This window comes from Schistocerca cancellata, chromosome 2 (assembly GCF_023864275.1).
Source record: "Schistocerca cancellata isolate TAMUIC-IGC-003103 chromosome 2, iqSchCanc2.1, whole genome shotgun sequence".
NCBI classification, from domain to species: domain Eukaryota; kingdom Metazoa; phylum Arthropoda; class Insecta; order Orthoptera; family Acrididae; genus Schistocerca; species Schistocerca cancellata.
Genome location: NC_064627.1, coordinates 252,766,837 through 252,838,925, shown reverse-complemented (window position 1 = coordinate 252,838,925; position 72,089 = coordinate 252,766,837).

Sequence of the window (72,089 nt, the reverse complement as noted above, 5' to 3'; positions counted from 1 at the left end):
ACATAGGGTAGACAACTGCCATGAGTGCAAGTTACACAACGTGCAGAAAAAGTCCTTCGAGAACAAACGTCGAAACTTATCGTATGTAATCAGGCTTGTTCGGTCACAGTGTCACATAAGAAAGACAATGGGGTGAATCTTTTAATCTACCGTAAAGGAATCCCGCAGGGTTTAAAACTGTTTACTAGACCGGTACTCGAACTTGGTCCCTGACATTTCGGTGGTAACGCTCTTCTTCGTACATACTGTGCATGGGAGAAAGTAAAAGATGGAGAATCATTTATTAGCAGTCTAAGAGACAGGTTTTCACTCGTTGACGGTGCGCACGCTGTAATAAACTTGCTGGCAGATTAAAACTGTAGGCCGGATCGGGAGCCAAAAACCGGACTCTTCACTTTCGCGGCACAACGTTCTAACTGAAAATGCCGCAGAGCCTCTGTGGGGTTCGCAATGGAGGGGACAAATGTGTGATAGACATAAGATGTGCGCCTGGTCGTGCTGAGGTTTTTGGTACTTCAATAGGATAACAGCATCGCTTGCGAAACCCGAGGTCCGATCTGGCAGGCCGCTCTAACGTCTGCACCTGTTCTGTGTTAAACCCTCAACGCAAAACCTTTTCTGTTGCACTGAGTTATGGGACACGGAAAGGAAGATTATCACTGTTTCCCTGCGTAAGCTCGATACTATATAATTTCGCCCTCTTGATCATTACGCAGGATATAAGTTGGAGGCTAAGTTAGCTCTTGTGTCGTTTTGAAAAGTGGCCTCTCAAAAGTTTCAGAGTAAATCTCTGCGCGATGCATACCGCCTTTGCGGTAGCGTAGTTCTTCTTCGATCGTATGCACACATCATCCAGCGTTTCAAATCAATTTTCCATCGATTCTTCTGTACACAGGTGCCTCAGAATACTACAATTATTACATCGGAGCACTTACGTGATTGCCGGCCGCAGTGGCCGAGCAGTTCTAGACGCTTCAGTGTGAAATCGCGCGACCGCTACGGTCGCAGGTTCGAATCCTGCCTCGGGCATGGATGTGTGTGCTGTTCTTAGGTTAGTTAGGTTTAAGTAGTTCTAAGTTCTAGGGGACTGATGACCTCAGGTGTTAAGTCCCATAGTGCTCGGAGTCATTTGATTTTTGAACTTACGTGACTGCATATTTGACTGATAACGGTGCCTGTATCCAAATACTTTCAGAAAGGCAAGAAACGCGGCTTGAAACAGGCCTTCGCTAAATACAGTCTGCAGGATCTCGTAAAGCTACCAAGCAACTGGGTTCTGCGACAGTCACATGTTCATTGGTCTCCCGCACGTTTCCTTTGTTCTTTAAATGAGAAATTCAAATTTCAAACCTTGTGGAAAAATAAATGACACTTGCAGTTGTTGAAATGGTATCAGCCATAGGTGAAACATAACAAGCTGATTTCTATGCCGTAAGATGTTGTTGTTGTTATTGTTGTTGGTCTTCAGTCTAAAGACTGGTTTGATGCAGCTATCCATCTTTCTGTATCCTGTACAAGCCTCTTCATCTCCGAATAACTTCTGCAACTTACATCCTTTTCAGTCCGCTTACTGTATTCATTTCTTGGTCTCCCTCTATGATTTTTACCCCACACACTTCACTCCAGTACTGAACTGGTGATGCTTTGATGTCTCAGAATGTGTCCTATCAATCGATACCTTCTTCTGTTCTTCTCGTCAGGCTGTGTCACAAATTTCTTCTCTTTCCAACTCTATTCGGTATCTCCTCGTTAGTTACTGATATACCCGTATAATCTTCTGTATTCATCTGAAGCACAACATTTCAAGAGCTTCTAGTCTCCTCTTGTCTAAACTGTTTATCGTCCATGTTCCACTTCGATACGTGGCTATACCCCATACAAATATTCAGAATTGACTTCCTCATATAACTATATTCGATGTTAACAAATTTCTCTTCTTCAGGAACGCTTTTCTTGCCATTAGCCTCTCAGTACTTTATATCCTCTCAACTTCGGCGCTTATCAGTTATTTTGTTGCCCAAACAGCAAACTCATTTACTAATAGAAGTGTTTCGTTTCCTAATCTACTTCCCTCAGTGTCACCTGACTTAATTCACCTACACTGCGTTACTCTTGTTCTACTTTTGTAGATGTTTATCTTATATCGTCCTTTCAAGACACTGTCCATTCCGTTCAACTGCTCTTCCAAGTCCTTTGCTGTCTCGGACAGAATTACAATGTCACTGACAAACCTCAAAGTTTTTATTTCTTCCCCCTGATCTTTAATTCCAATTTTTTTTTTTGTTTCCTTTACTGCTTGCCCAGTGTACAGATCGAATAACATCAGCGATAGGCTTCAACCCTGTCTCATCCTATCTCAACCACTGCTTCCCTTTCAAGCCCCTCGACTCATATAACTGCCATCTGGTTTGTGCACAAGGTGTAAATAGGTTTTCAGTCTCCGTATTTTGTCACAGATACCTTCAGAATTTCAAACAGACTATTCCTGTCAGCACTGTCAGAAGCTTTCTGTAAGTTTACAAATTAAACGTAATTTTGCTTTTCCTTAAGATAAGTCGTAAGGTCAGTATTGCCACGTGTGTTCCTACATTTTTCAGGAACCCAAACTGAAGGTCTCCAACATCGGCTTCTACCAGTTTTCCCTCTCTTCTGTAAAGAATTCGTGTTAGTGTTTTGCGATCATGACTTACTAAAATGGTAGTTCGGTAATATCCACTCCTGGCGACCCCTGCTTTCTTTTCAGTTGGAATTATTGTATTCTTCTTGAAGTCTGGGGGTATATCGCTTGTCTCATACATCGTGCACAGAAGATGGAAGGGTTTTGTCGTGGCGGCTCTCCCAGTAGTTCTGTTGTTCAGTAGTTCTGACGGAATGTCGTCTACTCCCGGGGCCCTGTTTCGACTCATGCATTTCAGTGCTCTGTCAGATTCTTCTTGTAGCAGCATATCTCCCCTCTCATTTTCATCTACGTCCTCTTTCGTTTCTGTAATTTTACCTTGAAGTTCAATCCCCTTGCGTAGACCCTCTATATACTAGTTACACTTTCAGCTTTCCCTTCTTTGGTTAGAACTGGTTTTCCATCTGAGCTCTTGATATTCTTACAGCTACTTTTATTTTCTCCAAAGGCCTATAAGATTTAGATCGAAAAAATATAATACTGAAAAATTCTTTAAAAAATTTATTCGTGTTATGAGCTGTGATGTTTCGCGCCACCTCATTGTGGATGAGGCGAAACATTTGCATATATCGTTATTATCAGACAGATGATACTCGATAGCAGAACATATATTATTGCAAAGTAATGTTTTTTTTAATTTTATGTAAATGGATGACAACGCGCCTCTTAAAGGAAGGGATGATGGTTGAAGTGCTAGACGCCACGGCGAGATGAAAACAACTGCTTGAAGGTGGTTGTAGAAGTTCTATGAATGAAACAGCCGGCTTTGAACAGCGCCTCGGCAGAAATATTACAATAATAAGGTAACTATGTTTTGTGAAATACATGACAGCTGTGTTCTCCTTTCGGCGTTGAGATAGTTAATACTGTCAATCACAGTGAATCATTTATACATAAATTGAAAAATTATATTACAGATATCAAAAAATGGAGAACAACTCTTTTATTTAAATAATTTTTAACGTAGTTCGCACATGATCAATTTCGACGAAGAAGATTGACGGCCTGGTATTTGGACACGACTGAGAGCTGATCCAGGACATGGATACTTATAGCCAGTCTAACGACGTCGCAAACTATCCAGATACACTGTATACAAAGAACGGAAATCCAGTCAGATGGAAACGCTATAGAGCTCACTCAGATTAGCACGCGCACAGAGTTGAGATGAACTAAAAGAAAATTTATTACTTTATTTTTGGAATAACAGACCTCTTCGTCTTGTTCTTTTTCTTGTTCTTCTTTTACAAATTTCCCCTCGGCTGTGTTTGCTGTTTACTTAATTTTCAGTAGATTTTGAAACATTTTATGGCTTCAGCTTCTAGCACTTTAGTGCAGTTACCGAGATGAGCACTATCTAGTGCTATATTAGACGATGCTTCGTTACAGCACCAAGATTTAGTTGGGGGTATATACAATTTAGATAACTATGCTTCAGCGCTTGAGGATGAGATGTGAGACGGCTTCAAAATCGATTGAAAATAAAGTAAACAATAAACTCAGCCCAGCAGGAAATTATTATGAAAACAGACAGCGTGTTAGAAAAATAAAAAAAAAGGAAGTAACATTATTTTCGTTCCATTGCGGCAGAGTGTTTCAGTAACCAATTTCTAATTATTTCAGAATAAAATAGTCTTGATTGCGAAATTATTTAATATCAATGATGCGTTTCACCCTTTTTAGGCACACCAGATTACATAAAAGTAGCTGGATATGTATCTGTACGTATCCACATCCACCATAAAGCCATATAAAATGGTAAATGGACGCAATAGTAACTAAGTATTCCAGTTACTATTGCCCTCATTTTTTTATATGGCTTTATGACGGATGGGATACATAGCCCAGCTACCTTTATGCAATATGATGGTGTCGCAAGAGAGTGAAACCCATCATTGATATTAAATAACTTCGCAAACGAGACTGTTTTTATTCCGAAAAAATGAATAATTTACAGCTGAATTCCTCATTATCCAGCGTCATGGAAATAACAAAGAAAAGCTTCTACCGTGGATGGTCAAAACTGTCAGACAGGTGCAAGTGGCGACCGTGACAGGCTAACGCTGTCACGTGTCGTGATGACGTCAGTACAGTGCGCGCAATCACACGCACACACACACACACACACACACACACACACACACACACACGTTCGGCAACAGAGCCAACCGCAGCAGGCCGGTTGTTGTGGCGAGCGAACACGCAAGGTTCAAGGTCGCAGAGGAGCACGCAGGCGAGGTGCCCAGGGCGGCAGCTGGCTCGCGGGTTGTTCACCCCACGCGGCGCCCAGCGGCCGGCGGCCGTTGATCTCGCAGCGCCGGCCGAGCAGAGGGGAGAGGAGTGGATGGAGCAGGTCCCGGCCGCTGCCTGCCCGACCGGAACAACGGACAGCGGGCCGCCGCGCAACTCACACCCACGCGGCGAGGCGTGCGTGCAAGCTGGCGCGAAATACGGCAAGGACGCTGCTGCTGCAGCTGCTATTTCGCAAAGAGTCCTAGAACTACATGTTCTAAGGGAGTACTTACTTCCAGTTGCTGACACCGAATTTCCACGTCGAGAAAGGCGTTCGGGGAACTGTACGGGTTTACGTCACTGTTTAGTCAATACTGTGATCTTTCCACACAAAACAAGCAATCTATCAGGGCTTCACACGGGAAGCAGTAAGTTAATTTTGGACAGACTACTTGTTTACGATATATAGTGAAATACACAACCTTCCTCGTGAATCGGTCTATGTAGCAATGTAAATCGTATAAAAACTGCTGTAACAATTCCACAGTTTCTCAGTTTAACCATAACATACAGAAGCATAACGTGGCGGGGCCTTCAATTTACACTACAGGCCATTAAAATTGCTGCACCAAGAAGAAATGCAGATGATAAACGGGTATTCATCGGACAAATATATTATACTAGAACTGACATGTGATTACATTTTCACGCAATTTGGGTGCATAGACCCTGAGAAATCAGTACCCAGAACAACCACCTCTGGCCGTAATAACGCCCTTGATACGCCTGCGCATTGAGTCAAACAGACCGTGGATGGCGTGTGCAGGTACAGCTGCCCATGCAGCTTCAACACGATACCACAGTTCATCAACAGTAGTGATTATCGTATTGTGACGAGCCAGTTGCTCGGCCACCATTGACCAGGCGTTTTCAATTGGTGAGGGATCTGGAGAATGTTCTGGCCAGGGCAGCAGTCGAACATTTTCTGTATCCAGAAAGGCCCCTACAGGACCTGCAACATGTCGTCGTGCATTATCCTGCTGAAATGTAGAGATTCGCAGGAATCGAATGAAGGGTAGAGCCACGCGTCGTAACACATTTGAAATGTAGCGTCCACTGTTCAAAGTGCCGTCAATGCGAACAAGAGGTGACCGAGACGTGTAACCAATGGCACCCCATACCATCACGCCGGGTGATACGCCAGTATAGCGATAACAAATACACGCTTCCAATGTGCGTTCACCGCGATGTCGGCAAACACGGATGCGACCATCATGATGCTGTAAACAGAACCTGCATTCATCCGAAAAAATTGCCATTCGTGCACCCAGGTTCGACATTGAGTACACCATCGCAGGCGCTCCTGTCTGTAATGTTGCGTCAAGTGTAACGGCAACAGTGGTCTCCGAGCTGATAGTCCACGCTGCAGCAAACGTCGTCGAATTGTTCGTACAGATGGTTGTTGTCTTGCAAACGTCCCCATCTGTTGACTCAGGGATCGAGACGTGGCTGCACGATCCGTTACAGCCATGCGGATAAGATGCCTGTCATCTCGACTGCTAGTGATACGAGGCCGTTGGGATCCAGAACGGGGTTCCGTATTACCCACCAGAACCCCCCGATTCCATATTCTGCTGAGAGTCATTGGATCTCGACCAACGCGAGCAGCAATGTCGCGATAAAATAAACCACAATCGCGATAGGCTACAATCCGACCTTTATCAAAGTCAGAAACGTGATGGTACGCATTTCTCCTCCTTACACGAGGCATCACAACAACTTTTCATCAGGCAACTGCTGTTTGTGTATGAGAAATCGCTTGGAAACTTTCCTCATGTCAGCACGTTGTAGGTGTCGTCACCGGCGCAAATCTTGTGTGAATGCTCTGAAAAGCTAATCGTTTGCATATCACAGCATCTTCTTCCTGTCGGTTAAATTTCGCGTCTGTAGCACGTCATCTTCTTGGTGTAGCAGTTTTAATGGCTAGTAGTGTATAATATGAACAGACGATGCAAAATGTTCAAAATTTTCATAAAAGCGGTGTAATTTACAAGAAAAGCCGTGTAATATACAATATGTGTGAAAACGGAAAGGAATTGTGAGAATGGAAGACCAAGAACGAGGTGCTCGGATTGGAAAGGGTGTTAAGACAGGAATGCAGCCTTTCTCCCGTAATGTACAAACTCTGTTTCAAAGAAGCAACGACGGATATGACAAAGTCAAGAGTGAAATTTAAATTCAGGGTCAAAGAATATCAATGATAAGATTCGCTGATGACGTTGCTCTCCTCTATGAAACTGAAGAAGAGTTATAGAACCGGTTGAATGAAACGAGTTGTCCAATGAGTACCGAAGAAGATGGAAGTAGAGTGGAGTAGCAGAAATGAGAATTTCACGCCAACTCAGGGATCACAAAATAGATGGTTCAAATGGCTCTGAGTACTATGGGACTTAACATCTGAGGTCATCAGTCCCCTAGAACTTAGAACTACTTAAACCTAACTAACCTAAGGACATCACACACATCCATGCCCGAAGCAGGATTTGAACCGCGACCGTAGCGGTCGCGTGGTTCCACACTGAAGCGCCTAGAACCGCTCGGCCGGCACAAAATTTTGAAGTGAGGATTTTTATTACCTTGAGAGGCAAAATAACAGAATGTGGAACAAGAAAGGAGGACGAAAATAGTACACAAGCAAAGGTAAATAGTGCATTCCTGACCAAAAGGAATCCATTATTATGAAACATCGGCCTCCGTTGAAGAGATTTCTGAGAATGCACGTTCAGAGCACAAGCTCGTATGGAGTGAAGAATGGGCTTTGGAAGCACCGACAAGTAGACGTGTTAGATGGAGTAACGAGATAAAAAATGAGGTTCCCCGCGAAATCAACAGGGAGCAGAAAACAAATAAAAACAAGGAACAGGAAGATAAGACATATGCTAAGATATGTGCAAATAACTTCTACGATACTTGGGGGAGTTGCAGAGCAAAAAAGACATTGTAGTGGAAGAAGAATCTTGGAATACATCTACCAAACACATCGCGCAACCGAATTAAAGGGATCACTTTTTCGAATTCCCGTGTCTCCCATTGCCATGAATGTTCTAAATTCAGCACGGAAGTCCCTAAAACCTACCTCTGTAATGAGGGAAAGCCGTGGCGCCCTGCAGTGTCACCTCCGAGATCGACGACGTTCTAACCATCAAGGTGTCGACACAAACAAAAGACCAGAGTTCAGATGTTACGTGTAAAGTGGATTTATGATGTCCCATTGACACCAAATTTCATCATAATTCTGCCCGGCGAGTGCAACGCCGCAGGCGTACGCTTTTGCATCGTCACAGGGGAAGGTTGTAGGCACTGAGACAAATTTCAAACTTATACGTCGCTAATGAAAATAGTTAAGGAGTTTCGAAAGAGTGATTCTCTGATTCTGTTGCGCAGTGTAATTCAGGTTGTTGCGTGCGAGTGCTACAGTGAGACGAAAGGTCGCCACAGGAGAGAAAGTTGTGGCGGCCGCATCAAACCAGTCAAAAACTAATTAAAAATCTTTTTATATTATTCTAACTGTGGACAACGGAGATAATAGCTTATGTATTGGCATCTTGCATGATTTCAAAGAGAAAGATCACTTGAGAACGTGGCTAGACATAAAAGTACTGGGAAGCAGAGAAACAAAAGTATAGGAAAGTGTAGGCGTGGAATACACTCCTGGAAATGGAAAAAAGAACACATTGACACCGGTGTGTCAGACCCACCATACTTGCTCCGGACACTGCGAGAGGGCTGTACAAGCAATGATCACACGCACGGCACAGCGGACACACCAGGAACCGCGGTGTTGGCCGTCGAATGGCGCTAGCTGCGCAGCATTTGTGCACCGCCGCCGTCAGTGTCAGCCAGTTTGCCGTGGCATACGGAGCTCCATCGCAGTCTTTAACACTGGTAGCATGCCATGACAGCGTGGACGTGAACCGTATGTGCAGTTGACGGACTTTGAGCGAGGGCGTATAGTGGGCATGCGGGAGGCCGGGTGGACGTACCGCCGAATTGCTCAACACGTGGGGCGTGTCTCCACAGTACATCGATGTTGTCGCCAGTGGCCGGCGGAAGGTGCACGTGCCCGTCGACCTGGGACCGGACCGCAGCGACGCACGGATGCACGCCAAGACCGTAGGATCCTACGCAGTGCCGTAGGGGACCGCACCGCCACTTCCCAGCAAATTAGGGACACTGTTGCTCCTGGGGTATCGGCGAGGACCATTCGCAACCGTCTCCATGAAGCTGGGCTACGGTCCCGCACACCGTTAGGCCGTCTTCCGCTCACGCCCCAACATCGTGCAGCCCGCCTCCAGTGGTGTCGCGACAGGCGTGAATGGAGGGACGAATGGAGACGTGTCGTCTTCAGCGATGAGAGTCGCTTCTGCCTTGGTGCCAATGGTGGTCGTATGCGTGTTTGGCGCCGTGCAGGTGAGCGCCACAATCAGGACTGCATACGACCGAGGCACACAGGGCCAACACCCGGCATCATGGTGTGGGGAGCGATCTCCTACACTGGCCGTACACCACTGGTGATCGTCGAGGGGACACTGAATAGTGCACGGTACATCCAAACCGTCATCGAACCCATCGTTCTACCATTCCTAGACCGGCAAGGGAACTTGCTGTTCCAACAGGACAATGCAGGTCCGCATGTATCCCGTGCCACCCAACGTGCTCTAGAAGGTGTAAGTCAACTACCCTGGCCAGCAAGATCTCCGGATCTGTCCCCCATTGAGCATGTTTGGGACTGGATGAAGCGTCGTCTCACGCGGTCTGCACGTCCAGCACGAACGTTGGTCCAACTGAGGCGCCAGGTGGAAATGGCATGGCAAGCCGTTCCACAGCACTACATCCAGCATCTCTACGATCGTCTCCATGGGAGAATAGCAGCCTGCATTGCTGCGAAAGGTGGGTATACACTGTACTAGTGCCGACATTGTGCATGCTCTGTTGCCTGTGTCTATGTGCCTGTGGTTCTGTCAGTGTGATCATGTGATGTATCTGACCCCAGAAATGTGTCAATAAAGTTTCCCCTTCCTGGGACAATGAATTCACGGTGTTCTTATTTCAATTTCCAGGAGTGTAGTTATTTCCAGGACTATTATTGCGGCTTTCCTTGATGAGGCAGCAGAACGTGACTCGTCGGCAGTAGTGCGACGGACGACAACACTGGACACAGTTATGTCAGCACGTAATTTTTTCAGACGAGTCCTGCGCACTGCATCACGATGTATGCACTCATGTGTGGACGTTACAAAGAAAACGAGCATTGCCTGACTGAAATCGTCATCGGCGTATTAGCCCAACAACTTTCACGATGATATGGGCTGTAATTGGGTACACAACAAGATCACCTCCCTCTCTGTTGATGCATTATGACATGGGACAGTAGGTGGTCACGCATTTATCAATGAAATTCACCAAACAACCCTGCAATTCTGAAGTTACTGTATTTCATTTTCGCTGCCAGTTTCGGCAATTCATTAAGTCACCTTCAGGCTCCATATGCACCTCTAAAAAATAATCGATAATGGCATACTGGGCCATATGTTTCTGGATGTCCTGAATTTTCAAGTGTATCCTTCGCCCACCTCTCAGAAACAATCGTGTCTGAATGTAGTGAATTCTCAAGTGTTTCCTTCGTAGGAAACTCTTGAGAATTCACGCCATCCAGATATTGCCCCAGTATGCCAGTATCGATTACTTTTGAGAGTGCATATGAGGCTTGACGATGATATAATGAATTGTCGAAACTGGCAGCGAAAATAAAATAAAATAACATCTCAATTGCCCGACTGTTTGGCAAATTTCAATAAAGATCACTTCCAGTTCGCGTAGCTCATAATCTATACAGCAGACTTAGCAGCTGATGTTCGGGTTGGAGGCTGCGCCTCATACTTGTCTCCGTGGCATTATGACTCAACAAGATAAACCTTCATCGACACAGATTCAACTTTTGCCATTACCAGCACGTTCTTTAGACCTCTGAGGCACTGAAAACAATTGATCAAGGTTTCCGACATACTAGTACGACATCACTCGCCAGCAACGGTGAATCGTGAAGTCTGTCACAGTTCTGAAGCTGCAGGGAATGACGTAGAGGTTTCTGTCACCCAAAATGAATAAATTCGACATAATACACGGCCGAGTCAGAGCCGTTATTTATCGTGAGGTTACAAACCGGTGTACTACGTTTCGCATCCTGTACACTTCCAAATCGAGGAAGAATCGCAGAATATTCCGGATGGAATAAACAGTGCTAAACACGCACGGACTGATAGTAAACTGAAGAAAGATGATAGTAAAAGAAGCAGAAAAGAGATTAGTGAAAGTTAAAATCAAAGCTGGGGACCACGAAGTGGATGGACCAACAAAACCTGCTTCGAAAAATTTTAGAAATGGCGTATTACCGTCTTGAGCTGCTGTTAAAATATATTATTTATACAACCAGTTTCAGTCATCTGACCATCATCAGGTTCATAGAAGTATCACTAGGCGAAATACAAAATCGTTATTGTCAGATTATAGAACTATGAATAATACACTATCATATCGTAAAACAAATTACTCCGTCAATACATAAAAACTGTGCTAGGAGTGTACTTACTCATCTTAAAACTGTAATCGATGGTATGATAACAGTGTATTGTTGATGGTTTTATCATTTGACGATAACGATATTATATATTTCTACCTTTCAAAATGTTCTAGCACTTAAGATTTTTGATTATTTAAGTTGTCTTATTGTCAGGCCTTCAATCATTTGAAAGCAAATTTTCTTAATTTAGCTAAAGCAAAGCTGAAAAAAGGAGTATTTCTTCGACCCAAATTAATGAAGAAAGCTCTAACCTTTGATGGCAAAATTACAAATATCGAATTACTTGCTGGTTCTCCTTCAAAGCAATTGTGATGGGCTTTTTGGCTAATGTTTCCATTATGAATGGTCTGACTGCGGCTGCGGTAACATGGGGTGAACACGGTCGCTTAAAATTACCTTTTTACTTTTCCACCTCGATTTCTTTCCGGAAAATCTGGTAGCCCAAGCGCTGAACAGATCGATCGCTTTCACCAATACTGCGATGGAATACCGTTATCAAGGCCACTGGAAGCCGTCGTTCATGGGCGACTACAGTTGGAGTCAAAAGGAGAGCATCATTGTCCCATTTTTCCAATACCAAATAAGATTGAAACTGAAAGTACGTTCCAGATTTAGTCCTACTGGCGTCATGTTCATATATGCATATTAAAGTGTATTGAGTTATAACGTCCTGAATATGTAACTGTAGTTTGTTTTAATTCTTTCAATGTTCACCAGTACTATTTTCGATTCTGCTGTATATCTAGGAAATGTCGCGTGATAGAAAAAACATATTGGTATTACTAGTGAATTCAAGACTCAGAAGTTAAGTAAATTCTCCCATTTACAAACCAGATGCAGAATAAACGTATCAATTTGTTGACTAGTATAACTGAAGTAAACCGGTCAGAATATTGATGAACCGCGTCCCCCCTTCCCCCCCCCCCCCCCCCCCGAAAAATACCACTTACAAACTTAAACGCGTATATTTTTTACCACAACGTACACGCGCAATAAGTAAATTTTCGTTATTTTTTATCCTTCCTGAATTTGTGTTTCTAATGGCCATCATTATACACAACTTTCTCACACAAATTCGGCAATGTAGGAATGTACTGACTCACACGTAAATCCTGTCAAGCCCAGTATCTTGAACAAACAAGCAAAAACTCCCGAATAATGTACACAAAGAACATGAGAGTGACACCACACATTCTACTTTCGTAGAACACTTAATGAATAAAAGCCACCATCTCACTAAAATAGAAATTGATCTATACGTCGCCGGCCGGAGTGGCCGAGCGGTTCTAGGCGCTACAGTCTGGAACGGCGCGATCGCTACGGTCGCGGGTTCGAATCCTGCCTCGGGCATGGATGTGTGTGATGTCCTTAGGTTAGTTAGGTTTAAGTAGTTCTAAGTTCTAGGGAACTGGTGACCTCAGAAGTTAAGTCCCATAGTGCTCACAGCCATTTGAACCATTTTTTGATCTGTACATCCTGAAACACAGCAACAGTTTACACCGAAAACTAACAATAACAACAAAAGAGAATAATTACATACGAAACGCAATAGTGGAAGGGAAAAACGTAATAAATGAAAACACACTTGGTAACAACACACTCTTTGCGCTTTTAGGAGAACTGACACACGACTGAGAACAGGAACAACGCGCGTGCACACACACACACACACACACACACACACACACACACACACACACACACACACACTAACTCACTACTCTGTCACACATAGAGACATAAATAAGGAAAAATGGTTCAAATGGCTCTGAGCACTATGGGACTTAACTTCTGAGGTCATCAGTCCCCTAGAACTTAGAACTACTTAAACCTAACTAACCTAAAGACATCACACACATCCATGCCCGAGGCTGGATTCGAACCTGCGACCGTAGCGGTCGCGCGGTTCCAGACTGTAGCGCCCAGAACCGCTCGGCCACCATAAATAAGGAAGAAAGTCGTCGGAATGCCCGCTACAATTCTCAGAACATTATCGCAATATATGACAGATTCTGGCGACACAAGCGAACAGCAATATGTCAAAATGTCCTGAATTGTGACCAAGGTGTAAAAGCTGTTTCTCGGTGTTTAAAGGTAGCCGACCATCGAACGTTAGTACATGACATATTACATAACAACTCAGTGCTCACCAAAACTGTTTCCACAACACTACCACAATTCACAATAGTATAATACAGAAGTATATAAGTTCACTGTTCCACGTTTGTTAAAGACAATTGCTCGTAGAGTTGCAGATGACATGCCGTACGCCGAAGAAACGGCAACAATACACAGGAAAATATGCAGGAAATAACGGCAATACACATAGAAAAATGGGCTGTGATTTAAGGTAAATAATGTATTATAAAATTATTCACAGAATACAATATTTAGAACCAAACAATACGCAACTAATCATGTTTTGTAATGTTTATAATGATGCTAATTATGCATGTTTTAGAATAAATGATAAATCCACTGATGACGGCGATATTGTCGCTGAAACTACTTTAGGAAGAAAGCAAATAAAACCGAAGTGTTTTACATCAATGTGGGACCACAATCCTCAGTGTTGTTAAATTTACTGGGTTCGATTTTTATGAAGCTGGCTTTAATTCGAGCACAGCATGACATTCTTAGACGCCTTAGACTGTGACGGGCAGTTACATGTGAATGACACTTGATTAATTGATTAATACAGGGGCCCCGTACTGAAGAGAAATAAAGTTTAGGATGAGACAGCACTGATGCAGGAAGCAGTCCGTATTGCGGGGACCCTCGCAGAGCGCCGGCTCGGTGCCAGCTGGGGATCGTTCCCCGGCTACGTACTGCACGAGTGGGGCCTTCCGCGAGCTAACGGTCCGCCGCGGCCAGGTAAGGGCGGCACGGCTATCGGCCGCTCAATTACCACCAGGCCGCACCGCGTCGCGTTTTGCATAACTAGAGCTTCCCGCCGCCCCGCTATCCCCTCCGCCGTCGCATTTGCATCGGCAGACAGCCAGCCGCGCGGTAACGGACGTAGTACGGCGGTGCTCGACCCGACGTCTGCCGTGTCGTTACACACAGTCTGCTCCGTACACGTCGCACGCAGTCTGCCATGCACTGGTCCCGTCTCCAAAAGTTGGCGATCGGCTGTCGTACTGACGTGACTCAGACACACTTGCAGTTTCTAGAACTGCACACTCCGCTGCAGAGTAAAAAATCTCATTCTGGAAACATCCCCCAGGCTGTGGCTAAGCCATGTCTCCGCAATATCAGAAGTGCTAATTCTGCAAGGTTCGCAGGAGAGCTTCTGTAAAGTTTGGAAGGTAGGAGACAAGGTACTGGCAAAAGTACAGCTGTGAAGACGGAGCGTGAGTCGTGCTTGGGTAGCTCAGTTGGTAGAGCATTTGACCGCGAAAGGCAGAGGTCCCGAGTTCGAGTCTCGGTCCGGCACACAGTTTTAATTTGCCAGGAAGTTTAATTGCTTTTATAATGTTTGCAACGACCGATCGTGAGTGCTTGGTACGATCTGAGTATTCATCGGCAGACAACGGCACAGCTGCTCTAGTATTTTAGTGACGTTCGCCACAAACGATATTTACTTCTTCGACTGTCGTATACATTGTGAATGTCTCAGTAACTTTACAAGCAAGTTATCTGATTGTTACGGCAACAGAATACTAACCAATGTGCGCGCAGGTAAACACAAGAACCAAATGCCTCAAATGGTTCAAATGGCTCTGAGGACTATGCGACTTAACTTCTGAGGTCATCAGTCGCCTAGAACTTAGAACTAATTAAACCTAACTAACCTAAGGACATCACACACATCCATGCCCGAGGCAGGATTCGAACCTGCGACCGCAGCGGTCGCTCGGCTCCAGACTGCAGCGCCCAGAACCGCACGGCCACTTCGGTCGGCTAAACACAAGAACCATAGCTGGGTTACGTGTTTGCATACATTTAGTATAACACAGGAGACATTTGTGCAACCGCTTCTCCAGACGTGAATGTATTTGCCATAGCGGATAAGGACAACCATTAGCTGTGTAATGGAAAAGCGACAGTGAAAATTTGTGCCGGATCGGGACTCGAAGGCGGATTGCCCGCTTATCGCGACATGTCGCCTTACAATCAGACTATCCGAGCATGACTCATCGCTAGTCCCAAATTTCCATATGTCGTCCCCTAGGTGTATACATGCATGCATGCCCGAGCGAATTTGCATCATAATTCTGAATAACACAGGCACTGCAATGTCGTATCATCTCCTGAAGACGGGACAGTGGTTTTCAATGCTGTTACGTTGATACTATTTGCTCAAGTCCAGTAAATGTTACATTGATTAAGCTTTCTTAGAAACTTCTTTCAAATGCCACGGAAGAAGTATATGGTTCCATTATATAAAAAAAAAAAACAAAATAAAAGTCGCTATTGTAATTCCACGACTATAAACGACAAAAATTGCTGGCGAACATCAGGAAATTCGCCATCTTTTCAGTTAAAAACTGCACCTCGCTATATTTGTTTAAAAATCAAATGTTCAAATGTGTGTAAAATCTTATGGGACTTAACTGCTAAGGTCATCAGTCCCTTAGCTTACACACTACTTAACCTAAATTATCCTAAGGACAAACACACACTCCCATGCCCGAGGGAGGACTCGAACCTCCGCCGGGAGCAGCCGCACAGTCCGTGACTGCTATATTTGTTCATTCTGCATTCACCATTGTGGCGCAGTTGTGTTGAGAACTATAAATCGACAAACTCAAAAGTTTGACAACATCAAAAATCTGCAAGGCATAAAATCAAAGTGTGCATTCATCATAAGCAGAATTTCATTTAGCACAGCGACTGTGAACACAGGTGTGTAGTCTTTGGTTATGTAAGCTTGGAAATGAAGGGGCCCATTCACTAATTTTTGCCTATATTCGAGGAAATAAGTCTTTATTTTACATTTTCTCAGTGTGTGTGTGTGTGTGTGTGTGTGTGTGTGTGTGTGTGTGTGTGTGTGGCTTTGGGGGTGGGGGGAAATTATTTCCCTTTCTGTCTCGGCTTACTCAGTTTCTTGAGATTTGTGTGTTCTCCTAGCGGACTCATGAACCACGTCTGACTTATTCTCGGCAGCAGGTACGGTAAAAGTGTGAACGTGGGCCTTTACCTGGTTCGAGCGATGAGAACGCAAGCCCATGCACGTTGACAAGAAACTAAAAAGTAGCTTGTAGTTTTCTAGAGCCATTTTCTAGAGCCTTGTTTTCTATACTGCTTTAGTCTCCGAAACATAACTGAGAAATTTGAAAAACATACGAGTGATTGTGAGATGATACTACAAACTTACACGGATGATGGAGAAATATAAATGCATCAATTTCAGGTAAGTCGCCATGGTCACGAAACGACCGAGCCTGAAGGTACAAGAGAAAATCGTTATGATACCTCTGGCCATGGCTCTCATTTACTGCAAACTCTTTGCTTCCCATATTCTGTGAGAGGAAGTAGTATTTATCAAAGCCGGCTGGTGTGGCCGAGTGGTTCTAGGCGCTCCAGTCTGGAACAGCGCGACCGCTACGGTCGCAGGTTCGAATCCTGCCTCTGGCATGGGTGTGTGTGATGTCCCTAGGCTAGTTAGGTTTAAGTAGTTCTAAGTTCTAAGGGACTGATGACCTCAGATGTTAAGTCCGATAATACTCAGAGCCATTTCAACCGTTTGAGTATGTATCAAAGCAAGTAAACAAGGATTCTAAAATGCATGTTTTAAGAGCTATGATCATTTGTTCAGTAGATGAGATGTGTTTCACACAAGGAAACACGAACACGTGTTGATGTCTCTTAAGGTATTATTTAAGAGCCCATGTTTACTGGACATTCTTTTCTTGTTGGGGTCCATACTACCTCGTTCTAAACTACTGAAAGCAAAGAGCTTGCTGTGGAAGCCCGCTGTCAGAGATACCAGGACGATTTCCGCTTGTAAATTTTGACTCGGCCGTGACCATACCGGGGTCCCTTACCTCAAATGATACATTTACTGCTCTCCATCATCCCTGAAAGTTCATATCATCATCACGAAATCACTCTTTATGTATGTAAACATATAAACACTTTTACTAAATACATTTTTTGTGTTGTCCTAAACCCTTCCCTCACCCTCCATCTGTTCTTGGATGTACTCCTTCTACAGTATCTGTCCTGTAAACAGAAATCTGTCGGTCTCTTTATTATTACTATCCAAGTGTGGACGAAAAAGTAAACTATAATGCTACCACTAAATGAATTCTGTGTAAGGTCACTGCCGACCGAAAGGGAGAGGTGTCATCAAAGCACTGTCTGAGAGAGACGTGGATGTCCCCAGGTGTTTATTTATTTCAATCTTCTATTAGTCCATCTCCTCCTCCTTCCTCTCTCTGTCCCTCTTCTCCTTCTTTCATTCTCTATCCATCTCGTTATCCCATCTCGTTATCCCATCTCTTTACCCACCCCTCCCTTCAGTAACTTCCCCTCTGTTTATCCACCCCATCTGTAGCTTTCCACCATCCCCACTACACTCTCTCTGTTCACCTCCTCCAACCCCCCCCCCCCCCAAATCTATCCATCTCCTCCTCTCCCCATTCTCTGTCCATTCCCGCCACCGCTATGTCTGTTCATTTCTCCTTGTCCTCTTTCTGTCCATCTCCTCCTCCTCCTCCATCTCCTGTTTGTGCCTATCTTCTCCTTCCCCCTCTCTATCTGTCATATACGAGGCCTCTCTTGTCTCTCCACGTTATAACACTCGCCCCAATAGGAGGCTGGTGGTTTTTACCCCTGCAGTATTTCTTGCCACATTGTAGTTAATATGTGTACTAAATTTGACTGAAATCGTTTCAGGAGTTTAGGATGAGAGTTTTAGTCGTGGCTTTGCTTGTATACACACACGGTGAATATATTTAGCACATATTTAACACACTTCAGGAGTATTTGTATATATATTTTATCTGTATGCCTAGCGAATTTTACCCTGCAGTTTCATTTTCACGCAGCTTGATGTTAACGACATCGTATCTCCTGAATTTTGTGCCGTGCAGTGATATACGTACCTACTGTCTGCGAAATATATTGTGAATAGAGATAGTAATGACGAGGTAATTAATTAAAACGTCATGCGTGATGCGCAGTTTTCACGCATGTCAGTGTTTATGACGTCGTATCTCCTGAACGATGTTGCGTAAAATGATATATTTTGCTGTCTGTGGAAAGTGTGCGAATAGAGTTAATAACAAATAAGTAATAGATCGAATCGTTTTTCCACGCATCTCAGTATTTGACGTAATATCTTCTGTATTACGTGTCGTACAATGATGTACGTAGTTTTTTAGGTACATTCAGTGACACGTGTGGATACTGTCTGCGAAAAGTCTTGCGAAGTAATAAATTTAAACGTCTTATGTGATGCGGTAGTTATTCACGCGCTCAGTGTTTATGACCTCGTATGTGCGGATAAAAGGAGTCGTACAGTGATGTAATTTTTCTGGTACGTTCAGTGATATACGTCATGCTTCATGTGGCACTTTTACTGCGTGAACAGCAGAAATGTTGTAAGTGACAAACTTTTTGCCTTTCATCATTTTGAGGGGGTCCTCAGCGAGAAAGAGTTTCGTACAGGTACGAAATTATGTGTAAAGTTTGTAGCAAGTCTCGAAGTGCTCTCATTCTCAAATACTGGATAACTGAAGCATGGGTATTCTCAGCCCGCCCGGTTGGCCGTGCGGTCTTAACGCACGGCTTTCCGGGCGGGAAGAGCGCCTGGTCCCCGGCACGAATCCGCCCGGCGGATTTATGTCGAGGTCCGGTGAGCCGGCCAGTCTGTCGATGGTTTTTAGGCGGTTTTCCATCTACCTCGGCGAATGCTGGCTGATTCCCCTTATTGCGCCTCAGCTACATTATGTCGGCGATTGCTGCGCAAATAAGTTCTCCACGTACGCGTACACCACCATTACACCATTACACTACCACGCAAACATAGGGGTTAGACTCGTCTGGTGTGAGACGTTCCCTGGGTGGGGGGGGGGGGGGGTTACACCGGGGGCCGAACCGCACATTAGCCCTCGGTTCGGTGTGGGGCGGTGGAGGGGTGAAGTGGACTGCGGTAGTCGTAGTGGGGTTGCGGACCACTGTGACTGCGGCGGGGACGAGGCCTCTCCATCGTTTCTAGGTCCCCGGATAACATAGTATAACATAACATGGGTATTCTCGCGTCGCAGGCTACTCTGCTTCCTCACCCCCACCGTTTCGATAGTCGTTCACTGCGGGCAGTAAGTGATATGTGTACCAAGTTTGGTTGAAATGGGTCCAGCAGTTTAGGAGAGGTTGTGCAAAAAAAATGGCTCTGAGCACTATGGGACTTAACTTCTGAGTTCATCAGTCCCCTAGAACTTAGAACTACTTAAACCTAACTAACGTAAGGACATCACACACATGCATGCCCGAGGCAGGATTCGAACCTGCGACCGTAGCGGTCTCGCGGTTCTAGACTGTAACGCCTAGAACCGCTCGGCCACCACGGTCGGCTAGGAGAGATTGTGGAACATAGGTATATACGTACATCTACTTTTGTAATTTGTATGGATGTATTTTTCCAGACTTTGTTTCTGACAAGGGAACCTCCTCATCGCAGCCCCCTCAGATTTAGTTATAAGTTGGCACAGCGGATAGGCCTTGAAAAACTAAACACAGATAAATCGAGAAAAGAGGAAGAAGTTGTGCGGAACTATGAAAAACATAAGCAAAATATACAAACTGAGTAGTCCATGTGCAAGATAGGCAACATAAAGGATAGTGTCAGGAGCGCCGTGGTCCCGTGGTTAGCGTGAGCAGATGCGGAACGAGAGGTCCTTGGTTCAAGTCTTCCGTCGAGTGAAAAGTTTAATTTTTTATTTTCAGACAATTCGTATCTGTCCGTCCGTCCGTCCGATGCGAAGTAACTGCGCCGTAGTATGGGGACGCTACACCTAAACGGAAAAATTTGAAAACGTTAAAAACATGTGTTTTGGCACAGCACAGGGAAAACTGTGCGACTGTGAAACTGTTGCATTCATTTGTTGCAGTTTATGTGATAAACTCTTATGTTTTCATCCATTTTTTGGGAGTGATTATCACATCCACGAGAAAACCTAAATCGGGTAAGGTAGAAGAATCTTTTTACCCATTCGCCAAGTGTACAAGTTAGGTGGGTCGACGACATATTCCTGTCATGTGACGCACATGCCGGCACCAGTGTCGTATAGAATATATCAGACGTGTTTTCCTGTGGAGGAATCGGTCGACCTATGACCTTGCGATCAAATGTTTTCGGTTCCCACTGGAGAGGCACGTCCTTTCGTCTACTAATCGCACGGTTTTGCGGTGCGGTCGCAAAACACAGACACTAAACTTATTTCAGTGAACAGAGACGTCAATGAACGAACGGACAGATCACAACTTTGCGAAAATAAAAAAGTAAACTTTTTCACTCGAGGGAAGACTTCAACCAAGGACCTGTCGTTCTGCAGCTGCTCACGCTAACCACGGGACCACGGCGCTCCGGAGCTCGCACTACTCTTGATGTTGCATATCTTGCGCATGGACTACTCAGTTTGTACATTTTGCTTATTGTTTTCATAGTTCCACACAACTTCTTCCTGTTTTCTCGATTGATCTGTGTTCAGTTTTTCAAGGCCTATCCACTGAGCCAACTTATAACTCAATCTGAGGGGGGGGGGGGGGGGGGAGCGATGGGGAGGTTCCCTTGTGAGGAAATGCTCCACCAGCAAGACAACAGCGACACAGCGTCGTCTCCAGGGACGACTGAATAAACCTGGGCGCGGCGGCCGGACGAAGAGACAGAGCAGGCTGCGGCTGGTGGCAAGACACAGCCGCGTGACTGTCACTTGTCAGGCAGCCCGCCAGCGCCGGACCGCCCACCGAGGCGGGGCCGCAGCTGGCAGGCGCGACTCGCCAGCCGACAGACACTTCCGCAAGGACGCCGGAGGCGCCGCCAGGAAGTCGCCTCACTGCCGTCTCTTTCCGGCGTCTCTCACATTTCTCCTTTTGAGCCCAGGGCTATTCCTACCCCTCTAGTCCCCCCTTGTCCCACGCATCCCGTAGACAGAGCGAAGCCAGAGAGCGAGGAAAAACTTGGAAGGGTTGTCCAGGAATGTTGACTTTTGCGAGAAGCTTGCGGAATCAAATATTACGCAGCAAAGCTAGCTGAGGACCACGTCTCTGTGGCAGATTCTATGAGTTTACGCACGAGAACGGAGGGGAGGAGGCAGTAACGGCGTACATTCCAGTATTCGCGCAAGTGGATCGCTCGCACAACTTACCAAGTACAGCTTACCGCAACAGTTAATCACTGATCGGCAGTTTTGTTCGACAATGCTCCTCACACACTAACACTGCGACAACATTCATGAACTGTGTAGTGCAGAGATGTCCATCCTTTCGGAGTAACTGGGCAACATTGGAAGAAAACGGCTATTATTGAGCAGCATGTAATACAATTAATACTTGAGAGAGAGAGAGAGAGAGAGAGAGAGAGAGAGAGAGAGAGAAAAGGGTTGGGGTTGGGTTGTTTGGGGGAAGAGACCAAATAACGAGGTCATCGGTCTCATCGGATTAGGAAAAGATGGGGAAGGAAGTCGGCCGTGCCCTTTCAAAGGAACCATCCTGGCATTTGCCTGGAGCGATTTAGGGAAATCACGGAAAACCTAAATCAGGATGGCCGGACGCGGGATTGAACAGTCGTCCTCCCGAATGCGAGTCCAGAGAGAAAAGGACGATCAGTGGTATGGTGGAGGTGAGATGGGAGTTTCAAACTGCAGACTGAAAATAGGCATTTTATCATAACTTTACTTAAAAGAATTTCATGCATTTTTTTATCGATCGTGTGATAGGCGCTTACTCCTTGGGGCGCATGGATACAGCCCACGCGCCGCATGCGACCCGCGGATCACGGATTGGATACCCCTGGTGTATTGCACATGAATCCTTGTTTAAGTCAAGTAAACCTCTGGTTGCTGTAATTCCGATGATTAATTATTTCGTGAAAAAAACTAATGTGCTGAAGTATGTTTTCTTTTTCTTTTATTCAACTACTTCGTCACGTTAGCACTCGTTTTTTCTACCATCTCTTAAAACCAAATCCTCTCTGAGTTTCCTTGCTAGCCTTGAAGCCCACACCTATATGGTAAATACGTGAAGTTCTTTTGAGTACAGAATGAGATTTTCACTCTGCAGCGGGGTGTGCGCTGATATGAAACTTGCTGGCAGATTAAAACTGTGTGCCGGACCGACACTCGAAATCGGGTCCCGAGTTCGAGTCTCGGTCCGGCACACAGTTTTAATCTGCCAGTAAGTTTCACTTCTTTTGAGTATTTTTCCTTTTGCCTTGGTCAATTCCTCTATGCTATATATGAATATATCTTATACGTCCTTATATCTTTCTCCTGGCTGGTTCGTTTTCCGGTGAACCTTCCTGTGCGTGATAACTATGGATCTTGTTTTAAATTGTGCAATTTGTGATTTCAAAGGAGGAGGAATTACGGACATCCACATACCTCTGGAGGAGCTCTCCTGTGGCTGAGGAATGTTCACTGTGGTGTTTGAGTCAGTGTGTCCGCGTATATTTTACCTCATTAATAGACTTCTGTTTCTCTCTCTCTCTCTCTTTTTCAAGTAATTCCATGACATTCATGTCATTCAGTGCTTTTCAGTTCAGATGTGCCGTGCCATCTGTTTGTAGAGTGTTTAGAGCATTTTCCTATCTGATAAATATTTTTTAGCCTCATACGTTATTTGGTTCATCAAGATTAGTGTTTTTATTTCTAATGTATAATTTCTCTTTATGCAAAATTGTATTATTCTTTAAATATTCAGTGTGATTGCAATTAAACTGCCGACCGCGGTGGCCGAGCGGTTCTAGACGCTTCAGTCCGGAACCGACAAACGTAAAGCGATAGTTAAATATTCCTGCGGGAATCTTTTCTGGCTGTATTTTGTGCAACTCGCTTCAACCCAGACCGAGTGTGCAATTGCGATTAATTTCGACTAGGGAAATTTGAACGTTTCACGGAATGCATAGCGTTTGAGACTGATTACTTTCAGTCAAAGCCAGAGCAGGGAATTAACGATTTCAGATCCAGCACGGAGACAACGCCGCCGAAGTTGCTGTTTGGTAATGTACGAAGCGCTTTTGGCGAAATTAAATGCTGAGTCCAATTTTGCGAGAGTTGCATGCTCAACTTGCGTATGCTCTGAATAGAGAAATTCAAGAGCTAATTACTGAACTACCCTCCAATGAGTACATGAGAATAGATTAGATAAAGTCATCCTCCCCCAACTTAGTTCATTGTACAGCTACGACGTAGGTGTAATTTTCACTGCTAAAGATTTACTTGTTTCAACTGATAACATTTTTACTTATGGAGATAGAGTTTGATTAATTACATATTCAATGTTTAAATATTAATTGTCTTATTGAGAGAAGAATTAATTAAACTTGCTTATAGATTATAACTTGATTCTTGACAACTTTGGTAAATTAAATGTAATATGGAAAAGGGAGAGATTATGTTATCATTTTAGGTTAAACCAACAAACTTGTTATTAATATCAATTTATGTATTCTTGGAATGTCGCAGTAGCATTTTTTGATTACTTTGAGACAGGACCAGAATTAATAGCTATGTGGAATGACTGTTTACCACCCTGGGCTTGAGAAGACAGTCAGAACATTATCCTTTGTCGCATTCAAAATTAACAAATCCAATGACACATTACAACTAAAATAAAATAAAAATAAAAAACAACCATCCAGATGCATCAGCCCCGGTTGAAGCATTAAAATAAATATCCCTTACATGGTTACTAGAGACAACTGCAGGTGAGTGACTTCCGTATAGTTTTCATTCGTAACGGCTTGAATCACTACTGTTAAATTTTCCCTCTTTACTGAATGTATTGAATGCTGTAAAATACATTTACGAAATTCTAGGGATTTCCTTACTTTAGTCACTTCCACGAGGAAAGGTATTGTAAGTTCTTAATGTTTAGAGTGGTCACTGGCATCAGAAATCCGAGACAGCATGCAAAAGTCATAGGCAGTAGTTTCGGGTTTCCGTACCAGCAGTAGAAAGCCCAGGCTAAGGAGAGCTCTGTTTCCTGTGCAGTTGCGGTGAGAAATGCTGCATATGAAATAATATGAGCGCCTAGAACCGCTCGGCCACATCGGTCGGCGGTAAAAAAAAGAAAGGCTGCTCGTAATAGCTATAATTATTAGTCTGCAAATGGAGCAAATACTGATATAATGTTCAGTACACTGCACTCGGCCTTCAATACAATTATCTGCGTTTATAACCCTAACAACCGTATACAGGGTGAGTCACCTAACGTTACCGCTGGATATATTTCGTAAACCACATCAAACACTGACAAACCGATGCCACAGACCGAACGTGAGGAGAGGGGCTAGTGTAATTGTTTAATACAAACCATACAAAAATGCACGGAAGTATGTTTTTTAACACAAACCTACGTTTTTTAAATGAAACCACGTTAGTTTTGTTAGCACATCTGAACATATAAACAAATACGTAATCAGTGCTGTTTGTTGCATTGTAAAATGTTAATTACATCCGGAGATATTGTAACCTAAAGTTGACGCTTGAAACCTCCGACGTTCAGTTGCGTGTTGTAACAAACACGGGGCCGGCCGGAGTGGCCGTGCGGTTCTAGGCGCTACAGTCTGGAACCGCGTGACCGCTACGGTCGCAGGTTCGAATCCTGCCTCGGGCATGGATGTGAGTGATGTCCTTAGGTTAGTTAGGTTTAAGTAGTTCTAAGTTCTAGGGGACTGATGACCACAGCAGTTGAGTCGCATAGTGCTCAGAGCCATTTGAACCATTTTTTGAACAAACACGGGCCACCGTCGGCGAGCAGCATCTGCAGGGACATGTTTAAGATGACGACCGCGTTTACGAGTGTGGCTGTAGTGCACTGTTGTGGTTTGCTCTAGCTGTCGCAGTGTCCGCATGTAGCGCTTGCTGTTACTGTTATTCTGCATTCGTCTCCGCACGCAGACCAACTGTAGTACACCTTGTTACCAGACGTCTGTGATAGTGTAGTGTTGTAGGAACTCTGACCATGGTGTATTCGAACTCTGAAAAGGCGGAGATGATACTCATCTATGGCGAGTGTCGACGAAATGCAGCTGAAGCCTGCAGGGTGTATGCAGAACGGTACCCGGACAGAGAGCATCCAACGTGCCGCACATTGCAAAACATCTATCGCCAACTGTATGCAACAGGTATGGTCGTAGCACGCAAACGTGTCCGTAACAGGCACGTCACAGGACAAGCGGGTGCAGTTGGTGTGTTAGCTGCTGTTGCCATGAACCCACACGTGAGTACACGGACATTGCGAGAGCCGGTGGGCTGAGTTAAAGTAGTGTCATGCGAATACTGCATCGTCACCGCTTTCACCCGTTTCATGTGTCGCTATATCAGCAATTACATGGTGATGACTTTAATCATCGAGTGCAATTCAGTCAATGGGCATTAACAGAGAATGCGTTACAGTTCTACCTATTTACCGATGAAGCGGGTTTCACAAACCACGGGGCAGTGAATCTACGGAACATGCATTACTGGTCCGTGGACAATCCTCGCCGGCTCAGACAGATAGAGCGACAGCGACTGTAAATGTATGTTGCGGAATCATTGGCGACCACATCATTGGTCCTCACTTCATTGCAGGGGCCCAAACAGCTGCAACATACATCGCGTTTCTACAGAATGATCTGCCAACGTTGCTCGAAAATGTCCCGCTGGAAACGCGTCGACGTATGTGGTATCAGCATGATGGTGCACCTGCACATTCCGCAATTAACACTAGGCTGACCTTTGACAGGATGTTCGACGGGCGTTCCATAGGACGTGGAGGACGCATAAATTGGCCAGCCCGTTCTCCTGATCTTACACCTCTGGACTTCTTTCTGTGGGGTACATTAAAGGAGAATGTGTACCGTGATGTGCCTACAACCCCAGAGGATATGAAACAACGTATTGTGGCAGCCTGCGGCGACATTACACCAGATGTACTGCGGCGTGTACGACATTCATTACGCCAGAGATTGCAATTGTGTGCAGCAAATGATGGCGACCACATTGAACATCTATTGGCCTGACGTGTCGGGACACACTCTATTCCACTCCGTAATTGAAAACGGAAACCACGTGTGTACGTGTACCTCACCCCTCATGGTAATGTACATGTGCGTCAGTGAAAAAGACCAATAAAAAGGTGTTAGCATGTGGACGTAATGTGCTGTTCCAGTCTCTTCTGCGCCTAAGGTCCATCACCGTTCCCTTTGGATCCCTACGTAATTCGGTGCTCTCCGATACACACGATCGAACAGCGGAGGAGTGGTACTCAAGCGTCAACTTTAGGTTACAATATCTCCGAATGTAATTAACATTTTACAATGCAACAAACGGCACTGATTACGTATTTGTCTATATGTTCAGATGTGCTAACAACACTCACGGGGTTACATTAAAAAACGTAGGTTTGTGTTAAAAACATACTTCCGTGCATTTTTTTATGGTTTGTATTAACCAATTACACTAGCCTCTCTCCTCACGTTCGGTCTGTGGAATCGATTCGTCAGTATTTGATGTGGTTTACGAAATATATCCAGCGGTAGTGTTAGGTGACTCACCCTGTATATTTCCTGTCAAATAAGGACATCGACAGATACCGGAAAAGAGTGGAGAGATCGCGTCCATTTCAAACGAAACTCTTTTTATTCTTCTTACAGAAACGTAGAGAGGTTAAACCTATCTGAACCCTACGGAACACTGCATGGGCCCGAATCATGACACCAGATACACCTACGACGCTATAGTGCAGCATGGTCTACGTTTTTAGGACAGCGTAATTAAAAAATCTGTCGAAATAAGAACGACTGAGAAAATAAGAAGCAGGAGTATATGTTTCACTTTAGTAAAATTTAACCGGCTAGAAATAGTAAATACAGAAAAATGTGGGTTTTAGGAAATGCCAGGGCTATACTTGGATGTAAATGCGCGTCAAAGGTAGTGGCGAGCACCGGGAGTAGCTAGCAGCTGCCTATATATGCCCAAGGCCAGAAGAACTTCAAGATCTGCTTGGATTTCCGAAGTAATCCGACCATTACTTGCAGCACTTGACGGAGTACTGCAGTCATTGAATTACTGTGCCTAAAAGTGGAACCACGAACTTTAGTGGATGCATGGACACATATACTATCCATCAATCACATCAGAAAAACCTCAGTGAGCGCAGCGTATCTGGTGAACACTTGTTTGATACACGTTGAACTTTCAGCAGCAGTAGTGTTGCGCAAAGATGATTACAAAACACACTGCTGGTCATTAGAACTACAACATTAGCAAATATTGAAATTGTAAGTACTGTTCGATACCGGATGTCCCAGCAGCAACGGTCAATCTTCAGGAAAATGACAAGAACCATAATTTGAAGAAAAAGACTTCATATGAACATGTTCCCTATTCCAGATTGTTTCCGAGATAAAAGGATTTCAACGTACATTGTTATATATATTCTATTAAAATACGTTTCCAGCTTTACGCATGTACAGCATTGTAAAATGTAATCTTTCACGACCGGAAATGCTTCAATAAATAAAATGGTCCGGGCTTTTTATGCCGTGTTCGAATGGAGTTGACTTTAGAGCCAAACGTTTCGTCCCCATCTGTGGAGGACATTTCCAAGGGGGATCGTATTTTCTTTTAATGTCCGATTCTCGCCGGCCGTGGTGGACGAGCGGTTCTAGGCGCTATAGTCTGGAACCACGCAACCGCTAAGGTCGCAGGTTCGAATCTTGCCTCGGGCATGGATGTGTGTGATGTCCTTAGGTTACTTAGGTTTAAGTAGTTCTAAGTTCTAGGGGACTGATGACCTTAGCAGTTAAGTACCATAGTGCTCAGAGCCATTTTTTGTCCGATTCTCACCCTGGCTCGATGATGACTGCAGCAAAATTCCGCTTCTGCGTGCTTCCGCGCGGTGGCGTGACGTCATATGTTTTGAATACCCAAGCGCAATTTGCCGTTGTCGACTGCCTTTATCCACTGTAGCTATCAAAGCTGAGCTGAGGGAAATTGACAGATCAGCTGTCAGGATTTGAATGCTGTCAAAATGAATGCGTTTGTCTCCTGGCTGCAAAGAATGGTCCGCAACAGCTGCTGTGGTGGTGGTTATCAGCTGTTGGTGACCATGCTTAGCAGCCAGGAGACCAGCACATTCATTTATATAGGACTCAAGGAGATTACCATGAAAGGCTATACAAAGAGGAAACAGAGACTGTAAAACACCCCAGCAGTTTGAGTAGGAATGGGGAGGGCGTGAAACTGGATGACATCTGGATTCCGGTGCTGAAGAAGATGTGAATCAGTCTTCCACCATGGGGTGATAGCAACAGCGGACGCCGGCAGTCGACAACGGCTAACTGCGCTCGGGCATTCATAACATGTGACGTCACGCCACTGTGCGGAAGCACATGGAAGCGGAATTCTGCTGCAATCAGTAGCGAACCAGGGTGTGAACTGGACATTCAAAGAAGATACAGTTCCTCTCGAAAATGTCCTCGGCATATGGGGACGAAACGTTGGGTTCTACTGTGAAATCCATGAGACCACGGCATAATAGCCTGGAATATTCGGACATGTCCGAAGGAACAGATACATATAGTTAAGGCTAACCGGCCATTGACTTTCTTCTTCTGTGCTGGATGCACACGCATTGTCGGAACTCTTACGGGACTCGGTAAGATTGTCTGCCGCGAGTAATGACTGCAATGGGCAGTGGCACTACGAATGTAGTGTGCGGACATTAAGTTGGGAATGTGGGTCTCACGGGGAACGTGCAAGGGATAAATCCCTGCAGTCGCACTCTCCTCTGTGCCCTTGGTAGATGAGATGGATAGAGCGTCTGTCATGTAAGCAGGAGATCCCGGATTTGAGTCCCGGTCGGGGCACACATTTTCAACTGTCCACGCTGATGTATATCAACGCCTGTCGACAGCTTAGGGTCTTTATTTTTATTGATTGTGACGTGTACATGTGTTTTACCTAGATAAGGTAAAAGAATACATATTTTCAACAGATTCACTTCTAAGTATTATCGTACACGTCACATTACAGCTGGTGCGCAGTTCACAATAAATTTTCGAATATCTACCGTCAACTTCATTGTTTTTGTGGACTCCTAGGAGAACATGACGTGTTGCTTATCTGAGTGGCTCTGCAGGTTCCCTAATGAGGGCAGCAGCGTCCATGATGCGGCAAAACAGTTCATCTCGCCTATATGTACAGCTTAGACTTCACCAAAATCTATAAACAAAAATCTAATGGCATAAGGTCAGGCGATCTTTGATGCGATTTAATTTTACTACGACGACCAATCCAGAGATTTGTAAGTGCGGTTGAGATGTTCCCACATACGTCTGGTAAAATGTTTTCTATCTCCGATAACCTTCGTAATAGGACATATGTTCAGATGATGCTTTTCGCTTCAAATGAGAGTTTCTCTCTTGTCGCTCAATATTGACCATTGCTTGTGGGACACCCTGTGTAATATGGTAGAAAGAATACATGACTAAAACTGTAGACGATTTGTGGTATGTAAGGTTCTAAATTTAATACACAGAGCTATCACGTCTGGCAACAACAGAGACGCTTACCTTGCTATTTATAGGGGCGAACTCAGCTTGTGTGACAGATACATGGTGGGTCATTGCATGCTGCTTCATCTCTGTGCCAGAGTTCACCAATGGCAACGACTGGGAAGTGGTTGCATACCAACCCATAATCAGATGTTTTTAATGAGTGAGAAAACTACTGGACAGAGCAATAGTAGAACATCACCTGTACTGAGGTTGTCCAGGTGGGCACGGGGAAGTTGCGGTCTTGCTTTACGTTGCTGATAAGCAGCCCCACGGAAACTTCGAAGGTAGAGTGTAGCCACCGATATTAAATGTCAAAAATGTAACGCCTCCTGTCCAAGTTATCAGCTATTCGAATCAGGTCTTGTGCATCCAACGACAACCCATACCACCACATCAAGTACTGGGCCAGATGACGAGTGCAACCTGACAATGTTTGTTCTCTTCGGAACATCCACACACCTTTACGCCCATCGTAAAGCTGTATGCAGAGCAAGGAATCGCCTGAAAAGGCAATGGGCGTCACTCCTGTCTCCAGTCCTGCCTTTTGCACCAATGTTTGCGCACCTCTCTCCTTTGCCGTGTCAATGGAACCTGGAAAAATCTAGAAAAATGGTCACTGACCATGGAGCTCAAGACTCACTGTCAGTGTCGGTGCGATTGAATTGTTTGTCCTCTCGGGCGCTAGTTGTTTGGAGCTGATGAACTCCTGCTTCGCGATGAGTGTGGCCCTTCTGTAGCCATCGGTAACACATTCGCATTGTTGTAACAGGATACCGACCAACGGAACAGCAATATTGCGGAATGATAGATTACTGTCTCGAAATACCACGATCCTGCCACTATCGAATTCCGACATGTGCTGGAAGATGTTTCACGAGGCATAACTCGAGAAACAATAAAATGTTAAAGGCTATTCCCGAACGAGACCACACCTGTATAATACTTTCTTACATACAGATTATAGATGGCTCTTACCTACTTTGTACGGTTGCACTGAAATAATGATTCTCATGTTCAACAATTCATGGCAGTCTGACGTTTTTTGCTTGCCACTTTCACGGTACCGCAGTTCTAGCGGCAAGCAACGTATTACCATTCAATGTAAGATACTTTTTTTGTGTGATACTACTGTTGCGAGAAATTGTCAATATTCACTCGAAATGTACGTAACAATTACGGAGATTAATTTGCGAATGTTGCTGGCACGCTCTTATTTATTGAAAATCAACCATAGCTCCAAGGAACAGAAGTTCAGACATCCAACTAACGTCATCGTTACGACCTGACAGAAATGGCTGTTACGGACGGCCAGTAGAGCGCAAAAACAAAAGGGAAATTAACGTGCACGTCACAAAGCCGGTTTCATATGCAGGAGTAACCCATATACGGATGAAAAATAATTAACCAGGCAGTCATTTCCACAGAGAGCCGCAGACAGGAAATTGGCATCACGAATAAAACCGCAGGACAGATGAATCTTGTACGGAAATTCCGATGCGTCCGATGTGCGCCGACTGGTGGGGTAATATCAGCCTGCGGTTTTGTCGCGGGCGGGCGCATGCAGCTGAAGTGACAAACAGTGCACGCTTCCGTAAATATCCGACGTGTGGTCGGCGCTGGTGCCCGCAGCGGTGTGGCACTTCCTATGAAATTAGTGGCCGGACCGGACTTCGACCCACGACCTGTCACCGCAAAGCGTGGCGGCGAACACACTAGCAGGAAAGAACGCTTCTAACGAAAAGCGAAATTAAATTTACTACAGTAAATTTGTGGGAAAGTTTTAAGCGACCTATGAATTAACATGCATACCACAAACAGGCGTACAGGCAAACCAACCAACAGTTTCGTGTAGCGCGTTGCCTATCCCTCAGGGGACGTTTAACACTCGCTCTCGTTTAAAATAGTCGGGAGCGCTCTATTCTCAACAGACGCCGAACGAATTGGAGGGTGGAAGGTGTATTGCATGTGTAAACGTGACATACTTGAACACAATGAACATTTTACTAAAATCGTTTATACTTTTACGTGTATTGATCAGCTTGAGTACGGAGAGTTAAGTAAACTTCGAGTCACTAAAATGGGAATAATTCTAGAAAATTTTAAATACAGGCTGATTTTTATTTACTTGTCTGAGTGCTTGTGCACGTAGGTAATCATGCAGCCTTGCTGCAGATGTCATTGTAGCCAGGAAAAGGCACCCACTGATAAGTTGTGCTCAGTTTGACCATAGATGCTGCCAACAAAAATTTCGATAAGGTTCATGAGTCTACAGGAAGAATCAGTAAATCACAGCCAAGTCTCGTAACGTTGGACGAAAGGGCAACGGTACTTTACCGAGGAAAAAAAAAAGAAACAGCAGGAAGAGTGATATTTAACGAACATAGGCACAACAGAGTGAAAGAAACAGTATTCATACGCTTGCACAACTATAGTCTGCAAAAATGTATTCACATTCACAGTGTTAAGTGAAATAATGATCATTGGAATGCACCCTCCGATTTGAAATAGTGTAAATTATTGCTCTGTAAAACTTACAAGAGACTGTTGCTATTACATTTCTTAAATCAATTGCCAGGCACACGTCAAAGTCAGTGTTTTGGAAATACGATTTTAACGTCCTCTTGAATTGCAATATATAGAAGTTATGTTCAAGTTATAAACAAATTAGCATCATATAAAAATATTTTATATATTTTAATGCTATTGTTACTAAAATCATAGGTGTCACCGTCATGTTGCAATTAAATTGCCGCAAGTTATAACTGAGGGGAGGCGGGGGGGTGGGGGTGAGGTCGAATATGAAAGCGAGCCAGTAACTAAATCTGCACTCTGGCTCCATCCCCCACCCCCTCCCCATCCGAAATGAATCATGGATTCACGTGTGCTTCAAGACAGATTTCCCTTTTACTTCTTGTTTTTTTGGGTCATGGTAAATATTTTTGCCTAAAATTTTGCGATTTCGTCGATAAAGCTTGCGTTGTACACGAGTTTCTCATCTTCTAATTATGTGCGTATTTTTCGTAATTTATTTCCACTTTTTGCTCTCATTTCTTCCACAAAATTCACTACTGCCAATGAAAAACTGAAAAACATACGAAAAGAATATATTTACCTCAATGATACTCACTCGAAAGTTTTAATGGTCACGGAATAGAGGAAGCGAGTTTAAGCAGTGAGCAATGAAAGTAGCTACTTAAGAGTCGTTAATCGTTATCGCTACTTACGAGTCGTTAACGTAGTAAAGGGCTTCGTAGAGATTATTACCTGGAACAAAAATAAAATCCACAATTACATTTCATTCAAAGGAACATTAATACTTATGCGATAGACTCGTTACTACATAAATTTACAAGAGCAGAATATTACGCTTCTAGTCGAATTAAATTGTTGACTGTTACGGACAATTAGTTTTTAATTACCTACAGCTAGTGCCTCTCATCAGTAAGTAAACTAAGTTTTTCATACATTCCTAATGTTACCCATTCTCTTTTCAAATTTCTGGACGAATGTTTTTCAAATGATATACGGTATATCTGCGATTTGAATTTTTTTGGAAACGGTGTAAAAGCGGTTAAGTAACCATTAATGTAAACAAATTATTAAATCAAAACATTTTATTCAGTCTCATGTCATTATTACTAAAACATAGAGATATGTGGCAGGTTAAGTGACAGGTGACAGTTGCCTCTAGGTGGGTGACACCCAATAGCGTGAACCCCAACCCCCCTTCTTTTCCCCTTAACCGAACGCTCAAACCACACTTTGGTCTCGCCACCATCGAACTGCTCGCTACCAGTGAGGTTCTTATGAGCGGATTTTTATCTCTATAATATCTAACATGCAATGAGTCCGAAAATAACGCAGGGGTAATGGAAGCTGAAAATTTATAAAGAAAAACGCAATGAAACAGAGGGACTATGGTTTGTTATTGGAGACGAAAAGAAACTAATGGACAAAGGTCGAGCTCTATACATACCGATATTTTCAAATGAAGAGTCCTGGTATTTGCCTTTTGTGAATGAGGGATATAACGGGATACCTAAATGTGAATGACCCGCCCCCCCCCCCCCCAACCGGTGGAAAGACCAATGTTTGAAGGCTCGGTATTATGGTAGTATTCTTTCTGTATTTTCTGCACTGATATATCCGCTTTTGTCAAGACTTTCACCATTTCCAATCATTCAAACCTAATTCACAGCCTTGTTGATGACTACGGTGTGCTGGAGGCAAAAAACCGCCGAGTGCGAGTGGACTCGTGCTCCGAGGGTTGTGCACAAACTTTGTGTATATAGATAGTCCATCTAGGTTTTGATGAGATAGTATCAAAATGCGTGACAAAAATGCATTGATCTGGAACCTTATTTTTTTTTCCTCCACCAAGGGCCCGTAGACCACAGTATGTGGTAATTCCAACTCTCTACCCGTAACTGAGAAAATGGGGTTTTAGCAGACGGGCAGACATACGAAAATAACCCTATAAAGGTTATGTTTGTAAAAACTGAGACACGGAACCCTAAAAATCATCTGGAACAATTTGTAGTACGCACATTTACAATGACGAACCAAAACATTACGACCACTATAGATCAAGGGACTGGATGCCTCCCATTGACGTTACGTATAAGCGAAACATAGACGAATCTAGAATTCTTTTAACGACGATATTTTTTTTTTTTTTTTTGAATCATCAGTCTTCTGAACTCCACGAGTTCCGCTCCTGCGCTAAACTCTTCATATCAGAGTAGCACTTGCACGCTATCACCTCAATTATTTCTTGGGTGTATTCAAGTCTCTGTCTTCCCCTGCAGTTTTAACCCTCTGCAGCAACCATGGAGGTTATTCCTTGACGTAACACAAGTCCTATCATTGTTTTCCTTGTTGCCAGTGGTTAAAAAAAATGGCTCTGAGCACTATGGGACTCAACTGCTGAGGTCATTAGTCCCCTAGAACTTAGAACTAGTTAAACCTAACTAACCTAAGGACATCACAAACATCCATGCCCGAGGCAGGATTCGAACCTACGACCGTAGCGGTCTTGCGGTTCCAGACTGCAGCGCCTTTAACCGCACGGCCACTTCGGCCTGTTGCCAGTGATTTCCATATATTCCTTCCTTCGCCAATTCTGCGGAGAACCTGCTCATTCTTTACCTCATCCTTTACCTCATTCTTTATCGTATCATACTCATTCTTCTGTAGCACCATATCTCAAACGTTTCTACTCTCCTCTGTTACGGTTTCCCTACTGTCCATGTTTCATTTCCATAGAATGCTGCGTTTCATACATACTTCCTCAGAAATTTGTTCCTGGCGTTAAGGGCTTTGCTTAATACCCGCAAACTTCTCTTGGCCAAGAATATCCTCCTTGCCTATGCTAGTCTGCTTTTGATGTCGTCCTACCCTCGTCTGTCATGGGTAACTTTGCATCCAATATAGCAGAATTCTTTGTCTACTTCATGAATGGAAATTGGGGTAATCCGCTGAATTAAAGACCCATATCACTGAAGTCGATTTGCAGTACGATTCTGGAACATATACTGTGCACGAACATTATAATCATCTCGTAGGAAATGATTTATTGACAAACAGCCAACACGGATTCAGAAAGTATCATTCTTTTGAAACACAACTATCTCTTTATTCTCAGGTAGTAATGAGCGTTTTCGACGGCGAACGCCAAATTTATTCCACATTTTTATATTTCCAAAAGACTTTTGATGCTGTTCCTCACAAGCAGAATCTAATTAAATTGCCTGCCTATGGAGTATCGTCTTAGTTGTATGAGTGGTTTACTGATTTCCTATCAGAAAGGACACAGTTTGTAATAACTTACGGAAAGTGATCGAGTAAAACAGAAGTAATATCTGACGTTCCACAGGGAAGTGTTACAAGCCCTTAGTTGTTCCCGGTCTACATAAACGATTTAGGAGACAATAAGAGCAGCCCTCTTAGATTGTTTGTAGAATATTCTGTCTTTTACAGTCTTGTAAAGTCGTCAGATGATAAAAACAAAGTGCAAAACGTTTTATAGAAGATACATGTGTCGTGAAAAAAGTGGCAATTGACTTTAAATAATGAAAAGTGTGAACTCATCCACATGAGTACTAAAATGAATCTGCTAAATTTTAGTTACCCGATTAATCTCACAAACCTACAGACTGTAAACTCAACTAGTACTTATGGAATATAGTTCGAAAGACTGAGGTTTACTGGCAGAACATTTAGAAAATGCAACAGATCTACTAAAGAAACTGCTTACACTACACTTTTCCACCCTCTTCTGGAGCAGTCCTGTGCGGTGTGGGCTCCACAGCGGATAGGATTGACGGAGGACACCGAAAAAGTTCAAAGAAAGGTAGCTCATTTTGATTTATGGTGAAATAATGGAAAGAGTGCCAAGTAAGTACACGAGTTAGGGTGGCACTCATTAAAACAACGGCGTTTTTCACTGAGGCAGGAGCTTCTCATGAAATTTCAGTCAGCAACTTTCTTCTTGCAATGTGAAAATATTTTATTCGCGACCACCTACGTAGAGAGAAATGATCGTTACAATAAAATAAGAGAAATCGAGCCTGCATGGAAAGATTTAAGTGTTCGTTTCTCCTCCTCGCTCCTCAACAGTGTAACGGTAGAGAAATAAGTTTAATGTGGTCCGATAAACTCTCTACCAGGCAATTAACTGTAAATTGCAAAGTAGTCATGTAGATGTAGATGTAGAAATCGAACACCAGTTTAGATGCTGAATTTATCGGTATTCTCATTTCTGCTAAATAACATTACCTTTGTATTTTTCTGGTTTTTTAGATTCATAGTCTGCACTCATTTGACTGTTCATTCCATTCAGCAGGTTCTGTAATTCTTGAATGAGATTTTCACTCTGCAATAGAGCGTGCGCTGATATGAAACTTCCTGGCAGATTAAACCTGTGTGCCGGACCGAGACTCGAACTCGGGACCTTTGCATTTCGCGGGCAAGAGCTCTACCAACTGAGCTACCCAAGCACAACTCACGCCCCGTCCTCAGTTGGTCAGTAGCTCAGTTGGTAGAGAACTTGCCCGCGAAAGGTAAAGGTCCCGATTTCGAGTCTCAGTCCGGCACACAGTTTTAATCTGCCAGGAAGTTTCTATAATTCTTCTTCGTATTTACGGAGGACAACAATGTCATCAGCGAATCTTATCATTGATGTTCTTTCAACTTGAATTTTAATACCACTCCCGAACCTTTCTTTTATTTTTCGCAATTTCTTCTTCGCTGTGTAGATTTAACAGTATGGACGAAAATTGCATCCTGGTTTTACACTCTCTTAAATAGGAACACTTTGTTCTTGGTCGTTTGTTCTTATTGTTCCCTCTTCGTTCTTGTATATGTTGACCACTAGCCGTCTTTTCCTATAATTTACCCCAGTTTTTCTCAGAATTTCGAACGTCTTGCACAATTTTAAAGTGTCGAAATTTGTTTCTAGATCGACGAATCCTGTGTGTCTTGATTTTTCTTCAGCCTTACTCCCATTATCAAGCGCAACGTTAGAACTTCCTCTCTTTTGCCTTTACCTTTCCTAAGCGAAACTGATCGTCATCTAACATATCCTCAGTTTTCTTTCACATTCTCCTGTATGTTATTCTTGTCAGTAGCTGGGTGCATGAGCTGTAAAGCTGATTCTGTCATGGTTTTAGCACTTATCTGTCCGTGCTGTCTCCTGAACCATGTGAATGATATTTTTCCGAAAGTCCGAAGGTACACCACCGTATCGTAGATTGTACACGCTACATTATATAGATGTTTGATTGCCACTACCATCGTTAACTTTAGGAATTCCGAAGGATGTTTTCTGTTCCTTTTTGTCTTATTTAATCTCAAGTCTTCCAGAGGTCTTTAAAATTTTGGATCCCCTATGTCACATTAATGGAATCTTCTTCTATCACATCATCAGACAAGCCCTCGCCCTCGCTTCGACTTTTTTATAGACTACACTGAGTCATTCTTCCCGACCAACATTTCTTATTCGATTTCTTCACATCTCTTCTGCAGCCATTTCACGTTGGTAGTTTTGAACTTCCTGTTTTTTCATTCCTGAAGGATTCGTATTCCTGTTTTCCTGAAAATTTTTGTGCTTCATTCAATGGCGAAATCGGCTGACAGAAGAAGTTTTGACAAAGGGTTGATTATTACAGCCTGGACCTGAGAACGAGTATCCCGGGAATTCAGAAGATGGTCGACTACTCAACTAATCATGTGCCGGCCGGTGTGGCCGAGCAGTTCTAGGCTCTTGTCCGGAACCGCGTGACTGCCACGGTCGCAGGTTCGAATCCTGCCTCGGGCATGGATGGGTGTGATGTCCTTAGGTTAGTTAGGTTTAAGTAGTTCTCAGTTCTAGGGGACTGATGACCTCAGATGTTAAGTCCCATAGGGCTCAGAGCCATTTGAACCATTTGAACTATCCATGTGGTACTGTCGTGGGCATCTGTGGAAAAGTGGTCGAATGACAACCACGAGCAGGAGAGGAGCAACTTGTGGCAGATCTGACAACGAAGTAAGTGGTGGTGCAGGCAAAAGTGCTTCACAGTACGCCGTCCAATGCACATTGCTGAGCTTGGGGTTTTGTATCAGACGCTCTGTGGTGTTCCCAAGTAGATCCAGAGACGGAATCATTGAGACTGGACCATGGACCAGATAATCTGGACACAACGTCATCCAGGCCAAAGGCGGACGCTCGACGGTGTGGTGGGGGCAACACTATGTTATTGGGGATATCCACCTGGGCTTTATTGGTCATGTGTGGTTATGGAATGGGGAACGAAAGAACATTATACGAACCACCTGCATCCCTTCGTGGTTTATATTTCCCTCGAGTTGATGTATCTTCCAGGAGGGTAATTGTCCATGTGCGTCATAGCGCCAGGAACTTGCTACAGTGGTTTAAGGAGCATGATAGTGAACTCATGTTCACGTTTTGGTCACCAAATTCGCCTGTTGCGAACCAGATGGTTTCCATCCGGGACGCTATCGGGCGCCAGTTCCACTACCACATACCACTGGCCCGTAATTTACGGGAACCGTGTAACCTGTTTGTAGACATCTGGTGCCGTAGATTTCCGGAAATTTAAGAAGGAATGATGAATGCATGCTTTGCAGAACCGCTGCTATGTAGCGTTCCAAACGCTATAGAGTAGGCGGTCATAATGTTTTGACTAGTAAATGAAAATGCATACATAGACAAGCGGTGTCGGAAAGCGTCACAGTATCAAATTGTTAAGGCTTTCGTGGCCACTTATTGACAAACTGCCTATTGGTTTCTGTCTTTGGTTCTTCGGCCGACGTTTTTTGGTGATTTTTCTGACGTTATCCAGAGCGAATGGCTGGCATTGTCAAAGCTTCACCCTCCATTACTGGTGGTGGACTGGAGTCGAAGTCGCGACCGCGAATTACATGTACCTGGCCCTCCAACGTCCAAGTGTTTTTCTGTGGTCACAGTACCCTGTGAAAGCTATTCAGCAGCTACATCTTTTGGCAAACAACCACTCAAAAGGGCTGCTCCTACAACATCACATCTAGTAAAATTATATACGCCATATGGGAACTCTATCGGTAATTGTCTGCGCTGCTGGCAAACGTGGAGGGCTTTTCGTAACTGCGCAACGTAAGCTAAGGATTTACTGTTTGCTAGCGGCAGAAAGAGAATGGTCTATAAGTCAGGTGGCAATATACCAAGCTCCCGTCACTTGATAGGCGTTATGAAATGGTAACATTTTAATGTCTGTTGCAAGAAGAGGATATCGCCGAGGCAGAAAGCAAACGGAATCCTTGATGAAAGGTTGGTATTTAAAATTAGAAGAAGGTGTTTCACCTCTGCTCATCAATCATATATTTTACATGAATTCGTACGAGAGTTTTTCGAGATTTTCGGCGCAAATATTTGTGGGAAAAAAGTGAATTCTCCACCTTCAAAAAATTAATGTTATTTCCGAAGGGAAGAACAAACGAGATCGTTCGTTAGACAGCAACAGCATTTTTAATTATATTTTCTTAAAAGTAGCTTGGCTGGAACTGCACTTACGTGACAGCGTTTGATGTTGCCGAGCTTTCTTTAATTACGAAGCTAATGAAATGTACTGCAAAATAATACAAAGCACTACGAGGAGGTGAAGTCAAGAGCTTGTCGTGAAATTAAAAGTTCCAGTGACATTCAAATTGAATTCAGTCCGTACCATGAAAAAGTCTTTTTGTGCAAACAAAATTCGTCTGTTCTCTAAAAAATAATCGCGTTTTTAGTAAAGTAGTCTCAATAAATGTGGACGATAAACCAAAAAAAGCTCCTTAGTTTCACAGAGCCTTGGCAAATCGTGTTAAAAATGTACTGTATTCCCTGTTCGCAGAAACTTACTGTAACGCTGACAGATGTTTATTACGGAATTCAGAGAAGCAGTGTTCCACAAAACAACTGAAAAAGCATATTACACCCATTAATTGCTACACTTTCAAATAAATTCACGGCTTATTACCAGAATAGTTACGGCAGTTCTCATCCACTGAACAACTGACTATCAGGCAGCGCAGCTTAAATTAATGTATCGTTTGCATAGGCCTACTTAAGAAAAACGAGCAGAAAAATTCTGTTATTCCATGGCACTAAGACTTATAGCTTTTCGTCCGCTTCAGTCTTTCGACCGTTTTCGTGAGGTACGCCACGACTTTCTTACCTGTGACAGCCTCTTCATCATTTGGTCCGCCGCTCGTGGTCTCGCGGTAGCGTTCTCGCTTCCCGAGCACGGGGTCCCGGGTTCGATTCCCGGCGGGGTCAGGGATTTTCACCTGCCTCGAGATGACTGGGTGTTTGTGTTGTCCTCATCATTTCATCATCATCCAGGAAAGTGGCGAAATTGGACTGAGCAAAGATTGGATAATTGTACGGGCGCTGATAACCACGCAGTTGAGCGCTCCACAAACCAAACATCATCACCTCAGCCTCTTCATCCCTGAGTTTCACGCAACCGCCTCAGGTCCTGTCCTCTACAACTCTCTCTGTTTATTCCATAATGTGTTAACACATGTCCTATAAGCCTTCAAGGTTCCATTTCAGCTGTGCTTAATTAACAAGTATTTATTTTATTAATCTGCACCCGACTGGCCAATTTCGGTATTACAGGCCATTCTCAAGAGCTGTTGGTACCGACGGCATGTCGTAATCCGGCGAAGCAGCGGTCATTTCAATTCTGGAAGCGAGAACATAGATGTGCTACCGTAAAGTTTAGGAAACAATATTTACTGAATAAGTAATCTTTAGTGTTGCATCTATTGACACGCGCCTAGAACCTGTAGAAGAGTGGTGGTGAAACTGCGGCGCGAATCAGGTATTCGTGTGGTCTGCAGTGCTCAGCCATACTTTATACTGTAGTAAAAGTCGAATCCAAGATCTCCAACGTATATTAAGAGCTTTCTAAGAGCGTAATTTTTCTGCTCAGTAACAAACAAAAATACTTGCAGAGACAGTAATACTTTAGGATGAGTTTAACTTTAATTGACGTTGGTGAATTCGACAGTAGGCTTAGTAGAGTTGACCGCTTACCTCATGGACAGAGTGTTAGGTGGTGCAGGCCACTGTGTGTGTAGAGGATGTGAGAGGGGAAATGTTGTATTGCTTCATGAGTTGCTAAAATGAGTAAGGTTCAACTGCCGTTCGGCTGAAACCGGCCGATTCGGCTGTGGTGACAGATCGACCCTAGCATGGCTCGAGTTGCATGTTACGTTGAAAGGTGACAGTTTGGTTGTAAGCTGGCGAAGCCCTAATAAAAAGCTTGTGGTAACAAACTGACATGTAGCGTAGCCTAATGTTTACATTCGCGCCATATCTAATCGGACGATTTCAGTCGAACGCCCGTTGTCGTGTACTCATTTTTGTTGCTGCTATTGTTTGTCTTCTGCTGTTGACTATTCGTGGGCGTGTGAGGCACGTACCAATCATCTGCTGTCGTATAACTTTTGACACAAAAGTAAAATGGATTCGCGACTGCGGATTGCAGAGGCTGCCATCTTCAAGTGCGGTACTTACCTGTGGCAGGTAATATAAAATTAAATTAACCCTACGGTAATAAAACACTATGAGTAGAAGAAAACTGACATACAGAACGTTCAGTAAACATTTGTGATCGCGTTTGATACCGTATAATGAATTTCAATATGAGTACAGCTACTATTATTGATTAATTAATCACCTGCTCTCACACACACAACACAACACTTTGTCAGGCAATTACAGTGTCACGACTTTGAGGTCGGTGAGAGCGGCAGCAGTCTTGAACCCTTAAGGGCAGATATGTGACAAAATTGCGAAAAAATTCGATTTTTTTATTGTCGAATTTATTAGATTGATCTTTAAGAACAACACCGCAAATTTTCATACTCGAATCCTGGCTAGACATAAGTTTTAAAAATGTTAGTTTGGGCGTCTGCGCCTGCCACGCCCCCTCTTTCTATGCTGTAATCCACGCTAGAAATTTTATGTGCATTAGTTTTATGTTCACACAATGGAAACGAACTGCATAGGAGTCTAGTAGGCTGCGAGAAAGACTATCTTTGCTTTTTCTCTCGTTTACAACGTGTTTTCTTTTAATAGTTCGTGCTACCAACTTATTTCAGTTTTTTGGTTTTGCGTATGTCAACCTGTTTTGCTCGAAATGAGTCGTAACAGTGGATGCATATTCAAAAAAGTGAGGAAATATCGAATTTCAAGTGTAAAAGGTACAGGGGATTTAATGAACAGCGTTACAGATGCTGTTCCTAAGTGTGAAGAACAATTTTCGACGAAGTCACTGTGTTTTTCGAAGAAGAAAATTAGTCAATGTTGTTCCTGAGTTTGCCATGGTTTGCCACTTGATGTTTTAGATTTTATAAAACAAACTTCAAGGTATCTAGCCAATCCTGAACTACTGAAAAAATGTGTACATTGGAAAACCCAAAATACAAATGAGAGATACAAAAAGAGTATTGTCCAAAAACAGTATTGTGTCCTCAATTGTTGCGAAGATAGCTGCATGTGATGCCTGTCTAGTGTTCAACAGTGGAAATGTAGACAGGAATATAAGTGCCTGCAGAAACTACGCTTACATCCACCCACGTGAATTCTGAAGCATCGATGAAGCCCAACTGCCCAAAGCTCAGGCAGCAGAAGAAAAAAATGCAAAAGTTGGCTAGGTAAAGGAGGCACGGGAAGAAATTACACCAGGAAAACGAGGAGCAGAATAAAAACAATGGCTGTGGCAGCATTGGTCACTAGAGGTATAGCAATATTGTCAAAAAATGAAATAAAAACTTCAAATGTGAATTGCCGTAAACTGACTTTTTTGAGCTGTAATGTACCTTTCCTCAGGAACTATAAAATCTAACATCCTGAAATTTGGCGTAGTTCTGGAGAATCATTACTGAATAATCCTGTACAGCACTTTTTCGTTACGTTTTCTCTGAGATAAGTTCTCCTTTAAAATTTGAGAGGAATAGAGCAGTCCTGGGTAACACAAAACTGAAAATTTAAATTCAAAGCAACTATGACTTTAAACAAAAATCTGTTCCACATTTTTTATTAGCCTCTTATGTAGATTTAAACAGTTGAACTGAAGTTTTATTGCTTGACTGGTTTACAAGAAAAGTTACATTATAGAAACAATGGTAATTAAAAATTCAAATCCTAATAATATATGTTGATGCGTATTTTCAAAAAAAAATTTCACAGAATATGAATCATTATGTTGTACATAGTAGTCTCAAGTTTTACTATTTAGCTGTAATAGTTTTGGAGATACAAGTGCTTAAAAACAAGAATGCATTTTGCCATAGTCTGTCCTTAATACAGCTAGTCTTCTGGGGCTAATAACACTGTAATTTATTTAGGTTACCAGACAAGAACAAAATCTCTCATATCATCACATTCGCTGCTATGCTCGCGACGAGTTACTAAACCTTAACTCACATCAGTGTGTCTATCATCCTGCTCTGTGGGAAAGTGAACCATCTCATACGTTGACCCCTTTTCGTTCGTAACTTCTGTTCAGTCCATCCCCCTACACCTTTCAGAATGAACCCCCTAACGTCTCAACATAGCCTTAATTTGCGTTAACATTCACGCAAATAGACAACAAACCAAAATATCCAGTGCACGACATTTGTTAAAAGTTTTAAAATTTATGTCCGCTTTCTAGTCTTCCGATAAAGCTTGTTACATCAGTTTGCATTAGTAACTACCATCCTCTTCAAAACTGATCCACAACGCTGTTAGCAACGCCAGATATCAATACACAGAAAACATGGAATGTGGTGCAGGAACCATATCCATATGAACAACAGCAACAAAAACCACAGCTAAATAAAAGAGACAACCAATGATTAGTAAATTCGCGCCAGCGTCTTTTCTACCGTGGAGTCAAAATAATTGGAGAGAAAGAAACTGAACTTTATTAAATGCTGACTGCCTCTCAGGGTCAATAATGGGAGATATTATGCACGGGTTGCCATGTTATGCGAGGTGCTGGTGTTGAGAGGTGGACATGGCGCCCAAATTCATTGTAAACATCTATATTATTTACGCTAATACCCTCAATCCCCTTTAACTACCACAGTTCCTATCACGCGACAGACAATTTATGGACGAAAATAGGTCAGTTTACGTTTTGTGCCCTCCACATACTTCTGTCTATGATAATTTAATAGCTGATAGGTCGCATCTGGCAAAGGGCGCTGATAAGAAAGGAGTAATTCAACTATTAAATAATACAAATATTTTGGTATCACAAAGTGATTTATTGCGAGAATTCCTAGAGTATTACAACACACCAATATTGAATGGAATATAAATAAGAACATTGATGTCAGTAATGGCTCTTGAGCAAAAAAGTTTGACGACCACTGCCGTAGACTGTTTCGTACGAAAGTGAGCTCCTAAGGTGTCTAGGATCGCGCCATCGAAGTGGAGCCATGGCTTCAACAAATTCAGCACTGCGGGAACCTTACATAAGGCCGGTATTACACTATCAAATTTCTTTGTCAAAGATTTGATCAAAGATGTGATCCAATATTCCGTCCAATATATTTGACAAAGATCTTTGACGTAGCGCTAGAAGGGGTATTACACTGTCATCAAAGTTTTCGTCAAAGTTCAAGATGGCTGTCAACAACTTGTTATTAACCACAGCAGTTGTACGTACCCCAATTGCATTGTGTGCACATGCGGAAAAGAAGTGGGGGAAAAATGGAACCATACATACGAGGTTGACAGTCTTAAAGTCCTGGGATTACAACTTGATAATAAATTCAGTTGGGAGGAGCACACCACAGAACTGCAGAAACGCCTTAACAAATCTGTATTTGCAATTCGAGTGTTAGCAGACATAGGCAACATGAAAATGAAAAAGCTTGCATACTTTGCCTACTTTCATTCCATAATGTCATATGGGATATTATTTTGGGGTAAATCTTGAAGTCAAACAAAAGTTTTCAGTCCAAAAGCGTGTAATACATATTATTTGTGGAGTAAATTCACGGACGTCCTACAGAAACCTCTTCAAAGAACTGGATATACTAACTACTGCCTCTCAGTATATTTACTTCTTAATGAAATTTGTCGAAAATAATATATCTCTTTTTCCAACAAACAATTCAGTTCAAACATGATCTGCACAAGGACTTAAAAGCACTTACTATAGTTCAAAAAGGGGTCCACTACTCAGGAACACTCATCTTCAATAATTTGCCAGGAAACATAAAAAATTTAGTTAGAAATAAAGATCAGTTTAAAATGAGCCTGAAAAACTTTCTACTAGCCAACTCCTTCTACTCCATTGGCGAAATTTTTAATAGAAACAAATGGTGTATTGTATTTATTCATACTATTAGTATTGTTATTTCAGCTTAAAAAAATCGACATGTTCCACATCTACGAGGATCTCCTCAGCACGGATCTATGGAACGAAAAACTAATCTAATCTGGGTGAAGCCGTGGGTTTTACGGCGACACGATAAAAGCATTCAACAAAACTTGTTACGTGAGCTTACAGTGGAAGACGTCAAGTCGTACATCAATTACTTAAGAATGGATGAGCATACATTTCTGTATGTGCTCAATGAAGTGTATCCTCATATCACAAAGCACAATATTCACTTAAGAACTGCTACATCTTCAGAAGACAGGTTCGCTGTAACACTCCGATTCCTTGCTACAGGAGAAGGTTATGTTATGTTAGGTTAGGTTAGGTTAGGTCAGGTCAGGTCTCCAATCTTCTTAATCTATTTTTGTATTCAGGGTGCCTCACGTTGTAAAGCGCCTCATCAGCTTCAGATATCTTTATTAATTTTGTAGTTGTCGGCACACACCAATTGTATTTACCGGCAATGGTTATAAAAACAGTACAGACGACAGAACGCTGCAGCGATGCTAGCGCTCCATATGGTAACATGTCACATTACAGTGAACAGAAGACAAGCGGTTTCTTTGATCAAATATACAGCGAGGCCCTAGATTTGATCAAATATTGGACGACATTTGACAAAGTCCCTATTACACTATCACATATCTTTGACAAAGATATTGGACAAAGATATTGGACAAAGAAATTTGATAGTGTAATACCGGCCTAAAGAATGTGGTCCTATCAACCTATCCCTTCGGATGAATGTTTTCGAAATACTGCTTTCGTTCTGGATTCTGTGGACAACTTATTTCACATCAGTCATTTAATCTTCAACAGCTTTCTGTAATATTACGTTCCAACATCGGCGCATCCGACGCTGCAATACACTCTCATAAGAACCATAATTATAGTTAGCTATTTTATCGAGTGATAAATCGTGTCTCTGTACCCCCGTACACAGGTCATAATTACAGCTGGCCAGAGGATAAACGTATTCACCTTCCGAGGTAATCTTTTATTTACGAGGGTGATTTTACGAGGGGGGGGGGGGGGGGTAGCCTCCGAGACAGTGTGTGCAGGGTTCGTACGCCCTGCTTCGGTACTGAGAGACTGATCTCCGGCTGACAAAAGATTGTTTTATATTAAGAGCTGTTTAGCTCTCAGGCACAGCTGTTGAAAAATCCAAAATAAAACGAGAAGACAGTTCGAGAGTGCATTTAAGAGAACAGACTTCGAAGTCTCGCAATAGAAAATGTGTTGGGGACAGTAAAAGCAGATGTACAGTTATTCTTCGAAGCCCAGAGCAGGCTTCGCCGTTGACGTGACAATGGCACAATGCCGGGCGACCTCCACTGGAGAAAGGGTAGAGCACCTTCAAAGAGCAGATCTAGAGCAGACCCGCAAATCCGTCTCGTGAGATATGTCGGCATTGTGGGCGCTGACATCATCTGCTTCAAAGGCTGCTACGGTATCATCTCAAGCTGACTTCCATTGGATTCAAGTTAAGCGTTCCTTCGCTAGGCGCATTACCGTCTTCTGAGCAACAGAGAGCGTAGTAGGCTGGTTCGGTATAGAATGGTGGTCATGATCATCACATGTTATGGCTATTCCGTGACGTACTTAGTTCGTTCACTGCTTCGCTGTTTATGAATCGTCTATCTCGTAAAGCATTCGGGGAAGAATGGTAGATTTTATCCAATATTTCGTATCCAAAAACGTTTATCGCCCTTCTGTTATGCTTCTACAATACATAAACCAGAAGTTTTTACTTCTATTTCTTAGAGAAATTGCCTTTTCCCCATCTATTCACTTACTTCCTTTAATGCCTCGTACGATCTTGCACTTTGACCTCGTTATCTCTGGAAACGTTTCTTAACAGCACATCTTCACTGCTTGCTGTTTATCGTTTATTTCTATCGAATTATTCAACCACAGTAAAACAGTTAGTGGAGAAACGGTTTTCTGGGCGCACTCTTTTGCCTTGATATTCAGTTATTTGTTGTATAAAGGGTGATTCTGTGATGATTTTATAATCTTTCAGTGATAATGGAGAAGGGCAAATGTATAGATTTCGGGTTCGATTCCCGGCGGGGTCAGGGATTTTCTCTGCCTCGTGATGGCTGGGTGTTGTGTGCTGTCCTTAGGTTAGTTAGGTTTACGTAGTTCTAAGTTCTAGGGGACTGATGACCATCGATGTTTAGTCCCATAGTGCTCAGAGCCATTTGACTCTAGTCCGGGAACGACCGAGTCGAAAGTTATATGCGAAAATCGTTCTAATACTTGTAGCAGTGGTCCTCTTCTATTGCAAGCCCTATGGGTTTCATATTTTGGGGGAGGTAGTATGGATCAAATAGAGAAAAAAGTCAGTAAACATTGGCTCTAAGATGCGTACCTTAAATCTTTACAGTTGTGGGCCCTTGTCCGTCTTTGCTACTGCGAAGCACATTTATTCTGCTAAACAAGTGCTCGTAGCTCTTAAGGTATGCGTTTTTGGGCCCATATTTACTAGCTTTTTTGTCTTTTGTCTTTTTTTGATCATGTTACCTCCTTACGAAATATGGAAAGCAAAGAGCTTGCAGTAAAAGAGTTCCACGGTCACAGGTATAAGAACGAATCTGACTTGTAACATTGGAATCGGTCGTTACCGGACGAGGATCCTTGACCTCAAACTGATACATTTATCCTTCTCCATCATTCCTGTAAGCTGGTAAATTCATGACGGAATGACTCTGTTTAGTGGATTCAGGAAAGTACGTTTGGCAGTGGTTTTACGCTCACTGTTATCGGGGCTTCAGAGATGACTATCCATAAGCTGAAAAACTGTATCACCTGTTCAGTTTTGGTTGTTACGAAAGTCACGTTCACGGTGATTCGCTAATCACGCTTTCTACTAACAGTTTTTGTTTGTTAACATGTTTGTTTTCAGTTTAAACTTTATTTCACCTTGCCTCTGTGTGTTATTTTTACTTCCACAGGAAACAAGTATGATGAAAGAAGCAGCCTTTTCTCGATTGTAGCCGTTCCTCCTCTTCCATTACTCTTTATTGAAGACTAATGTTTTTTATATAGGTCCCAGATCAAGCACATATCTTTTCATTCGATTTCCACTCACTGTAGAGATGAGAAACTTTGTTTTGTGTTTTGTTGTTGTGGTCTTGAGTCCGGAGACTGGTTTGATGCAGCTCTCCATGCTACTCTATCCTGTGCAAGCTTCTTCATCTCCCTGTATCTACTGCAACCTACATCGCTCTGAATTTGTTTAGTGTATTCATCTCTTGCTCTCCCTCTACGATTTTTACCCTCCACGCTGCCATCCAATACTAAATTGGTGCCTCAGATGCCTCAGAATATGCCCTAGCAACCGATCCCTTCTTCTAGTCAAGTTGTGCCACAAATTTCTCTTCCTTCCAATTCTATTCAATACCTCCTCATTAATTATGTGGTGTACCCATCTAATCTTCAGCATTCTTCTGTAGCACCACATTTCGAAAGCTTCTATTCTCTTCTTTTTATCTCTTTTATTCTCTTCTATTTATCGTCCATGTCACACTTCCATACATGGCTGCACTCCATACAAATACTTTCAGAAACGACTTCCTGACACTTAAATCTATACTCGATGTTAACAAATTTCTCTTCTTCAGAAACGCTTTCCTTGCCATTGCCAGTCTACATTTTATATCGTATCTACTTCGACCGTCATCAGTTATTTTGCTCCGAAAATAGCAAAACTCCTTTCCTACTTTAAGCGTCTCATTTCCTAATCTAATTCCCTCAGCATCACCCGATTTAATTCGACCACATTCCATTATCCTCGTTTTTGTTGATGTTCATCTTATATTCTCCTTTCAAGACACTGTCCATTCCGCTCAGCTGCTCTTCCAGGTCCTTTGCGGTCTCTGACAGAATTACAATGTCATCGGTGAACCTCAAAGTTTTATTTCTTTTCCATGGATTTTAATTCCTACTCCGAATTTTTCTGTTGTTTCCTTTACGGCTTGCTCAATATACAGTTTGAATAACATCGGAGATAGGCTACAACCCTGTCTCACTTCCTTCGCAACCACTGCTTCCCTTTCATGGCCCTCGACTCTTATAACTGCCATGTGGTTTCCGTACAAATTGTAAATAGCCTTTCACTCTCTGTATTTTACCCCCGCCACCTTCAAAGTATTCCAGTCAACATTGTCAAAAGCTTTCTCTGAGTCTACAAATGCTAGGAACGTAGGTTTGCCTTTCCTTAATCTATTTTCTAAGATAAGTCGTAGGGTCATTATTCAGCACGTGTTCCAACATTTCTACGGAATCCAAACTGATCTTCCCTGAGATCGGCTTCTACCAGTTTTTCCATTCGTGTGTAAAGAATTCGTGTTAGTATTTTGCAGTGGTGGCTTATTAAACTGATAGTTCGGTAATTTTCACATCTGTCAACACCTACTTTCTTTGGGATTGGAATTATTATATTCTTCCTGAAGTCTGACGGTATTTCGCCTGTCTCATACATCTTGTTCACTGGATGGTAGAGTTTTGTTAGGCCTGGCTCTCCCAAGGCTGTCAGTAGCTCTAATGGAATGTTGTCTACTCCCGGGGATTTGTTTTCACTTATTCAGTCCTCTGTCAAACTCTTCACGCAGTATAATATCTCCTATTTCATCTTCATCTTTCTCTTCCATTTCTATAATATTGTCCTCAAGAACATCGCCCTTGTATAGACCCTCTATATACTCCTTCCACATTTCTGCTTTCCTTTCTTTGCTTAGAGCTGGGTTTCCACGTGAGCTCTTGACATTCATGCAAGAGGTTCTCTTTTCTTCAAAGGTCTCTTCAATTTTCCGGTAGGCAGTATCCATCTTACCCCTAGTGATATGCGCCTCTACATCCTTACATTTGTCCTCTAGCCATCCTGGCTTAGCCATTTTGCACTTCCTGTCGATCTTATTTTTGAGACGTTTGTGTTCTTTTTTGCCCGCTTCATTTACTGAATTTTTATATTTTCTCCTTTCAACAATTAAATTCAGTATCTCTTCTGTTACCCAAGGATTTCTATTAGCCCTCGTCTTTTTACCTACTAGATCCTCTGCTACTTTCACTATTTCATCTCTCAAAGCTACCCATTCTTCCTCTACTGTATTTCTTTCCCGCATTCTTATCAATCTTTCCCTAATGCTCTCCCTTATGCTCTCTACAACCTTTGGTTCTTTCAGTTTATCCAGGTACCATCTCATCAATTCCCACCTTTTTGCAGTTTCTTCAGTTTTAATCTACAGTTCATAATCAATAGATTGTGGTCTTAGTCCACATATGCCCCTGGAAATGTCTTACAATTGAAAACCTGGTTCCTGAATCTCTGTCTTACCATTATATAATTTATCTGAGACCTTCCAGTATCTCCAGGCTTCTTCGTCATTGGTCTTCTGCATGTCAATAAAAGCTTCGAAAGGCTTAATTTCTTCTTCCCAGTGTTGGCGGCAATGCTCAGTTTTCGCAGCCAGTTCTCCTAACAGATTTAAAACTAAACTAATCTTCCTTCAAGTAAAGTTCTATATCATTTTTTCTGTTATTAGTACTGTTTTTTAAAAGTATGGAATAGGAAACAAGTTCTTTTACAACTACTACATTGCAATTTACTTCCATTTTTTCAACAGTTCGCTAACTCTTGAAATATCCATGACAACGTTATCCATCATTCTGAGACAGAGTGATAGTAATACATAATATTTAGTGCTAATTTTAGCATTCGTGCTGAACTGACAAAACACAGTTCACCGCTTTTCTTGTGATGAAACAGGCTACTCCCCGGTTCCCAGTTAAATGCGACGCGTGCTACCATTGTTCAAAGAATATATCGGCAAGTAGAAATAAATATCTTACCTGGACCAAAATGGAATTCTTGACTAGGACAGCGATTGTAGAAGTTCTGGTTTGAGAAGTGGCCTACTGTGACTGCTGTTTCTGAGCTGAGTTCTGCAACAACTGAGCAATCTAGCAGTGCGCCGGCCAGAGTGGCCGTGCGGTTCTGGGCGCTGCAGTCTGGAGCCGAGCGACCGCTACGGTCGCAGGTTCGAATCCTGCCTCGGGCATGGATGTGTGTGATGTCCTTAGGTTACCTAGGTTTAATTAGTTCTAAATTCTAGGCGACTAATGACCTCAGAAGTTGAGTCGCATAGTGCTCAGAGCCAGCCAATCTAGCAGTGCGAATAATATGCTGCAATGACGTGAGACAAAAAATACACAGTGTGCTGGCACTTTAAAGGCAGGCATTTTTCCTGAAATTTCAACGGAATGTGTTTGTTTACTGCTGGAAACTGTTCCAGAGGAAACAATCTGTCCGATCCGTTCTAATGAAACAACCGCCGCAACATTTCATTGGACTAAATAGCCGAGACAGGGAAAGTAGTGTGCTGAAATTGTTTCTCTCACAAACAGCGCGAACGACTGCCCACCCCACCTCAAGTGACCCAATGCAAAAAGTGCCTTCGGCCTTTAAAAGAGCGCGTTCATCAACTGAACGGTTCTCTTGTTTCCTCCTGTTACCAACTCCCTGCCATTCTCGGCTGCGTTTCCAAAACAGTTTTCAATCTAGCACACGGTTCGGGCCCTCCACTGTTGCCGAAAAAAGATTAACTCTATTTTCTCTTTGTTTTTATTTCTTCTTTTCTATCGAAGTTAACAAAGAGCAGACACACGGATCCTCTACCACTGCTGAACAATGATATGTTTCTTTACGTTCAAGAGTAGTCCGGCCAGTTAACTATCCCAGTATTTGATCACTAACTACCACAGCATCTAATGATACTGCAAGCAAAGTAAGAGAAACAGTCATTATCTTAAAGGTGCAAGTCATTCAGGAGATAGAGATGGTAATGACTTTATATTAATGTGTACTGGCTTGCGCTAAAAACATGATGCAATTACTGAGATTTATGCGGATGACACTAAATTGTCGTATTATCTAGCCGTCTTGAACATGAGGAAATACGTCACTGAAGGTGAAGGACGAATCTAATAAAGTAGTTTGGTTGGTTCACGGTACGCCGAAACCATGGTGGCAAAGTGTACCCAAGAGCAACTAAAGAAGCGTAAGTTATATTGAAACAATGTCGCTGCGAGTGATATATCGTTCCAAAAAAACATTTTTTCTCATTACAGAAACGAAGGATTCTTTGATGAGCAAGAGATCTGTATCAATCACTATCCAACTCGCAGACTAGCGAAATTTCAAAATTCTCCAGAGAAAGTAACATTTCATATTTTTGTGTCAACGTCCTCTTTCTTCCAATGTAGTCGGGAAGTAGCCAGTCCATAGTGAAGTACAATGTGTCTAGCATGTCAACTTTCTCACGCCTGTTTTGCGGGAAACGCGCGTATTAACAGACACGTGCTAACATGTCTTTGTATGCACGACCACAACCCTGTTCCTCAGGAAAACTCTGAAGAGAACAAAAGGAAAGCAAAAGGGTGCCAAATGATGCAATTGTTAGCTTCAGCCCTACTGCATGCAAGACCAGAACGAAATATTTTACCAGAACCGAGCCACTCGAGGTGTTAGCATTGGGCATTGAATACCAAGTAGATAATAAACATGACAGTCTGCGCAAAATAAGATAAGCCAAACAGACAGTTTCTATATCGAATGGATACGCATAGTGATAAGGCACAGCGGTACAGGATTTTCTCCGTCCTAGTATTCAGATTCATGTTTTTGACAGTGTTCATATAAAATAAACACCAAATGTCAGTAAGCTTTCTTCAACAAGGACTTTCCCATTCAGGTTCAGTCCTAGCTGGCAACTACACTCCTGGAAATGGAAAAAAGAACACATTGACACCGGTGTGTCAGACCCACCATACTTGCTCCGGACACTGCGAGAGGGCTGTACAAGCAATGATCACACGCACGGCACAGCGGACACACCAGGAACCGCGGTGTTGGCCGTCGAATGGCGCTAGCTGCGCAGCATTTGTGCACCGCCGCCGTCAGTGTCAGCCAGTTTGCCGTGGCATACGGAGCTCCATCGCAGTCTTTAACACTGGTAGCATGCCGCGACAGCGTGGACGTGAACCGTATTTGCAGTTGACGGACTTTGAGCGAAGGCGTATAGTGGGCATGCGGGAGGCCGGGTAGACGTACCGCCGAATTGCTCAACACGTGGGGCGTGAGGTCTCCACAGTACAACGATGTTGTCGCCAGTGGTCGGCGGAAGGTGCACGTGCCCGTCGACCTGGGACCGGACCGCAGCGACGCACGGATGCACGCCAAGACCGTAGGATCCTACGCAGTGCCGTAGGGGACCGCACCGCCACTTCCCAGCAAATTAGGGACACTGTTGCTCCTGGGGTATCGGCGAGGACCATTCGCAACCGTCTCCATGAAGCTGGGCTACGGTCCCGCACACCGTTAGGCCGTCTTCCGCTCACGCCCCAACATCGTGCAGCCCGCCTCCAGTGGTGTCGCGACAGGCGTGAATGGAGGGACGAATGGAGACGTGTCGTCTTCAGCGATGAGAGTCGCTTCTGCCTTGGTGCCAATGATGGTCGTATGCGTGTTTGGCGCCGTGCAGGTGAGCGCCACAATCAGGACTGCATACGACCGAGGCACACAGGGCCAACACCCGGCATCATGGTGTGGGGAGCGATCTCCTACACTGGCCGTACACCACTGGTGATCGTCGAGGGGACACTGAATAGTGCACGGTACATCCAAACCGTCATCGAACCCATCGTTCTACCATTCCTAGACCGGCAAGGGAACTTGCTGTTCCAACAGGACAATGCACGTCCGCATGCATCCCGTGCCACCCAACGTGCTCTAGAAGGTGTAAGTCAACTACCCTGGCCAGCAAGATCTCCGGATCTGTCCCCCATTGAGCATGTTTGGGACTGGATGAAGCGTCGTCTCACGCGGTCTGCACGTCCAGCACGAACGCTGGTCAAACTGAGGCGCCAGGTGGAAATGGCATGGCAAGCCGTTCCACAGGACTACATCCAGCATCTCTACGATCGTCTCCATGGGAGAATAGCAGCCTGCATTGCTGCGAAAGGTGGATATACACTGTACTAGTGCCGACATTGTGCATGCTCTGTTGCCTGTGTGTATGTGCCTGTGGTTCTGTCAGTGTGATCATGTGATGTATCTGACCCCAGGAATGTGTCAATAAAGTTTCCCCTTCCTGGGACAATGAATTCACGGTGTTCTTATTTCAATTTCCAGGAGTGTAAATATAGGCGCGAATTTTTTGGAAGCCTCAGATGCATGAGATTACAAATGAAAACAGGAGTAGGCGTTATGGGGAAAGGTAAGTACACTTATAGTGGTTAGGGACGCTCTGCCCAGAAGCGCGCGACATCAGTTACATCAGGAGTTCGCTGACATGATACCCTCGAGTCTTGAAAATTAAACGGAGCTTTAACTCTGTTACCTTCCTCAAATGTAGACATTATAAATTTAGCCCTGACTGTGACTGTGAAGACCAACAGCAAAGAAAAATAATTATTGGGAAACTAATTCTGTACTACCATTAAATGATCCAAGAATTCTTGCACAGTAGAGGTAGGGGACCATTTACATTTGACACGAGTTACAATAATGGAAAAGTCTTGATCATAAATTTTTCTCTTAAATGTTCCACGGTTTGGAAAATCATCGTCAGACCTAAGCTTTTACACAATGTACAGAAATTATGAAAAATAAGTAACACATACCAGTATGATGCATGACCGTCATAAACACTGTGTACGCAGCTATTTCAATACTTATATGTAGATCCAGTTTTAGGCTCAAAAAACTGAGCGCATGGAATATAGATTACACAATTCTCATTTCATAAAGATTACTGATGTCATTACAGTTGTCAGTTCAATGAATCGAAGTGTCAAACTGCCTGTAACCGTGTAACGTGTTAAACTGCCAAAGAAGTAAACTACACCGATAGATGGCGTAAGTATTAAACAAAGACAATTCGCATCGACGAATACATATAATAAGGTTACTTTATCCGCAAAATGACGTAAGAGCTGTTATGAAAGGAGGTTTTTTTTAAATGCTGTCGTTGCATAAAAGAGAAACTGTGATTTCAAGACGGCATTTAAAAAATATCTTCTTCCTTAAAAGTTCTTACGTCGTTCTGCAGAGAAATTAATCTTAGTATATTTATTCATCGATGCTAATTGTCTTTGCTTAATGCTTAAGCCATCTGTCGGTGCAGTTTACTTCTTTGATATTTTAATACATTTCAGGCAGTTTGAACCTCGTACTCATTGAACTGACAACTATATTACAATGTTTAGTGTTTATGAAGTGAGAAATGTATTATGTACAGTCACTTTTTCAGCTCTTTGAGCCTAAAACTAGATGCACGTGTAAATCCTGAAATAATTGCGCCTAAGAAATATATCGATCACTTTCTTCTTCTATTTCTTCTTACCGAGCGAGGTGGCGCAGTGGTTAGACATTGGACTCGCATTCGGGAGGACGACGGTTCAATCCCACGTCCGGCCATCCTGATTTAGGTTCTCCGTGATTTCCCTAAATCACTCCAGGCAAATGCCGGGATGGTTCCTCTGAAAGGGCACGGCCGACTTCCTTCCCCATCCTTCCCTAATCCGATGAGACCGATGACCACGCTGTCTGGTCTCCTTCCCCAAAACAACCAACCAACCTGTTTCTTCTTGTTGTTTTTCACTTTTCATATTGAGGCCGACGTTTTCAATACTCTGCCTCCATGCATTTCTGTTTCTAATTATCTCCCCCTTCGGAAAGTATCAAATTTGGCATAGTTAGCGAACACGTTTCTCAGACATTGGCCCTACTGCAATTGGTCGTCCATTTCTTCTTATCAAATATAATATTCTTTCAATTATTCTCTTTAATATCTTGTTATATACCATATTCTCCAGCTGTTTCACTATATAGGGGTAATTCATTCTGCAACTCTCCGTTTTTACATCTTCGTGACTGAAATTTAAATTTCAAAGTGCGACGTGAAAACTGTACAATTAACGTAGCGATGATTACTTTGTGTAGAGAAAGGAGCAAGGACTCTGACGGAGGAATTTAATACCTGAAATATCTCCGTATTCATGCTTGCCGTTACAGGTTTGAACACGGAGCCCAAGTGCCAGTTGATAACCGTCTGTGTGTTTTTAGGATTAAAATTTTATTTGAAACTGTGAGTAAATTTCTTTTTATCATTGGGGTGTAAGCTAAACCTGTTATGAAAGGCAAGAAACGTAAACCACACTGGAATTTGATGGCGGATGTAAATAATGGGCCACAAACGACAAGAGCTGTTATCAACGAAGTTATCGAACCTCATGCCATTAGCCGCTTAGCTGTGGAGCTGAATAGTGCTCAAAACACTGACTACTCGTCTGGTTGCCCTTGCTAACATGTGTTAGCATTTTCACACAAGACTAATTGGACAGTCGGTAAGAATACGTACCGACACACAGATATCCTGAATCAAAACTCTACGTGACTGTTTAAGGTCCGTATTAGCGAAACTTTCGTTTAACTTTCTCTGTGTTATATCCCATTGTTTTCCGCTTTCTGCTACACAATGGGACTATAAGAAATCTAGAGTCACTGAAGGATAACTGTACACACATGCCAACATTCAAATTGAAGCACTTTCGTCTCCGCCTGATCACTGCTTGGATACGAAATGAGGAAGCGCACTCCACGTGTAGCACATGAGAAACAGATACATACACAACTGGTTAGTACATACCGAACAATGAAATAAGCAGTGTTAATTCCCTACCTGACTGAGAGAGCTATGAATAACGCAATTTTGCCATCCAATATGTATCTGTTAGTAAAGATGCATGGAACTGCAGAAAAAAGCTACAAATTTTAAAATAATTTGACGCAATACATAACTAGTAAAGCCTCGAATCAAATTACCATGTATAAAACATCTTCGAACGGCTAGTTACTTTACAAAAGAGTTAATGTGTTAAATATTTCACTTTCAGCATGTTAACAAGAAAGAAATTGCGAAAGGTTTCAAACTGTACTTAAAGTTTATTGGAAGTAGTTAAGTACTCTCCTTATAAAACACAGGATGAATATAATCTGCGTATTTTGCGCTCAATTTTTTTAAATAAAGTTACTTTCTCACGGACCTCAACGTTTTTGACGTTATATCTCCTGAACGATGTGTCGTACAGTGTTACAATTCTGCAGATATACTCAGTGATATACGTAAATACTGTGTGTGAAGTGTTATTCGAATACAATTAGTAGTAAAGCAAGAAGTAATAACTTAAAACTTCAAGCGTGATAAAGTTTCACCGAATGTCACTTTGTTTTTTTTTCACGCATTTATTTCTTGTGATTTCATATCTCCAGAAATCTACTCTGTAGGAATCAGCATGGGTTTCGAAAAAGACGATCGTGTGAAACCCAGCTCGCGCTATTCGTCCACGAGACTCAGAGGGCCATAGACACGTGTTCCCAGGTAGGTGCCGTTTCTTCACTTCCACAAGGCGTTCGATACAGAACCCCACAATCGTTTAATGAACAAAGTAAGAGCATATGGACTATCAGACCAATTGTGTGATTGGATTGAAGAGTTCCTAGATAACAGAACGCAGCATGTCATTCTCAATGGAGAGAAGTCTTCCGAAGTAAGAGTGATTTCAGGTGTGCCGCAGGGGAGTATCGTAGGACCGTTGCTGTTCACAATATACATAAATAAACCTTGTGGATGACATCGGAAGTTCACTGAGGCTTTTTGCGGATGATGCTGTGGTATATCGAGAGGTTGTAACAATGGAAAATTGTACTGAAATGTAGGAGGATATGCAGCGAGTTGACGCATGGTGCAGGGAATGGCAATTGAATCTCAATGTAGACAAGTGTAATGTGCTGCGAATACATAGAAAGAAATATCCCTTATCATTTAGCTACAATATAGCAGGTCAGCAACTGGAAGCAGTTAATTCGATAAATTATTTGGGAGTACGCATTAGGAGTAATTTAAAATGGAATGATCATATAAAGTTGATCGTCGATAAAGCAGAGATTCATTGGAACAATCCTAAGGAAATGCAATCCCAAAACAAAGGAAGTTGGTTACAGTACGCTTGTTCGCCCACTGCTTGAATACTGCTCAGCAGTGTGGGATCCGTACCAGATAGGGTTGATAGAGGAGATAGAGAAGATCCAACGAAGAGCAGCGCGCTTCGTTACAGGATCATTTAGTAATCGCGAAGGCGTTACAGAGATGGTAGATAAACTCCAGTGGAAGACTCTGCAGGAGAGACGCTCAGTGGATCGGTACGGGCTTTTGTTAAAGTTTCGGGAACATACCTTCACCGAGGAGTCGAGCAGTATATTGCTCCCTCCTAAGCATATCTCGCGAAGAGACCATGAGGATATTAGAGCCCACACAGAGGCATACCGACAATCCTTCTTTCCACGAACAATACGAGACTGGAGTAGAAGGGAGAACCGATAGAGCTATTCAAGGTGCCCTCCGCCACTCACTGTCAGGTGGCTTGCGGAGTATGGATGTAGATGTAGATGTAGAAATATTCAAATGTGTGTGAATTCCTATGGGACCAAACTGCTTAGGTCATCGGTCCCTAGACTTACACACTACTTAAACTAACTTATGCTAAGAACAACACATACATCCGTGCCCGAGGGAGGACTCGAACCTCTGGCGTACCTCCAGAACTACGTCTTGTACAGTGATATAATTTTGCCGGAACATTCAGTGGTACATGGGGTACTGTCTGCAAACTGCGATGCGAAACAGAGTCGGTAGTAAAGGCGTCATACATTAAAACATCATGCCTCTTGCTGAAGTCTGAGTGCATGAACAGCGAAAATGTAGTAAGCGATAAACTTTTCCCCTTTCGTCATTATGTGGTAGGTGTCAAGAAGAAAAAGTTTCGTAATAGTTTTGAAATGATGTGTAAAGTTTATGGAAGTCGCTCATTTTCGAATACTGGATGTACATGTATGTATGTAGTAAACCGGGTACCTAGAAACGACGGACAGGCTTCATCCCTCAATGTTTTACAACTCCACAACAGGCCACATCAGTCCAACCCACCCCACCGTCGCCCCACACTGAACCCAGGGTTAGTGTGCGCTTCAGCCCGCAGTGGACCCCCATGGAAACGTCCCATTCCAGACCCAGTGTCAGCCCCAAATGTTTGCGTAGTAGAATAACTATGATGTACATGTACGTGGAAAAGGTGTTTGCGTAGCAATCGCCGACACAGTGTAGCTGAGGTGGAATAAGGGGAACCAGCCCGCATTAGCCGAGGTAGATCAAAAACCGCCTCAAAAACCATCCACAGGCTGGCCGGCACACCGGACCTCGACACTAATCCGCCAGGCGGATTCGTGTCGGGGGATGTATACAGGGTGGTCTATTGATAGTGACCGGGCCAAATACCTCAAGAAATAAGCATCAAACGAAAAAACTACAAGGAACGAAACTCGTCTAGCTTCAAGTAGAAAACCAGATGCCTCTTTGGTTGGCCCGCTGGATGGCGCTGCCATAGGTCAAACGGACAACCACTGCTTTTTTTTTTAATAGGAACCCCCATTTTTATTACATTTTCGTGTAGTACGTAAAGAAATATGAATATTTTAGTTGGACTACTTTTTTTGCTTTGTGATAGATGGCGCTGTAATAGTCACAAACGTATAAGTACGTGGTATCACGTAACATTCCGCCAGTGCGGACGGTATTTACTTCGTGATACATTAACCGTGTTAAAATGGACCGTTTACCAACTGCGGAAAAGGTCGATATCGTGTTGATGTGTGGCTATTGTGATCAAAATGCCCAACGGGCGTGTACTGTGTATGCTGCTCGGTATCCTGGACGACATCATCCAAGTGTCCGGACCGTTCGCCGGATAGTTACGTTATTTAAGGAAACAGGAAGTGTTCAGCCACTTGTGTGACGTCAACCACGAACTGCAACAAACGATGATGCCCAAGTAGGTCTTTTAACTGCTGTCGCGGCTAATCCGCACATCAGTAGCAAACAAATTGCGCCAGAATTGGGAATCTCAAAAACGTTGGTGTTGAGAATGCTACATCAACATCGATTGCATCCGTACCATATTTCTATGCACCAGGAATTGCATGGCGACGAGTCTGAACGTCGTGTAGAGTTCTGCCACTGGGCACAAGAGAAATTACGGGACGATGCCAGTTTTTTTGCACGCATTCTATTTAGCGACGAAGCGTCATTCACCAACAGCGGTAACGTAGGCCGTCAAAATATGCACTATTGGGCAACGGAAAATCCACGATGGCTGCAACAAGTGAAACATCAGCAACTTTGGTGGGCTAATGTATGGTGCGGCATTATGGGAGGAAGGATAATTGGCCCCCATTGTATCGATAGCAATCTAAATGGTGCAATGTATGCTGATTTCCTACGTAATTTTCTACCGATGTTACTACAAGTAGTTCCACTGCATGACAGAATGGCGATGTACTTCCAACATCATGGATCTCCGATACAGAGCTCGCGTGCGGTTGAAGCGGTATTGATAGCATATTTCATGATTGGTGGATTGGTCGTCGAAGCACCATACAATGGCCCGCACGTTCACCGGATCTGACGTTCCCGGATTTCTTTCTGTGGGGAAAGTTGAAGAATATTTGCTATCGTGATCCACTGACAACGCCTGACAACATGCGTCAGCGCATTTTCAATGCATATGCGAACATTACGGAAGGCAAACTACTCGCTGTTGAGAGGAATATCGTTACACGTATTGCCAAATGCATTGAGGTTGACGGACATCATTTTGAGGATTTATTGCAGTAATGTGGTATTTACAGGCAATAACGCTGTAACAGCATACGTTCTCAGAAATGATAAGTTCACGAAGATACATGTATCACATTGGAACAACGCTGTAAGAGGATGCGTTCTCAGAAATTATAAGTTCACAAAGATACATGTATCACATTGGAACAAACGAAATAAAATGTTCAAACGTACCTAAGCTCTGTCTTTTCATTTAAAAAACCTACCTGTTACCAACTGTTCGTCTAAAATTGTGAGCCATATGTTTGTGACTATTACAGCGCCATCTATTACAAAGCGTAAAAAGTAGTCCAACTAAATCATTCATATTTCTTTACGTACTAAACGAATACGTAATAAAAAATGAGGGTTCCTATTTTAAAAAACGCAGTTGATATCCGTTTGACCTACGGCAGCGCCATCTAGCGCGCCAACCAAAGCGCCATCTGGTTTCCCCCTTCAAGCTAGACAAGCTTCGTTCTTTGTACTTTTTTCGTTCGACGCTTCTTTCGTGAGATATGTAGCCGGGTCACGATCAATGGATCACCCTGTATAGTCATGATAATTTGAGCGCCACGAGTTACGCCGCCTCGATAAAAACACACGTTTTCTAGATGAAGTATTTGTCTTACTGTGTTAAAGTTGTAAGGTTATACCTGTTAATGAGAAGATCATCACGACACTTTAAAATTGTAAATTAGGCCAATAATTACGCGAAATACTGAAAATTAGACTTTTGTTGCCCTTGAGGAAGTCCTGCAACTAGAACTGGATTCCGGGATAGCGCTTTTGGCAATAGAGACAAACAAGTTTTGGACAAAAATATGGAAACACCACGACAAATGCTTGCTAGAACATAAATACAGAGGCTAGACAAGCCTGCAGCTGGCTCTCTGGTACTTCGCCAAGAACGGCACCTGTGCAGTGCATTCAACATGTTGCAAGTATCAGTCGTTTCATTTATTTTATTTTATTTTACACGTCTAGTTCCGTAGCACCAAACTGAGGAGCAAATCTCCAAGGTCATGGAACGTGTCAGTACAGGAAATTACAACCAATACCACATAAAATAAAATGTTTATGGATCCAAAAAAGGAGAAGCCATTAGTTTACATAAACGTTGTCAACGATACAACATTGGGATCAGATTAATTTTTCAAGGAACTCCTCGACAAAATAAAAGGAGTGACACATTAAGAAAATTATCAGTATCGATCTGAAAACGCGTGGATTATTGATAAGATTTTTGAATTCTTGTGGTAGCTTATTGAAACTGAATGCAGCAGTATACTGCACACCTTACTGCACAAGAGACAAGGTAGCGCAATCTAAAGGCAGACTAAATTTCTGCCTAGTATTAACTAGGCCAAAGCTGCTAATTCCTGGGAATAAGCTGATATTGTTAACAATAAACGACAGTAAAGAGTATATACTTTACTGGCCATTACTATTGCTACACCACGAAGATGACGTGGTACAGAAGCAAAATTTAACTGACAGGAAGAAGATGCTGTGATATGCAAATGGTTAGCTTTTCAGAGCATTCACAAAAGATGGCGCCTGTGGCGACACCTACTACGTGCTGACATGAGGACAGTTTTTAACCGATTTCTCATACACAAACAGCAGTTGACCGGCGTTGCCTGGTGAAACGTTGTTGTGATGCCTCGTGTAAGGAGGAGAAATGCGTACCATCACGCTTCCGACTTTGATAAAGGTCGGATTGTAGCCTATCGCCATTGCGGTTTATCGTATCGCGACACTGCTGCTCGCGTTGGTCAAGATCCAATGACTGTTAACATCATGTGGAATCGGTGGCTTCAGAAGGGTAATACGGAGCGCCGTGCTGGATCCCAACGGCCTCGTATCACTAGCAGCAGAGATGACAGGCATCTTAACCGCATGGCTGTAACGGATCGTGCAGCCACGTCTTGATCCCTGAGTCAACAGATGGGGACGTTTGCAAGACAACAACCATCTGCACGAACAGGTCGACGACGTTTGCAGCAGCATGGACTATCAGCTCGGAGACCATGGCTGCGGTTACCCTTGACACTGCATCACAGACAGGAGCGTCTGCGATGGTGTACTCAACGACGAACCTGGGAGCACGAATGGCAAAACGTTATTTTTTCGGATGAATCCAGGTTCTGTTTACAGCATCATGGTGGTCGCATCCGTGTTTGGCGACATCGTGGTGAACGCACATTGGAAGCGTGTATTCGTCATCGCCATACTGGCATATCACCCGGTGTGGTAGTATGGGGTGCCATTGGATACACGTCTCGGTCACCTCTTGTTCGCAATGACGGCACTTCGAACAGTGGACGTTACATTTCAGATGTGTTACGACGCGTGGCTGTACCCTTCATTCGGCCCTGCGAAACCCTACATTTCAGCAGGATAATGCACGACCGCATGTTGCAGGTCCTGTACGGGCCTTTCTGGATACAACAAATGTTAGACTGTTGCCCTGGCCAGCACACTCTCCAGATCTCTCACCAATTGAAAATGTCTGGTCAATGGTGGCCGAGCAACTGGCTCGTCACAATACGCCAGTCACTACTGTTGATGAACTGTGGTATCGTGTTGAAGCTGCATGGGCAGCTGTACCTGTACACGCCATCCAAGCTCTGTTTGACTCAATGCCCAGGCGTATCAAATCCGTTATTACGGCCAGAGGTGGTTGTTCTGGTTGCTGATTTCTCAGGATCTATGCACCCAAATTGAGTGAAAATGTAATCACATGTCAGTTCTAGTGTAATATATTTGTCCAACGAATACCCGTTTGTCATCTGCATTTCCCCTTGGTGTAGCAATTTTAATGGACAACAGTGTACATCGAAGTGTCGAAGAAACTGGTACACCTGCCTAGTATCATGTAGGGCCCCCATAAGCACGCAGAAGTGCTGCACCACGACGTGGCGTGGACTCGACTAACGCCTGAAGTTGTGCTGACACCATTAATTCTCCAGGGCTGTCCATAAATCCGTAAGAGTACGAGGAGGTGGAGATCTCTTCTGAACAGGACGTTGCAAGGCATCCCAGATATGCCTGATAACGTTCATGTCTAGAGAGTTTGGTGGCGAGAGGAAATGTTTAAACTCAAAAGCGTGTGCTACTGAGTCTCCAACAGAAGCGAGAGACGTAGTCAGACGGATGTTCCGCTATGTAGTCTCTACTTAAGAAGCGCCAGTAGTTCCCGGCGATGGCATCCCCCCAAACTGCCTACTTCTGCTATCAGTTTATAGTATTTAATTAAATTAAATTGCTGTCTTCTTGTGTCAGTCAGTCTTGCTTTATCGTAAGCTACTATTTCCTTCCTGTCAGCTTCAACTGCAGTTGTTGATTTATGACCCGAATAAACAGTTTGTTCACTTCCATTACTATGTCTTCACTCTCCGGGGAGTAATATGATTTTCTCTGGCTGAGAATGTGATCACGAAAACAAAGCGACCTTGCACAGAAGCGAAACGTCTAAGAGTCCAAAATACTGTAACCACTGCCCAGTTAATCAAAGCATCAGGTTCACCATGTTAATTTGTCCAACATGGCGGCACGCTTATGTATGATCTAGATATTTGTATATCTAAAAACTGATGATTGTATGTAGTTGCAGGGAAAGTGGCATGGAGCTGCGATAGTAGTGATGCTGTGAACGTATTGATCACCTCTTAGGGGTGAATGATAACAGTGATAATCTGCTACTTGATCTTGTTGCGGACATGTTAATAAGTAGATACGAAGTTTGTCACGTCAAACAGCCCAATACAGACGCGCACACACACACACCACACACACACACACACACACACACACACACACACACACACACACAGAGTTCTGGATCCAGAAACGTGACTGGCCAGCCCATGCGCGACGGTCATGCTACATTAGTAGCTGACGTCATGCAGCCAACGGGCGACGAGACCCGCTAGGACTCGAACCGAGGCCTTCGGAACGAGTGGCCCGGCCTTCACCCACTGGCGAGCGGTGACGTGGTTGCGGCGCACCTGGATGCAGCGATCCTACTTCTCTTGCAATCTCCGGCCTCTTTCACTACGATATGTTCCTCGGTGCCGGCTGTAAACAACTTGTTAAGCAGCTAATATGTCCCTCCAAATGGAAAAACACGAAAGATGAGTGTAAGACTTAATGCTGTAGCATTAGGTGTTCTGGCATGGGAGAAAATGGAAGCGATAAACTAACTGCCGCTCTCGGAGGAAGCAACACGATGCTGCAGCGACGATCACAGTACCGAAGATTCGACGCTGTCTGTAGGCTGGATTCATAACAGCGAAATCTGAAACCAACGCTCCGTTATTTCATCACGAAACGAACTCTATCCCACACAGATGTACAGAGGCGCTCTACAGCTGCGTAAACATACTTCAAGCCGCGTAACAGTGCATGAGGGAGGGTACTCTGCACAAATATTGTACAATTTCTGACCCAATCCGTCTTGAATTAGCGAAAAAAAGGCATCTATAAGGCTCTAAGCGCACCCTGATCCCTGCGAGAGATATATGAAGCAGGCTCAGAACTGGCGAATCGAGCTGTTTCGAATACATAGCCCCTTTAAATTTATCCATAAAAGCTTTGCGAGAATTTCGTCGGCTTTCTTGCACGGAATCCCTTTTAAGTACTCCAGTAACACATGGTGGTCATAAAGTCTCGATCCATTTCTAAGAAATGTATTTACATACTACACGTGCATATTTATTATCAACCTATGTATACATTTTCAGTGCTCTTCAACATGGCCTCAGACCATTTCGAAAAATCGTCGTTGAAGTGTAGATATGAATACATTCTGAAGTACATCTTATGAAATAGCAGATGCTGCGTCCCGGATTCGAGCTCTTAGATTCTGTAAATCCCTCATCTTTGTTGACTTTATGTACCCCTAGATGAAGAAATTCATATGTGTCCAGTCATTGGCGAAGGCCACAGCCTTGTTTAAGCTCTGCTTATCCATCTGTTGGCGAAATTTCAATTTAGAAATTGGGTCTTCCTCCCTATGAAAGCGACGGTAGAGATTGCTCTAGCCTGTTGTAACACAACACTGTCAACAGTACCTTGTTGCTGATGCGTGATTCCAGCAATTACTCCCTCACGTCAAGGTAAATGCCCATAAACTGGAGTGTTTGTTAATCCAATTCACTTTTGGTGTATCTCTTTGCTATTCAGTAGTAGAGTGAGATGGCTCATCACCCAGTTCGTAGCAATTATGTTTTAAGTTTATTAAGTTTTCTTCAGATGTGGAATGTAGCGTCATCGGTAAACAAAATCCAATTCATGAGCTGTTCGTTGTGTGCAGTCTCTATCGGATCATAAAACGCAGCTCAGCAAACTGTGTAATCTTTATCGTCCAATTTTTAAAATATCTGAATATCGTACGCTTTTTTCTTTAGCATAAGATGTATAACTCTCAAAATCGTTGATTTTTCGCATTTTTAGCTCGTTGCTTGACACACACTTTGAATTAACATACTATAAAATACAACAATGATGGTGAATATTCAATGCTCTTTAATGAAAGTGATCCGGATGGTTCAGAAAGCGCAGGAATTTAAGTCCTAGTGGAACAGAAAACACCATTACGTCCACCAACTACTGCATTGTAGGAGAGAGTAATGAAGAGGGAAACGCTTTTCCTATTACTACGAAATGTCTATAACAAAAACTCGATTTCAGCCATGCAAAATTTTGATGGAACCCAGAAATTTTTTTGTGACAGAAAGTATCTGCTGCAGTGCTTGGAAGAAGAAGAAAGAAAAATTCTAAGGAACTTTCTGTGGCTTGAAAGGTAGACAAGCATACGAATTATGATCAAACAAGAATGTGTAAATCTAGAACACTTACTCAGCAGTTATGTACCATATTGCGTGTTTTACCAATTGTTAACAGGCTGTTGTTGACTTTAGGTGTATTCTGTGTGTATCTGCAACACATATCGTCAATCATGAACCTATATGCACTTTATCGCTACATTTTCGACGTATTTCACGACCACTGCAAATATTTACCTATGTTATACCTAAATGTACGTTAATGTTTCGACGATGGCCGCGAGGAACCGCCTCCTGACAAGTTCTTTTTTTTCCTTTATTGCACTTCGAGTCCCCAAGGGGGGGGGGGGGCAGGCTGGCAGCTGTGTAATATGCTGCTCTACAGCCTATAGAAAAGTTAAAAAACATAATGAGAATATAAACAAACGAGAAAAACAGACGATAAAACGGTGACATTGTAAAAAAACTGTAAAATGGAGGAAAGTTGTGGAATTTAAAATATAGAAAAACACAGCAGTGACGATGTGGATGAAGACAAAAAGTAGACAGGCACAATTAAAAAAACACGGCGACAGTCTGGTTTCTGTTCGCACGAGATAAAAAACACAACTAACGGCAGTATGGTGGCTGTTCGCAACGCTGATAGAGGATGCACAACAATGAACACTCTCTCACAACAGCACTATACAGGTGACACGGCGGCAGATGGTGGGGAGGGGGAGGACCTGGACCTATGAGGGGGAAAATGGGGGGAGGAGAGGAAAAGAAAAAAAGGGAGCGGATGTAGGGAGGGGACATAGAAACAGGCGGCTGCGCAGACGCGAGAAGGAGTGGGAAAGGCAGTGGAGGGGAGAGCAAAAATGACTTAGGGGAGAGAAGGGAGGCAGAGAGAGGGTAGGTGGGGAAAAAATAGGATGGAAGGGGGGGAAGAGGCAGCCTGGGGAAAGGACAGATGAAGGGAGGGGGAGGTGAGGATCAGAGTTGATAGGAGGGATAAATGGGGGGAGAGAGGGCATCATCCAGGAGGGGGAGTCGACAGAAGCCACCTTGGGAAAGGAGATGAAGGGTGTAGAGGTGAAGGGTAGGGGGGACACAACGGTGAAGGCGCAGCAGAGGGCAGAGGTTGAGAGGAGCAGCCAGGGGATGAGGGGGATGAAGGCGGTGGGAGGTGTAGAGGATGTGGATATGTTCGAGGTTCGAGGAAAAGGAACAAATGGGGGAAAGGACTCAGGTCGTAAAGGATCTGCGTGGGGGATGGGAGGTGTATATGGGACGTGAGGCGGAATGCATGGCGCTTGAGGATTTGGAGAAACTTATTGAACGTGGGGGCCTGACAAGTTCTTGGTTTCCACCTATATATTTCACCTTTATCCTGTGATTTTAATTGTTAAATTTCAATGTTTCGAGTAACTTGTATCGCCTATATAACACTTTCAAATCATGTGACTGCGGTAGCTGATTGGTACTGCCACTTGCCATCTTTTAATATAAAGAAACTGAATAGATCTTGATTACAACCATAAAAAAATTCAGCTGAGATTATCGCCATTCCTTTATATTTATTACGCTTGTAAGTTGTGATGTAAGAGACTGCTGCCACCTGGTGGTATCCTTATACACTGTATAGTCCATTTGACAATTTCCCGGCAGTGTGCCATCAGTGGTTAACACGGATACAGCAGACAATATTTCATGAGCCAAACTTATATGATCAGAAACTTTTGTGCTTGTTAGACACAAGCATTGAATTACTATGTAAGTTCGTTGCACTAGTGCGTCTTCTTTAATGACGTGTGTTCCACCGGGCATGTTATGTTTTATTTTAGGTTTTGACGTTGGATTTTCCACAACCGTTTTTACTTATTTTGCAGTTTTTCCCATATATTTCCGTGACCAAATGAAAGTGCACTACATAGAGTGTCACAACGACCTTTGTGTGTAGATGATATGTAAGGTGTCTATTAGAATTCCTTCTTTAAATCGAACAACGATTATCAGACTGTAAAGAAAAAGATTTGTAATACCTTTTCAGATCTGAAGATGGCTAATTAACTTGCCGAAAGTAGTTGTCTGTATATGTATTTATTGGGATCTGGGCAAACAAACTTCTCTAGTATGAAGATGACATTACTCAAATATATGGGTCGCTCTCCTGCTGATACTGTCAGGTGACCAATTTATCAAATAAAACTAACCTAAGGACAGCACACAACACCCGGTCATCACGAGGTAGAGAAAATCCCTGACCCCCCGGGAATCGGACCCGGGAACCCGGGCGTGGGAAGACCAATTTATCACACTGTAGCTGGATACCTTAAATTTACACACTCAATAGTCAATTTTTTCCTGTAATTAGGTATCTAATGACAGAAAATGAACTTTAGAGGTCTGCGCGGATGCGGATATCCGCGGATATATCCGCGGATATCCGCGGTATTTGTTACTTGGCGGATAAAATCGCGGTCGGCGTGGATATCCGCGGGTCATCTGCGGATAATGAGCAAGGCATCTGCCCAGTACGTATGTTGCAATGTTAGTTGGAAACTTCAAGTCTGTTGACATTCTTGGAATCTTGAAAGGCCCGGGTAGAGTGACCGATGCAGCCGTGCCCAAGAGACCTGCGCCTAATCCGTTTCCGCGACCGTGTGTTTTGTGTGGCCTGTGAAGTGCTCTCTGGGTGGCAAACCTGCACACTGTCTACCAGACAGGTGCCCGTTGCAATTTTCCGCTGCCTTCAGTTAGCGCTTTGTAGTGACCGAGTGACAACGTGCAAAAAAACTGTCGGTAAATGATGCAATATGCCAGTAACAGTTTAAAACCATCGTCATTTTCAGCTGCCTTGGCACAAGAATGGCTTGGTTCAAATGGCTCTGAGCACTATGGGACTTAAATATCTGAGGTCATCAGTCCCCTAGAACTTAGAACTACTTAAACCTAACTAACCTAAGGACATCACACACGTCCATGCCCGAGGCAGGATTCGAACCTGCGATCGTAGCGGCCGCGCGGTTCCGGACTGAAGCGCCTAGAACCGCTTGGCCACCGCGGCCTTGGCACAAGAGCAGCGAAAGATAATTGTTTTTATACATGTATTTTCATCATTTAATACTATTACATTGAATTTTATTTTTTTAAATAGCGTTTCCAATCTCACGAGACCCGAGCCGCTACTGTGTGTGCTCCGGAGCGCCAATGCTTTCCTGTTTGGAATGGTCTGCTTTAGAGTAGGTATAGAGCATTTCCTGTGATTGAAGAAGTCAAAAGTAGTTAAGTTGTCGCAGAAATGGCACCCTAACAATAACTATGTCATTACATACCATAATTCTAAGTACTGCTGTCTATTACTATTAATTACTCATTCACACCTTAAATATATGCGGATGCGGATAAGGAACTTGCGGATGCGGATTGATTGCTGCGGATGCGGATGCGGATTAGGACCTTGCGGATGCGGTGCGGACGCGGATTGCACTTTTCTTATCCGCGTAGACCTCTAGTTATAGTTACCACAACACACTTAACATCACCATAAATGTTTCTAACATAAATGAAGACTATGCCTATTAACATATGTAACTATATCTACAAAGAGCAAATAAGGATGTGAAAGAAGTAAGAAACTCAATTCCTATAATGCGAGAAAACTTCGTTGCTTTGCGCACCATCAGAATAATGTCAATGGAGAGAATGCCTAGTAAAATTATAGAATATATGGAATGCAGTAAGGAGCTAATTAACTACTGAAGGAAGCAAAGGATGGTCACATCAAGCTATTCCTCCTTTATTCCACAACAAAACCAAGTGTAGGAATAGCATCTGACCGAAAGAGTACGAAGAAGATGGGAAGTGTATCGTCGCAGTTATACAAGGAAGTCAGTTCGGCAAAGAAATTATAAACACTGGGTTTAGTGCAAGATGAAGGAAAAAAAAACAACGGATGCTCAACTGCTTTACGTAGTTTGGAGTGGAACGAAGTGGGGAAAAAATAATTAAAAATATAATAACAGAATGGGTCTACACAATATAACTAGCTTGTGGAAAACGTAAATAGCTTGATTACTACTCGCCCTAACAGAGCCCTGTCTTCTCCTTGGTTTGCTGTTCCTTTGCCCTTCTGTGTGTCTTACATAAGTTACCGCATATTCATCTCCCGAGGGAATCTAGCGGTGGGAACGGTTTTAAATGGCGCGCAATTCTCACGACCACAGACTAGTGAGCTGCCTGCAAACCTGCCATGCCTTGCAGATTTAATGAGTCTTACATTACGTCCTTTGTTCACGTAATACCTTCAGTCTCTTCTTATTTTCATAACGAATAAACCGGCATACTACATTCACACTGATTTCCTACGT